Raw genomic sequence first — 71732 nt, 5'->3', positions numbered from 1 at the left:
GTAATGAAAATGTAAAGGCTATCTCTCTGTACCAACCCACATTTAGGTAGGGTTTATGAGACAGGGAAGATAAGTTTTAAAATAAATGAGGTTAATAATGTCAGCAAAAAAAAAAAAAAATGACGCACTTGGACAGAAGACCCCCAATCACAGCAAACAAAAGCTGGAAAGATTTATTTAACCATTTCCCCCCCACCTTACATTATTCACTGCAGACATTGCTCTGGTCACCTGCAGCTATGACAACTGCAAAGGCCCTTGCCTAAAAGCAGTAGACCTCTGGAATGTGCAGAAGGCCCTTGTAATCGCACATCCTTCTGGAATTTCCAGTCAGTTTTACCTCCTTATTGCAGCATTAGGTGCAGAGGCTAGAGAATATTTTAAAAAGCACAAAGAAGCAATTAACATTAGTTACCTGAAGTATGATTCAACAGAAACAGGCTGCTGCTAGTCGAACCGATGACTGGCCTCTCAATTCAAAATGCAGCGAACACGTCCCTTGACTCTCAGCAAAACAAGAGACAGCAAAGGGCGAGGACCAAACAGATGTATCCTGAGGGGAGACAAAGAGTGAAAAGTGTTTTGATTACACAGATTCAGGAGTCAGATGCTCCACCCAGCCCTGTCTAGTTTCTGCCTCCTGGCAGGCAAAAAGGAACAGACAGATTTGCATCTTAGGCTGGGCATGAGAGGACTGTGCTTGTCAGAGTCCAGATCTCTTTCTGTGTCGCTCACCATCCCTCCACCCCACCCACTCCACTGCTCTGTCTGCTGGACAAAGAGAAAGTAGGATAGATTTCCTGATCGCCCCCCAGCATATTTTTTTTGTTCCTGGCAAATGAAGACACTGCTGCCCATACTTCACAAAGCTGACTTCTCTGGCAAGCCCTCATTCATATTCTTCTTTCCCAAACGAGCCGCCTGATTTCAAAGTGCTGTCCTTTAAATTAAGAGGCATCCCTGGCTGCAGGTCATCCCAGCTGCAGCCAAAAAAGATTAGGCAATTCTATTTTCAGGGTCTGCCTGCTCTTTGCCTTATTTCACCAGGGAGGTGAAATACCACACACAACCCCCATTATTTTCTTTATTTCTGACCCTATGAACTAAGCCACAGCAATTTCTGGATGGACTGTGATTCAATTGTCCATGGTACAATAAAAATTATTATTATTTTCAGTTTGTCAAATTTACACAGGAACCATGTAGACAAAGCAGCTCCCCCCCAAAAAATACAAATAAAAAACTGCTAACGCATTTTTTAAAAAAATCTAAAGTGAGCCAAAATATTAACGAAGTGAAATTCATACAAATTGAACAGACTACCAGCAATACAAATTTAAATTAACCAGCCCCTGGGAAAGCTGCCATCCCAACCCTTCCTTCATCCCCGCTCACACTGGAGGAAAGGGGATGCTGCTATTCTTACAGACTGAAAAGCCCCCACCCACCTGCTCTGCCTACCCCTACCCTTCGGGAGCCCAGCTACACATAGACACACATTGACTACCGCCCTTTTCTCATAAAAGGGGAAGGTAAAGGAGAAAGGAGGGAGAGAAGCTCAGTCATTCACACCCAACTGAGCCAATCAACGCGGCGTACCCCGGACAATCCCGCCTCCTCTCTGTCCAAATCAGCCAATCGGGAAGAAAGTCCGTGCGCGCGCTGAAGTCGGAGAGCGGCTCCCGCGCGCCCTACGGCGTCTTCGCTTGTCGCAGTGCAGCGGCTTCCCTGGCGCCCCACACACACACATACACAAGCGCGCCTACTCCCCCCGCCCCTGCGCGTCTGGTCGCCTAGCAACGACCGGCATCGCGCCTCCTGCTGCCGCTGCTGGCGAAGATTTGAGGGGAGGTTAGTGGGCGGGGCGGCAAAGGGGAGGGGGGAGCTGGAGGAGGATGAACAGGCTTTGGTTGGGCAGGATGTCACGCTAAACCCCCCCCCATTACTTGCCCTGTCCTCAACAACGGTTTTGCTGTCACTTTCAAAATCCTTTTATTTTTATGTTTCCTTAAGAACAGATGGATTGCTTAATTTAAAACAGCAAAATACATTTCAAAAGTGGAACCCAAATGCCAACCCTGCTTCTCTCTTGTGAGGCCCTTCCAGGTGGGGGCTGGAGGTCTGGAATTACAACTGCAATTGCTTATTTTTGCTTCTTATTTATAAAAAACATTTATTCCATGTCTCCAGGAGAAAATGGCTGCTTTGGAGCGTTGCCAACCTCCAGGTGGTGGCTGGAGGTCTCCTGGGGACTACAACTGATCTCCAGGTGACGGTGATCATTTCACCTGGAGAAAATGGCTGTTTTGGAAGGCAGACTGTATGGCATTAGATCCCACTGAAGTCCCTCCCCTCTCTAAACCCTGCCCTCCTCAGGCTTCACCCCCAAAATCTCTAGGTATTTGCCAACCTGGAACTGGCAACCCTACTGCTTTGGAAGGCGGACTGCATGGCATTATACCCTGCTAAGGTCCCTCCCCTCCCTCAGCCCCACTCTCCCAGGCACCACCCTCAAATCTCCAGGTATTTCTGAACCCAAAGTTGGCAACCCTAGTCTTGAGCTGGTCACTCAAGCCGATGTCATATTTTCATGGAGATTCAGCCATTTCTGAGCCTGGGTGGGTCCCTCCAAATTGCAAAATAGTTCCACATGGCCTTTGGAGGTGCAAGGCCATGCCCAGATCTGGTTGCCATATCCTGCCTCTTAATCCCGATGTTAACTGCTTGCATTTCATATGAACCTGTCTTAATTAGGCTATATCAAGGTCAGCAGCATCTGTCCACTCTGACTGGCAGCAGCTCTCCAGTGTCTCAAGCGGTGGTCTTGCACATCACCTACTACCTAATCTTCTTCACTGGAGTTGGCAAACTGAAGAGCCAGTTTGGTGTAGTGGTTAGGAGTGAGGACTCTGTGATCTGATTCAGAACCAAATGCATCCTTTCCTCTAAACTGTGCTAGGGGGCAGTGGTGCACAAAATTTTAACAGGCAGTGCAGGAATTTCTGTTTCTCCTCACAAGGCGGATTTCCCCCTCCATTGGAAACACTGGGGGGCGCCTCATTCTGGGGTCCATAGAATTGGACCCCCAATTGTCTACCCACCTGAATCTATATTCAGAATCAAGTGTATTTCTGTCTGTATTCAATGTCCTCCTGAGCTTTTATTTCTTGATCACACTACAGCACAACAGAGTGCTGCAAACCAGCTTTTACACAGACCAGCCTATCTGAGTGCTGAAAACTGCAGAAATAATGCCTCATGCCAAGTGCCATGCACTGAAAATAAATGGATGTGCTTTTAAAGCTCCTGAGCCATTGAAACACTGTGGCTCTACTTCATTTCTTACACATGTGGTTGCAAAGTCAAGGATTCCATCTTGCGTTGTTGGTGTGGCACTTAGAAATCAAGAAACAAAACCACACATGAAAATGAGGAGTGACCCCGTGACAGAAGAAAAAGCACACGTCAGCAAATCTATTCAGGTAAGAGATACCAACGATGGGTAGATTCAAATGAACAGCTGAGATGGGTTCATACAAACAGCAGCTCTGTATCTGAGGCAAGAAGTTCCGTGAATGGAGCTCCCAGTCCACATGTATATAGTAGATCCCTGAAGCAAAGTCACCATATAGTGATCTTTTTTGGAATGGTGAGTGCTCATCTGAATAATTCCATATGGGACCCATGCAAGACTGTAGCCCCTGAACTCCTATTTTATTTTGCCCATTTGAATGTTCTCATCTATGGCAGATCAGTAATGAGCTGTATATTAAGAAATACGATTAATGAAGTGAGAAACTGAAAACAGAAAACAAAAACCAAAATATAATAGAAATCCGAAATTTAGCTGAAGCACAGCTAAAGAGTTGCTTTGACTTTGTGATAGTTGAACTGTGTTAGGAATCTTCCCCATTGAAACAATAGGTAGTACGGTATGTGGCAATTACACTGATGGAAGTGCACTTTTGTTGGTGGATTTGAGAGCAGCAATTCTTACTCCATTTCCTCCTACTACTTCACCTTGTCATGCCATTTCCAAGAATCTCTTGGCCTCCAGGAACAGAATTTGGGGGAACTCTGTGAGCTGCACAAGGAATAGAGAGGCAAGGAATTCACATTCTGTGGGCTCCACTCCCCAGGCAATACTTGGGATACTGTAAAGTACTGCACACCCACAGTCCCGTTGGAGGGTTTGAATTTCCCACCAAAGTTGCTATTGGTTCATGCTGGGGGAACTAGGATCCTAGACTTCTATTGTTTAGAGGAGCTAAGCTCCACACTGTAGCCATGGACCCCTGGTGGCGGTCCACATACATAACACCCCTCCCCCCATAGTTCCGACCCCACCTATGTGATATAGTCCTGTAAATAGGCGGGGGGGGGTCAGCGCTCTCTGAGGGAATGCCGGGGGGCTGGCACTGGGTCACTGGCGACGGTCTCCGGTTGACGGGCTGTGACCTGGGGTTGGGGCGGCTGAAGTGCCTCTGGCTCTGTTGGTTCTGGTGGCGGTTCACTCGGAGGGACCTGCTTGATGCTCGGGGGGTCAGGCTGAACACTGGTCTCTGGGGTGTTTGCCCTGGTTCCCACAGCCAATGGGAGTGGCTCTCCTGCCTCCAGAAGCTGTCACTGCCTCAGTTGGTCGAGGTGTTTCACCAGTTTGGTGTAGTGGTTAAGTGTGCGGACTCTAATCTGGGAGAACCGGGTTTGATTCCCCACTCCTCCACTTGCACCTGCTGATGTGACCTTGGGTTAGTCACAAGCTCTGGCACAGCTGTCCTTGAGAAAGAGCAGTTTGTGTCAGAGTTCTCTCAGCCCCACCCACCTCACAGGGTGTCTGTTGTGGGGAGGGGAAGGGAAAGGAGTTTATAAGCCACTCTGAGACTCCAAGTGAAGGGTGGGGTATAAATCCAATCTTCTTCTTCTACTACTTCTTTAAGAGCCTGCCATCTTCGGTTGAGACCTCGTAGGATACCGGGCCCATGACTTTGATAACTCTGCCTGCGATCCAGGGGGGTCCGGTTCCATAGATCCGGATGAACACTGGGCCCCCCAGGAAGAACCCTTTCGGAGCCTTGCACTGTTCTACCATCCTCTTTAAGTCCGGTGTTCGGTCTGGGTGTAGCCGATACAACAAGGTCGCGGGGCGCCGACCCATTAAAAATTCTGCGGGGCTGTGGCCAGTGACGGGGTTAGGTGTCATCAGGAGGAAGCGGGCTAGCCAGAACTCCCAGTCCCTGTCCGTAATCCTGCTGAGGGCTTCCTTTGCGGTGCGCACCATCCTCTCTGCCTGGCCATTGGTCGGGGGTGGAAAGATGCGGATCGGACGTGTCGTACCAGGTTCCTCTGGAGAAAGTCCTGGAACTCCGCCAACATGAAGGTTGTCCCGTTGTCGGAGACTATCGTGTCCGGCAGCCGTGCGTAGCGAAGATCCGGCGGAGGGACCGGATTACGGCCTTTGTGGAGGTGGTAGATACTGGGCTGATCTCCAGTCACTAAGAACAACAGTCCCTGGAATGGTCCAGCAAAATCGATGTGAAGCTGGGACCATGGTTTGCAGGTTGACTCCCAAGGCTGAGTCAGTGCGCTTGGCAGGTTTGGCCATACTTCCTGGCAGGTTTGGCACCTCTGGACCCACAACTCGATCTTGGCATCGATCCCTGGCCACCACACATAGCTCCGGGCCAGTGCCTTCATCCTTACAATGCCCGGATGTGCCTCGTGGAGTGCCGTGAGGACCCGTTGCCTCAGGGCACCAGGAACCATGACTCAGTCTCCCCACAGAAGACATTCTTTTAGGGCTGATAGTTCATCTTTCCGGGTGCTGAAAGCAGCAAACTCGGGCCCCGGGGAGGTCATGGGCCAACCCCTCACCACCCAGCCCAAGACCTGGGAGAGGATGGGGTCACGGGCTGAACGTGCAGCAACATCGGCAGCTTGCAGAGGAGGCTCTGGAAGACCTTCGAGTAGCAAAACCCAGGCACAGGAGCAGGATCGTTGTCTGTGGAGGGCAGCGGCAGCCGGCTCAGGACGTTGGCATGTCCCATCGCCTTGCCCAGGTGGTGTTCCAGGCGGTACTGGTAGTCAGCCAGGAATATGGACCATCTGAGGACGCGGGGCAACAGGACGCGGGGCTTCTGCTTATCCACAGCGAAGAGGCTGAGGAGGGGCTTGTGGTCTGTTGCAATCGTGAAGGGGCGCCCGTAAACGAAGTTATGAAACTTCTTGACTCCTGCCACGATTGCCAAGCTCTCCCTGTCGATTTGCATGTAATTGTGCTTGGCGGCTGTTAAGGTCCTGGAGTAATAGGTCACGGGAACCTCGCAGCCGTCAGGGAGGATGTGGCCCAGGACTGCACCAACGCCATAGGGGGAAGCATCACACACAAGGATCACCGGCAGGGATTCATTGAAATGGGCCAGCACATTGTTAGAAATTAAGAGTGCCTTAACCCCCCTGAATGCCGCCACTTCTTTCAGGACCAAGGACCAAGGAGCCAACTTGTCCAGGAGGCGGTGGAGGGGCTCTGCCACTGCGACCATGTGCAGTAGAAAGGCGTGATAGAAATGTATTCGTCCCAAAAACGTCTGTAGCTCTGCTTTGCAAGTGGGTGCTGGGGACTCCATGATGGCCCTCACCTTCTCCTTAGCTGGATGGAGGCCGGCTGCGTCAACTCGGGACCCCAAAAAGTCCACTTCCAGAACCCTGAGGAGACATTTCTCCCATTTCACTTTGAGGCCAGCCAAGTCAAAACGTTGCAGGACGGCGCGGAGGCGGGAGGTGAAGTTGTCTGGGGTTGCCGCAGCGATGAGGACGTTGTCAAAGAATGGTGTCATTCCAGGGATCCCTTTTAACAAGGAGTCCATTAATTGTTGGAAGATCCCGGGGGCCACGCTCACGCCGAACTGTAGCCTCTTTACCTTAAAAGCCCCCCTGTGTGTAACTATTGTTTGTGCTGTGGCCATGGCGTCATCCACCAGCAACTGTTGATAGACCCGCACCAGATCGAGTTTGCCAAAAATCTTAGCCCCTGCCAGAGAAGCAGGGACATGACTAACAACCAGGACCTGGTAGGAGTGGTTGTGGAGGGCCTTATTTAGCGTACATTTGTAGTCGGCGCAGATGCAGACGTCGCCATTGGGCTTAACAGGGGTGACAATTGGCATTTCCCAGATGGCGTGTGATACTGGCTCCAGGACCTCTTGCGCCACCAAATGGTCCAGTTCCACATCAATTTTGGGCCTGAGAGCAAGCAGAGCGGTGCAGAACCGCAATCGAATGGGGGCCACCGTGGGGTCTAGTTGCAAGGAAACAGGGGGGGCTTATAACACCCTAAAGTCCCATCAAAAATGGCAGGGAACTCCCCACAAACCTCCGCAAAGTCCCGCATTCCACATTTATTCACACACACCCCTGCAATCGTAATGCTCAACTGCGCAAACCAGGCCCACCCCAAGAGACTGACAAGGTTCCCTTCTACCACAATCAAGTCCAGAAATCCCTTGAAACCCCGGTACTGCACCCAGAAGATCCCCGCGCCCTGGATTGGGACTGGGTTCCTTTGAAAGTCCACCAAACTTAAAGGTGAGGGGCGTAAGTGGGGTCCCCCCTTAGGGCAAAGTCTATGCAGCATGTCCACCGAAATGATGGACACCGCCGACCCCGAGTCTACTTCCATAGGGCAGGGGGACCCCTCGATCCAGCCCGTGACTTGGATCTCTGGGGTAGCAGACAGGTTGAGGAGGTGTGATACCTGGAGGAATGGCCGATCAATGAGGAGGTAGAGTTCGGAGGTTTCCGCAGCAGTCTTGTAGGTTGCGGCGGCCTGGTATCGTGCCTGGGCTGGAGGCTGTTGGTGCCGGTTTCCCTTGGAATGGCAGACGTGGGCGAGGTGACCCTGTTTTCCGCAAGTGTGACATGTAGTGTCACGGAACCAGCATGATTTATGCTCGTGCGCCTCTCCGCAGCTGGCGCACGTGGAATGGCTGGCGGTCTTTCCAGAGTATCCTGATGCTGCAGTTCCCGGTGGCTTCCAGCGAGTGGGTTGGCGGATGAGATGGATGTACTCGTCGGAGTTCTCGAGCACCGAGTCGGGAAGCACAAGATAAGAAGCTGCCGAGGGTTGGTCGCAGTGGGAGGCCTCGTGAGCAATGGCAAGTTGTAGGGCCTCGTCGATCTTGATGTCTGTGGTGCCAATCATCTTCCTGCGCAGCTTTACGTCACTGATGCCCCAGGTGAATTGTGTTAATAGGTTCTCCTCCACTTTGGTGAAGGCACAATCCATTGCAAGCTGGCACAGGGTGGCCAGGTAGGCAGCGGCCGACTCGCCGGGCTTCTGGATGCAGCCCTGGAACTCAATCCTCCTTGCTAGCATCGGCCAGGGCATGAGGTACCTAGTCAGGGCTTCGATGATTTCTTCATATGCACACTCGAGGATCGCCATAGGTGCCAGTAGACTCTTTGCGAGGCAGATGGTGTTCACACCGCAGGAGCTGAGGAGAAGGGCCCATCTTTTGCCCGGGTCTGTTACCTCATTGTAGGCAAAGTGGAAGGTCAGCTGGTTCATCCATGAGTCCCAGAGTTCGGGATGGGCTGGATCGAAGATTTCTAGGTTTCCCCAAGCAGAGGCTGCTTGGGAGCGATGCAGGGCACGGTAGCGTCTTCGGGATTGATGCTTGGTGCTGCGCTGGGAGGGGAGCCAGGCCTGCTCAGAGGGATCCCATCCTCGTCACCACTGTAAAGTACTGGGTTCACCGCATGGGGGAACTAGGATCCTAGGCTTCTATTGTTTAGAGGAGCTAAGCTCCACACAGTAGCCGCAGACCCCTGGTGGCGGTCCGCGTACATAACAGATACAATCCAGTATGTGTATAGTTTGGCCTCTCCCTTTGCTGTATTAACCAGAGCCCAATCTCTTGTAACCAAACAGGCATCTTTAGATGAAGATGAGAATATTCTGGAAAAGTTTAAAAGCTTACAAAAGGAAAATCTGCAACTGAAAGGAGCCCTAAAAGAGAAAGATTCAACTATATCAAGGTTAATGAAAATAACTAAGGACCAGGTATTGCAAATTCCAGTTTACTAATATATGAAGTCTCAAGTCCAAGGCAAACGCTGCACATCAGCTTTGTGTACCAGTCCAGAGGTTCTGTAACCCAACTTGAAGGCAATGCCCTCAGGGCAAAGCCTCTTTGTTAGCTGCCCTGAGCCTTCGGGGAGGGCGAGATATAAATCCAAAAATAAATAAATAAGGTTCTTTGACTTGTGTGGCTAGCCAATTGAAGTCACACAGTGAGATAATGTCCAGACAGAAAGAGGGTAAAAAAAAAAAGTTTTATTTGAATAAGGGACAACAGGCAGACAAACGTTTAGCTCAGATATCCACTGAGCTCCAGTTGTGTTCCAACTTTTATACTCTTGGTTCTTCTCCCAGTTTTACATCATCCTTGACATAACTTACACATGCATTTTCCGATTTTCTTTGTCTATACCATCCATTAATCTTACTTTTCACAAACAAGATGTTTCTGGATTTCTTTCAACTTTTACTGTCCTTTCATCCACAGGTGTCTTGTCAAAACCTTATTAAAAATGAAATACACTTCTGGACACAGAACCTTCACAGTATCTTTGCTGGCTGTTTTCCCAGTTTTTACATCTGTAAAAACTTACTGGCTAAAATTCATATTATAAGCAAAAATGAACTTTCTGCTGTTAGTATAGGGTTTTTTCCTATTAACATATGCATATGTATGATATAAAAATTGTTTATACTTGTTTATAAAATTTTCCTACAAGATTAGTGATAATTCCATTTTAGCAATTAGAAAAATCAAATTTCTTACTTCTTATGGCCACTTGAGTGCCCTATCTGTACAGAAAATATAAATTCTGTTGCTCCAATTAAATTAAATTGTCAAATGTCTCATGATTTATTCCTTGTTAAAATACTTTTGCTTGATACTGGTATCTCAATGAACATATGTTTATTAATTTCTGTTGGAAACATCTTGGCTACTTTTCAATCTTGCACTGATAATTGGCTGTAAATACTTTCAAATAAAGATTACCTCTGCTTGTTAAAATAAATGCTTATGATAGCAGTTTAGATTTAAATCTTTGTTTCACAGCTGTGTATCAATAAATCTGTCATCGTCTTTGGCTAATAAGCAAGTTTTCCTATTAAAGAATAAGAGATGGTCTTGCTTAATAAAGAGTTTGACCACCTTTCTTTTCTACAAACATTCAGAAATATAAGGATCCATACAATCTTTAAACAACAGTTATTTCTAGCTTTAAACAAAATATTAAAAGTTGTAATTAACTTCTGGAAACAGCCAACAAATAAGAAAAAGGGGTTTGCAGAACTCAAAGCAAATAATCAACAGAATATCTTTTAAACCTCTGAGCTCCCTCTGCGGACTGAAAAAGGGATGTCCGTCAAACTCCAGGCCACAGGTTGCACCGGTCTAGAACATAAGAACATAAGAGACACCAATGTTGGATCAGGCCAAAGGCCCATCCAGCCCAACACTCTGTATCACACAGTGGCCAGAAATACCAGTGCCATCAGGAGGTCCACCAGTGGGGCCAGGACATTAGAAGCCCTCCCACTGTTGACCCCCCCAAGCACCAAGAAGACAGAGCATCACTTGCCCCAGAGTCCCTATCTATACCTTGTGGCTAATAGCCACTGATGGACCTCTGCTCCATATACTTATCTAATTCCCCTTTGAAGCCGTCCATGCTTGTAGCCACCACCACTTCCTGTGGCAGTGAATTCCATGTGTTAATCACTCTTTGGGTGAAGAAGTACTTCCTTTTATCCGTTCTAACCCGACCGCTCAGCAATTTCATGGAGTGCCCACAAGTTCTTGTATTGTGAGAAAGGAAGAAAAGTACCTCTTTATCTGCTCTTTCCCATGCATAATCTTATAAACCTCGATCATGTCACCCCTCAATTGTCGTTTCTCCAAGCTAAAGAGCCCTAAGCGCTTTAACCTTTCCTCATAGGGAAAGTGTTTCAACCCTTTTGCATAAAAGGGCAATATACTTCCATGCCCATAAGAGGGTTTACACATCAGGGTTTGTCCCTATATATATTTTCAGAGCTACAGCCAATCCCAGGTATTTGGCGTAAAGTACACAGATCTTCTCAAATACGTGTTTCTCATATTCACATTGTATGTTCCTAGGTGTACACTTAAAAATCTTGCATATTTGCATATATATGTCAGAAGACAGTCTAGGACCCCAGTATTAAACATCCTTATTAGGAAGTAAGTCCCATTGAATCAAGTGAAACTTCCTTCCACGGAAACAAAGATAGGATTGGGCTGGAAATATTTTGTTAGTATTTTGCTGAAAATATGCAGCATCTTGTTTGATAAACTTAAAATGCTAGTGATTAAAAATATGTTTTTGCCCTAATCACCAGAGCCCTGTGTAGGTTCCATTGTACCTATGAACCTTGGGCAAGCAGGCTGCCTCATTACTTTCAAGTGGGGGCACAGATCTATGTGTACAAAAGGAATTTTAAGCCACTGGAGATTAATAGGGAAGCCTTTCCAAACCAGAATTATTCATGCTCACTTCAGAGATCTTGGATGAGAACATCTCTCAGGCTACAATCCTTAGATCTGTTAGAACTTCCTTCTAAGTAAGCATAAGTGGTTAAACTGATTTCTGTGGTGAAAAAACTTTTAACAGGCTGCTGAATATAACACAGTCATTGAATTAGAGAAAGAACATCAGAAAGAAACAGAAAGGCAGTTGGAAGAATCAGAGCATTTAGTGAAGGAGAAGATCCAGTTGCTTGAGGAAACCATACAGCACTATACAAAAATACTTCAAGAACAACAGACACAGGTTTGTCAAACATTGTCAACAATGTGTCTCTCTTGCTCGAATATCTATATACTCTGCATTCCAACCCACTTGGGTTCGCTCCTCAAGGCACCTCACAGTAAAATTATATTCAGATACAAACATATCCTTCTGTATTGTTCAGTATTTTTTCATTAGAGTGCAATTTTGATTGCTTTCTTGTGTTAGCATGCAGAGCTGGTGTCTGAAATGGAAAAGCAGAATGCGGTAGATGTAAGGAACAGAGAAGAAAAGATTGCCAAGTTAAGACAATATGTTTCTAACACCTTCCAACAAAAATCCCGGTATGATGCATGCAAAATGTTTTAATGTGCATTCCTAGCCTGAAAATGGTGCCTTCTGAATAATTACATGTAAATCTAATCTTGCATGTGCAGCATCTAAGGGAGCAGTCCCTTACAATAGGCTATTGAAGGTCCATTGAAATCAGTAGGATTTAAACTCCTTAACTCAGCAGAGTTGCAAGCTATGTTTTGTTCAGTAACTCATGTGTATGGTTGATTTTTGGAGGGGCAGGGGAATTCTTTTGAAATTGGTTGGCCTTTTAGTGTTTTCTGCTTTTGAACATGGCTAATTCGTTGAGCAAGTTGGTTTATGCCCCCATTGTTGGAATGTAGAGTTTCCAGATCCATGCTGGAGATTTGGGGGGTGGAGCCTGAGGAGGGTGGGGTTTGGGAGGGGATGCACTTCAGTGGGGTACAATGCCATAGAGGACATCCTCCAAAGTTGGCATTTTCTCCTGGTGAATCAATTTCTGTCGCCTGGAGATGTTGTAATAGCAGATCTCCAGCCACCACCTGGAAGTTGGCAACTCATTTGGAGTGCCCTTGATAGCTTGCGCCCAACCTATCATCTATGAATGATACTGCAACGCTACAGCAATCATGGCCGCCAAAAGTGGGGGACTGGGGGGACAAAATTCATGGAGGACAAGATTCGGAGGGTCCTTGAAACCAGCATAATGCCACATCCCGCCAAACGTTTTTCCTTTTATTTTTAAAATGCAATTCTGGCTGCAGCCACTAGGGGCACAGGAAAGCCTAAGCAAAGTAAAGGGTACTCTATTATCTGCTATTCTTGCCGAATACTTGTCTCAAGTCCTTCTCATCCTTATCCTGCTTGGAGTAGTACAGTAGCAAATCTTAACATTATGAACAGAGGGGGGGGAAGGAGTTAATATTTCCCCATGATCTAACCAAGGAGTAGGAGGGTGCTCTACTCCCCTTCCACCCTTTACATGCATGGAACGTTAATCTGTTTTATGCATGTAAAAAGTTAGAACTCCCAGTTTAGGCACTGGGTTGTTGTCAATATTATTGTGTTGGTGGAAGTTCAAACAGCCCTTTGTAAAGGATACTTTGCTCTATAACAAATGATGTAAAAATTAAGATTTATAAAGAATACCATACAATAGTCTTACTCCCCAGTGGAAACCCAGAGCTGCATTGTTCTCCTGTCCTCCATTTTATCCTCTCAACAAGGCAGATCTGGCTGAGAGTATGTCACCCAGCAACCTTCCATGGTGGGTGGGGATCGGACTATTAGAGACAAATTACAGGTTGCTTAACAGCTCTCTTATTACATGTTGCCAGTTGTGAAGATAACCTGTTTCAGGGTGTTCCAATTCCCTTCATTTTGGGCACTGCAGCTTCCATCATTCTAGGGTTGGTGACCAGTTTTGAAACATGTAGCATTATCTTTTATGTCTGCCATAAACAGAGCCCCTTAGCTTCCATTGCAAATAGCACAGGATGGTGGTGGTTTGCCTCACCTGGGCCAGGATTTTCCCATGTAGCCAATTTTGAGACTTCTAACTTTATTCTCTGATTAGTTATCCCTGCCAGCATGGTGTAGTGGTTAAAGTGTAGGACTAGGATCTGGGAAAGTAAAGGTAAAGTTTTCCCTTGCTTGAAAGCTAGTCGAATCTGACTCTAGGGAGCGGTGCTCATCTCCGTTTCCAAGCCGAAGAGCCAGCACTGTCTGTTTCCATAGTCATCATGCGGCCAGCATGACTATACGCCAAGACACACGGAACGCTGTTACCTTCCCACTTGAAGCGGTACCTATTTATCTATGCAATTTCTTGCTTTCAAACTGCTAGGTTGGCAGGAGCTGGGGCCAGAAACGGGAGCGCACTCCATCACGTGGCACTAGGGTCTCGAACTGCCGAGCTACAGAACTTCTGGTCTGCAGCCCAGCGCTTTAACTTCTGAGCCCCACTCTGCCATGGAAGCTTGCTGGGTGACCTAGGTCCAATAACACATTCTCCAGTGGTTCGGATAGCGGGACAGTCCGTTTGGTTGGGATTAGCTCCGCCCCCTTTTTTAGGGTCAGCTCCAAGCTTTGTTCCATGTGGGGTGGGGCTTATCCCCTGTAGGCTTCCCAGTTCTTGCCGGCCCTGCTTACCAGCAGGACGTACTCCGGCAGTGCTCAGTTGGAGCGCTTAGTACTTCAGCAGAAAGAAGAGAAGAAGAGACAGAAAAACTGCTACACTTCGAGTGTTTTTAATAGCGGCGAAGATTAAGGGCGAGCAAGGCTGGGCTGGGTTGTCCGCGGCTTCGATGGAGCTCTGAGGTGGCCCTTGGCAACTGTCCGCTGGCCTTACCCGACCTTGGGGCAGAGGGCCTACCCCCTTCCCGGATTCTGGGGTGTGGCGGAGCCTGGCTGCACGGCGTATCAACGGACGATTTGAGCGCCGCAGCCCAAAAGAACTGGGACTGGTTTGAACCGTCATTGGTGGTGAGTCTCACTGGGCCCTTTACAGCCTTCCCAACAGGGTTGGGGCCTCGGGGGCCAGGGAACGCCACGGCAAAGGTCTCGGTTTTTCCCAGCTCTGGCGCCTTGTACATGGAACTGGCAAATGGTCGCTCGGGTTCTCGGTGACGGGGAGTTTCCCCCTCGGATGGTTGTGGCCCCACCCCCAGCATGCCCGGCGTCATAACATCACTTCCTGGTGACGCGCATGCCGGGGTGGGGTTCCCCCCGGGGCCCGATCCGCCGCCGCCGGCCCGATCCGCAGCCCCCCGGGGGGACTTGGCAGCCCTAGCCAAAAGGGAGGTCTAAAGGTCTTGAGAGGGTGCTCTGGGCCTTCTCAAGGGAGCCTGGAACCAGAGTAGTGGCAGCGTCAGGTGACACCCCACCTGAGCCCTAACAGCATGCATCACGTTAATGAAAATTATAAGCAAAATGTGTATTAATTGTAAGCAGCCTGTCTGATCATGACAGAGGCCTGGTGTGAGTTGAGAGTGCTGAACAGATTCTTCATTGTAGCTGTAAGGGACTGTGTTTGTTGTGATTTTTTTCTTCTCTTGCAGGGAACACCAGCAACAGATGGATGAATTAAGGAGAGAGTTAAATAAATTTACAGAGAAAACACACACTCTTAAAATAAAGCTTGAAAACGAAATCAGGTCGAAAAAGGTGAGAGAAGGGGAATGTGCTTTAGGACACAACGTGAAGCATGTTCAGCAACTGAAAACAATGGAACTCAGGCCTGACTGAGATGGTTAACTTGTGTCTGGGCAGTATCACTTCATACGGGGCACGCTCCTCCATGCAAAAAGTTGATAGAATGTTCCTCCATGCAAAAAGTTCCTTGCACACAGAAAACTAGATATAAAGAAGGGGTTTCAGTCCTAACTTCTCCTTAACATACTAGTTTTCTGTGCATGGAAACTGGAAAAGTGTGGGAGCATTGTTATACAAGTCTCCACCTTGAAGCCTCCTTGTATTGAGTCGGACCATTAATCTGTCAAGGTCAGCATTGCCTGCTCTGACTGGTAGTTAGCCTTCCAGGGTCTCAAGTAGAGGCCTTGCATATCCTTTTAACTGAAAATGCAAGGGATTGAACCTGAATTCACCTGCATGCAAAGCAGATGCTCTGTCTCTGAACCACAGCCTCTCCCACTGTTTGTACTTGTACAGGCTTGGTTACCTTCAGGGGAAATAGGCCCAAGTTCTATTAGAAGTACACAGAATCAAGATGCCATTCTATACTGTTCTGTCTCCAGTGTTTTTTCAGCAGTGTTTGAGTGGGATCCAAAGAACTGCAAAACTAGTTCAACATGCCAAAGAGTACTTTGTGGACATTTTTAGTGTATGCACCTACTATTAGCGACACATCATAGATTAATGACTTTGTTAGTGAGTTGCCCACACCACTGCTTAAGAGTCTTCCTACATGAATTGCTTGAGATAGTCTCAGATGTGGTGCTGAATTGCCCTTGGTGGTTTCAGCATCCATGCAGATGCAACTTTGATCAGTGTGACTAAGTACTTCATAGCTTCTGAAACAGCCATAGGGCCAGGGGTCATTTCGTAGAAAAAGAGCTAGGGGAACTCATTAGCACAACTCATTAGCATATGCCACACCCCCTGACATCACCGGAAGTGTGTCATAAGGCCACACCCCCTGACATCACCGGAAGTGTGTCATAAGGCCACACACCCCGCCCCCAACGGTCCCGGCCGCCGCCGGCCTTGCAGCTCCACTGCCAAGCCCCATGAGGGGCCCGGCGGTGAACCTGCAAGGCCGGCGGGAGTGCAAGGAAGCCCCGCGAAGGCCCTCCCTGGCCCCAGGCAGGCAGGGGTGGGGAGAGGCAGGGAGGAAGCAACTTACCCTCCCTCTTCTCCTGCCTCCTCCTGGCTGAATGAGGGCCAGAAGTGGGGCGGCCGGAAGCGGGGGGCGGGGCTTCGTCATGTGCCCCGCCCCCCGGGCGGCCGGAAGCCGGGGGCGGGGCTTCGTCATGCGCCCCGCCCCCCGTACCTCACCCGGGGGAACTGCGATCCCCCGCGATCTCCCCCGAAATGACCTCTGCATAGGGCTGCCCGAAGCACTACACTCACTGCTTATATGGCAGGCCTTACAGATGGATGAACTGTCAGGTCTTCTGATGGCTCTGGATTGTTTTCTGATCTCTCAGAGCTTTCCTGTTATCAAAATGATTGAATTATCACCGAAATACGGAAATGACCCACAAAGCTGACATGATCACTCCTAAGATCTAGTGCCTTTTCACAGAGCCCAGTTGGCTCCTTGGTTATTGAGAAGTTTAGGTCAATGTATTAAGTTGCAAGATGACTGGACACAAGTGGCAGAAAGTTTACAAAGGAATGTGTGCAAACACAGACTAAGGTACATTTTCATGATGACTGGCGGTGATTGTGGTGAAGCTACTATTGCATCTATGCAAGGCTGTCAGCCGCCCTGAGCCTGCTTTGGCGGGGAAGGTGGGGTATAAATTAAATAAATCAAATAAATAAATAAATAAATTTTCCAGGTGGCAAGGGACCTTCTGGATGTGGCCTTTACTGATGTAAACAGAGCTAACTCTAAAGCCCACTGTGACTTGTTAGGCATTTTGCTATGGAAGTCTCTTGTCTCAGGACATGAACTCTGCTGTTGTAGAGGACAAATATCAGGATTTTAATGGAGCACAGAGTAGCCTCATTCCTTTGGATGAATTTCTGTTGGTACAGCCTGAGGACATAGAATCATAGAGTTGGAAAGGACTATACAGGCCATCTAATCCAGCCCCCTGCTCAGTGCAGGATTACCTGGCCTAGAGCATCCCTGACAAGTGTTTGTCTAGCCACTGCTTGAAGACTGCCAGTGAGGGGGAACTCACCACCTCCCTAGGCAGCCTGTTACACTGATGCACTACACTTACTCTAACATTTTCCCCCTGACTATCCAGCCAGTACTTTTCTGCCTGTAATTTATACCCATTATTGGGAGTCCTATCCTCTGCTGCCAACAGAAACATCTCCCTGGCCCTCCTCCAAGTGACAGTCTTTCAAATATTTAAAGAGAGCCATCATGTCCCCTCTCAGCCTCTTCCTCCAGACTAACATTACCAAGTCCCTCAGCCTTTCCTTGTAGGGCTTGGTCTCCAGACCCCTGATCATCCTCATCACTGTCCTTCTGTACTCCCTCCATTCTGTCCACATCCTTTTTTAAGTGAGGTCCCCAGAACTGCACACAGTACTCCAGGTGTGGCCTGATCAATATGGTCTACACCAGGACTATGACATCCTGTGATGTGAATGTTATGCCTCTGTTGATACACCCCAAGACTGCATTAGCCTTTTTTGCTGCGGCATCACACACACTGCTATGCAGAAGTGTACCCCCCATGCAATATGCATGCTTTTCATTTTTGTTATCCAAATGTAGAACTCTGCACTCATCCTTGTTGAATTGCACCTTGCTCACATCCACCCACTTTTCCAGTGTGTTCAGATCTCAGACTAATTGATTGGAGAAGTGCATCCAACCATGTCATTACTGGATCCTTGCCCATTTTGGCTAAATAAATCTAGTCCAGGTGCATCCTTGAGATAGTCAATGCTTCTTTAAGGGAAGGGGTACAGTTGTAAGACAAACACATAGCAATTGTACAATTCCAGGCTTTCTTATTATGCTGTATAATGGATAATTAGTTTTTCAAACCATTTGCAATTTTACAGGGGAGTTATTTAGAAGCTACCTAAGAAGTGAGTTTCCCAAGCATTGTCATTGAGATTACCAGTGCTTCTAAGTAAACATAGCAGGGTAGAGATTTTGCATGCAGAGTTCAGCCAAGAACAATTCCAACAGCAGACATCCTGAGAAAGCACGGGATGATCCCTGAATCCAGTGTGTTAAGAGTGCTGAAACAGTGTTTGAAATTCCCAGGTTCAAAACCCCACTCATGCCATGGAAGCTTGCTGGGTGACCTTGGGCCAGTCACACTCTCTCAGCCTAATCTACCTCACAGATTGTTGCGAGAATAAAATGGAGGAGACAAGAATGGTGTAAGACACTTTGGGTCCCCCCTGGGGGAAAGAGCAGGATATAAATTAATTAAACAAGAATACTGGAACCAAGAGAAATTTGTGAATGCAACCTAAAGAATTAGATAGCCTCTCTCGTTACCTTCTTAGGAGGTAAGTCAGGGACAGGGGATATGCACATGCCAGTTTCTTTTACCGTTGCTCAGATTTTGTGTTTACCTACCCAGTATGTTCTTTTAATTTATTTATTAAACTTATTTTCATATTAGATGTCTGATCTCTGTGAACTAAATTAAGCTCCATTCAGTGAATACCTCCAGAAGGGGGAGCAGTATAAAGCCTTACTCTTATAGAGAGTTGACATAAGAAACTTAGGTCCCTTCCAAAACTATTTAGAAAGACAGGGAGACTGAAAAGCAGCACTATGGTCATTAAAAGGCTAAATGAGAGAGAGAGGAGCCTGAGCGCAAAACCTCTCAGAACTCTGATTTACTGGTGATGGCAAAACCCTGAGAGAATAGTGAAGAAGTGGAAGCAAAGTACTCCATCTAGAAGCTGGAGACCCAGGTTGCTGAATACCTTTTCATTCCCAAAGTGCAGGGGTGGGTGTTTGCGAGGCCTGCCTCTCTACAGACTCCATCCAACCAACTTTTCTGTTGGTGAAAAACGGATAAGAGTGTCCCCTCTGACCAGCCAAAAAGTGTATGCTTAGCATTAGGGATGGGGAACAAACCGGGAAAATGTGGGAGCCCTAAATAAATAGCTTAGGCCAAACCTCCCCACCCCACTGAAAGCCAATCAGACTGCTTGGGAGCTAACCAATAAAGGAGGATGAGTGAGCCAGCCTCCGGTTGATTAGCAACAGTTATAGCTGAAAGGGAGCTGCTGAGACAAGAGCGCCTCTACTTCTCAGGCTGCCTTTTACTCCAAATGCTAATTGAATTTCAAATGTTAATTTAGCCCTTGTCGGCTTGGATTAAAGGGGGACTCAGTTGAGTAGCCTCAGCAGTTATAGGAGATACCTGTTTTGTTATTGAGGACGACGACGATAAAATCCCATCTTTAAAGAGTATGAGATTTAGCCTGAAATTTTAAATTTAGTTTAAAATTGAACCCCCTGTTTTTAAACCCTGGCTGAAGTTTTTTTTGTTTTGTTTTCTTTTTCTATTACAAAAACCTGTCCAAGGTTTAGCCTTATTTGTGAATTCATTATCCCTAGACTCTGGTATTAGTACTTTGATCTATAAATGCAATAAAGTTCAAAAGTGATATTAGAACTTAAACTATCCCTGTGACCTCAGTTTTAATCCTTGTCCTTTGTTTTACTCTCTGTTTAACCTTTCCCATACTGCTGTAAAACTGGCCAGGAACCTCTGAGGGAAAAGAAGAAAGAGTGACTACTCGCTGAACTTCTGCTCCCTTCATCCCAAGCTTTCTCAGCCTTCCTAGACCTTCCGCCCATCAGGAATGAATCAAGCCTTACCAGCAGAGCTTCCAACATGAATTTCCTCAAAATCAAGGAGGCTGAAACAATTTGAACATTTCCACCTGTTAATAAAGCATTGACAATAGAGCAGCCAGCATAAATTTTCTCACAACCAAGGAGGCTGACAACGTTATAATTACCATTTGTCAATAAAGCACTGACATTTTATTTGTGTCTTTTCTTCAGTGTGGTCTGAGGAGCAAACTGGTAGAAGGCATTTAAGGGTGGCCTATATTATGGAAAAACAGAAATCCTAGAGTGATATCATATCACCACTGAGCTCCCTCTTCCCAACAAACTGTACCTCCCCCCTGGTACTGCACCCCAAGCCAAAGACAGCAAACTTGGCCCCATACTGACAATTCCAGGCCTTGTGAAATCTGTGCTGCACACCACGCTCTGCATCATCTAGTTGCTACACAAACGGATGCAGATCTTCTGGCGTGAGCTATAAGAAACAAACCAAGCCAGTGGGAAAACAGAACATTCTCTTTGATCCCAACCAGTTGCTTGCATAAGCAACACCATCCAGGGAGGTGCCAAAACAGCCCTGTTAGGAATTGCATTTGAGAAATAGCTGCTGGCCACAAGACCATCTGAGAGACCTGAATATCTGAGCTCAAGGAACACAAATACTTTAGTTTCCAACACATTTTTTCATGTGGAGAGGCTTAGTTCAAAATATGGAGTTCTGCTTTACACTCATTTGACAAGTGAACATATCTGGGACCAGGAATTTTCTCCTTGATTGTGTCCAGAAGGGTTGCAGTCAAAGCAATGGTCTTTGGGCACTTTTCAAAAATCTTTATTCAGGACTGCGCATGTGCGCCTAAGATGGTGGGCGCAAAATAGTGCAGCACCGCTTCAATTAAAGCTCTCAACATCACTTTGACATCAGAGGATGAGGAAGGCATTAGAACACATCCCTCAAGCCAGCAAGACCCAGCATGAAAAGTGAAAAACTTAACTGAACTCAGGCTGTTATGAGTTAAGTGGCTATCAGAGGACTTTAGGTGATATGTCTCCAGTGCACAAAGATACAGAGAGGACGAAGAAAGTAGAACATGTTTCAAGAAAAACCTTATGTGTTTTTTGAAAACATTCTTTGTTTTGAAAGTTGATTGCTTGAAGTTAATATAGAGTGGTTATTAAGGTTTAATCCTTTTAAATAAAGTTTAGGCCTAATTTGATAGAGTCTTTAGAATTTCATGAAGGCTATTTCGGAATGGAAACTAATCTTTATTTCAGAAAAGCAAATATTGCTTAGAGATTTCATTTATAAATATAAATTTAGCACTATATATATAGCATTCTTAGTAACATTTTTAGATTAGCCACCTAGGGGATGGTAGATCTGTTAGTTTGATTGAAATACCTAGTACTTTATTGAGTAGTACCGTACTTAAGGGAAATTAAAAAACCTACTCCTGTGTTTTATGAAACCTATAAATCTGAGGATGGTTATATAACTATTCTTTATAAAAATGTGGGGGGAAAGGGTGAAAGTGTAATAATTTGTTTTAAATAATTAAGAAATCTGATTGTATCTTATGATCAACAGGAGGGGGGGCAAGAAGTGGTCTCCCTAGCTTGCTGCTTGGATAGCAGGTTTGCTGTGATTTTTGCCCTATAGTTGTGACTCCAGTGATAGTTAAGTTGAATTGTTGTAATAGGTAAGAGCGTGGGCACACAAAGTTAAAGAGAATGGATACATATAAAATTTTAACATGGAATTGTTGGGGTTTGAACAATCCCATAAAATTAAGAAGAATATCAAATATGATAACGAGGAAAAAACCCAATATAGTCTGTTTACAGGAAACCCAGTACAAAACTGAAATGAATAATGTGTTAAAATCTTCATGGGTTAACCAATCTTTTCAATCTCCTGGCAGCTCAAAAGCACGAGGCGTAGCCATCTTAATATAAAAAAATACTCCTTTTCAATGTGAAGATTCTAAAAGGGATCCTAAGGGACGTTTTCTTTTTCTAAAAGGAAAATTAGAGGGTAAGTCCGTGACAATTGTATCTTTATATGCACCAAATGTAAACCAAATAGAATTCATTAGTTTAACCTTAAAACAATTAATTACATTCCAACAGGAAGAAGTAATTATTGGGGGAGATTTTAATCTAATAATGGATGAAACCTTAGATAGGACCTTTAAATGCCCTAAAGTCCAAAAACAAACAAAGAGGCCATCAGCCTTAATGGAATTAATAGATCATTTTAATCTCAGTGATGTTTGGAGACGCCTCAGTCAGAATACAAGGGAATACACCTTTTACTCTGCAGTACATGACATTTATACGAGAACAGATATGCTCTTAGTGTCAAAATCTTTATTGAACACTATACAAACAGCAGAAATAGGCAACTGCATAATCTATGACCACTCCTGGGTATCCTGTATGGTATCCTTGGCTAAGCAGGAGTTGACAGGTTCTAACTGGACGCTGAATAAGTTATTACTGCAGAAGGAATCCATATCGAATGAATTGGCTAAAGTGATAGAGGAATATTTCAAATTTAATGCTCAGGGAGAGGTATCTCAAGAGATTGTATGGGACACTTTTAAATCAGTGATCTGTGGGAAATGCATTTCTTTGGCAGCAACCTATAAGAAAGAGAGAAACAAATTAGTATTGGCATTAAAAGAAAAGATATCCTTTCTTGAAAAAAAGCATATGAAATTCGGGGGAAAGAAAACATTAAAAAAGTTAAATGTAGAAAGGAAAAAAACTAGACACTCTTGAGATAACTCAAGTACAGAAAAAATTAATGTACTTAAACCAAAAATACATTACTAAGAGTCCTAAATCTTTTAAATTGCTCCAACATAAAGTGCAGAAACAACATTCTTCCTCATTAATTCATTCTATAATAACAGATCAAGGAAAATTAGTGCATACTTCAAAAGAGATTGTGAAGGTTTTCTACAAGTTTTATCAACAATTATATACCTCAGATCAACCCAGCCAAACTAACATTAGTGAATATCTTAATTCTTTAAACTTCAATGTAAAATTATCAGAGGACCATGTAAATTGTTTAGATCAGCCAGTAACCAAATCGGAAGTTTCTGAAGCAATATCTAGAGTTAAAAACAATAAAGCTCCTGGCAGGGACGGTTTCCCCATAGAATTTTACAAAAATTTTAAACATCTGATAATGGCTCTCTCGTGTAATAATCTCTTGACATCAGGAAAGTTACCTCCTACTTGGAGAGAAGCTAGGATGATAGTCCTACCCAAAGAAGGGAAAGGTACAAAGCTGCCAGGGTCATATCGTCAGATATCAATCCTTAATCATGATTTTAAAAATTTTTCTTCAATTTTAGCCTTCCGTCTTAATAGAGTTATGCCCCAATATATCCATAATGACCAAGCGGGTTTTATACCGGGTCGCTCTTTATTAGACAATATTAGGAGGACCCTGAACATTGCAAATCTAACAAATTGAATTCAGCCCTCTTAGTATTAGATGCAGAAAAGGCGTTCGATAAATTGTAAGTTAAATATCTCTTAAAAGTACTTATGAGTATGGGATATGGGCCAATTTTTTTACATTCAATTACTGCTTTGTATGAGTCTCCTGTGGCACAAATTAGCATCAATGGTAGTAGATCAGAAAACGTAAAAATTACCACGGGTACGAGACAGGGCTGTCCCCTCTCTCCTATCTTTTTTGCCAAATCCTTAGAACCCCTGGCACATGAAATAAGATGTAATCCTCATATTCAGGTGATACAAACAAGCACAGAAATCCATAAGATTATTTTATTTGCAGACGATACTGTGATATATTTCAGTAGTCCGGTCTCTTTGCTAGGTAAGATTACAGATACACTTACCCGCTTTAAAGACATATCAGGCTTCACAATAAACTATACAAAAACAGAATTGTATCCTATCTTCTTAATGAATGAAAGGCAGGAAATTTCAGGTACTTTCCCCTTTAAATGGGTTAATAAATCATGGAGGCATTTGGGTATCCACATTCCTTTAAATCTAGAAAATGTGTTTGACTATAATTATAAACCAATGGTAATCTCCACAATTTACTCTTTAAATGCTTGGTCTAATCTAAACTTATTTCTTTTTGAAAAAATAGAATTAATAAAGATGGTAATATTTCCGAAATTTTTATTTCTATTTCAAAATCTCCCAATAGGCCTAAATAAATCAACAATCAACCTGTGGCAATCACAATGGTCTAATTTCCTTTTTTGTGGGAAAAACACGCATAAATTTCCTTTTATTAACTCGACCTTTGAAGTAAGGAGGTCAAGGACTGCCATACTTACAGCATTATTTCGAAGCATCACAGATTAAACAGGCTATAATGTATACGTCCCCAGATAATTTAAAAGCTTGGATTAGAATTGAAAAGGAGTATGCTCTTCCTAACTTATTACATGAGGTGTTTTGGGAAAAACCTAGTAATAGACCTAAGTCAGTGCTTGAAAACCCCTTTTTAAAGACTACTATGGATATATGTGTCCCGCTCCGGAGGTTGCAGGCCATGCGGGCCGGGCCCCGGGGACCCCGACAAACCCCACAAGACCCCCATGGCATGACTCACCAGGAGGGACGGAGTACAATGATCCGGCGAGGGGGGTGGGAGCGGAAACCCCCACCCTGTGGCATGCTGTGGCGGCCGAGCCAGGAGACGGGATCGGGGTCCATGGAGCAGCCTCATGGAAGAAGAAAGGGACGGCGATGACTTGTCTGGCGGGCTGAGAGCGGGCGCGGAGCAGCGAGTGCAGCCACAGAACGGCGCCGGCAGCGCGGCCCAGGGGCCGCTAGAACCAGCATTCACCCTGGAGACGCCCCACCAGCTTCCCAGTAGATAAAGGAGGGCATGGCCCAAGCCGGAGGGCGGTCCTGGGAGCGGGGCGGGGAGATAAAAGGCAGGGTGGAGAAGGGGCCAGGGAGGAGCGCGCTGTGGAACGGAGTGGGATGCAGAGAGAGAGAGATGCCAAGACGACAGAGAGAAGGGAAAGAAGTCCGCAGCGTGCTGGCAGAGGGACGCTTGGGGTGACCTTAACCCCGTCCCCTGCCTATCTGAGGCCCCTCACTCCCTCTCCCTTTTTGGAGCCTGCCGCTTCCAGGGCCGTCTGTCCTGCCGGACTCCGGTCAAGACCCCGACAACATGACCACAGGGGGCATCACACCGAAGACCAAGGGAGAGTCTGACAATATGGGACAGTAAGAGAAAGGTATTGGCACCGGTTATTTCTCCTCTGGCAGCATTCCTGGGCCAATCTTGGTTTCTACCTGGAGAGAAAACAAATAGTTAATAAAACTGGAGAAAAATAGGGCAGTTCAGAATTAGAGATCTTTGTTATAAAGGGAAAAGATGGAATACAGAACAATTAGAACTCAAATATAGTTTTCAAATTCCTTGGTTTCATGCCCAACAGATTCATCATATGATAAAAATCAATGATAGGTGTTGGTTACTAATCGCCCCTTAACAGTCTTCGAGTCATTGGTGGAGAAAGATGGACAAGTTTACAGAGGAACTATCTCAAAACTATATAAATCATTAGCTTATGAACAGTGGTCATTCATTGCTTTCAACTCAGCAAAAGGCATGGCATAAGGACTGTGGTATCTCATTAACTCCTATCCAATGGGCTAAAATCTGGTCATCTAGTTTGTCACTAAATCTTTGAATATTAGACTACAAAACTACAAACTATTTGCCCGTTGGTACATCACACCTCTAACACTTTATCACTCAGGATCTAGGAGGGACTCAAAGTGCTGGAAGGGTTGTGATCAAATCAGCACATTCACAGAGTGGTCATTCATATTTTGGATTGATAGGCATCCCTTTATAGTATCTGTTAACCCAAACCCTATGTCTTCATTTTAAAAAAACAAACCCATAAATATATGTATCATTATCTCCCCCCCCCCTTCACACACCCCTCTTCCCACATGGCTAACTATGAGATCTTTTGGAGCAATGGACAAACTAGCTACACAACTGTTATTGTCAGAAAACTCAAATGAGAAGGATTGTTTTGTGAAAAAATGGTTTAGATTCTTTCAATATATCGCAAATAAGAATGATACTGTTTGTGCCTTACCTGATAAATATGTTGAATTTATATTTTACTTAAAAATGTATTTGTTAGTTGTTAATGTTATTTGAAAAAATTAAAAAATAAAGTTATTAAAAATCTTTATTCAAACAAATGCACAACAAAAGGACATCAAGCTGCGTCCCAGGAAATCATGAGCTGAACAACATCTGGGAAGTTGAAATCTATTCTGAAAGTAAGCCATCTTGGATAATGAATTAATTGCTACTGGCACTTTGTGAATTTGTATCTGTTTTTAACTGTTGTGTTTTATATGATTGTATGTTTTAATTGTATTTATGCTTGAGTGGAAGCCGCCCTGAGCCTGCTTTGTGGGGAGGGCGGGGTATAAATGAGACATAAATAAATAAATAAAATAAAATATAAAATACAAAAATGCATGAAATACATAACCATCCCTTTTCCCTTTACAACCATGGGCATTGACTTCCTTTATCAGCATACGGCATTAATGCAGTCTATTCTATTGCAAGTTTCATCCTATGCATGGCCCCTGACCATTGTAGGTCTGATACGAGTGTGTCCCTTTTTTCTGATATGCTGCCTTGGGGCATCTTAAAGACAAACTCATTTATTTTGATAACAGCTTTTCTGCGAATGGCCCATCCTGGCACCTCACTGTGCCTCCGCCAGCCAGCCCAGCCACCTCGCTGCTGCTGGAAGAGCCAAGAAGGCAGGTGGGCAGGGTAGCAGCCAACCAGCAGAAATCAGCATCATGTCAGGCTCTTGGCATGTGGCTCTTAGCCTGGGGATCAGGCCTGCGGATTCTGCATCACTCTAGATACCTTTAAACCACTACCCAGTTATAAAGGTAGAAAGCCAGCAGGGGAGTGGAGGCTATCCAGTGTTTTGCAGACGGTGCCATATGTGGAAGTCATGGGTATGTGCTCACTGCATGGAGCTTGTGGGACTCATGGAGCAGGTTCATTCCCCTGAGACTAGCGTTGCCGACCTGGAGAAGCTGAGGCAGAGAGAGAGGTTTGAGGAAGAGACCTTCAGGGATTTACCAGAACAGTCCCACTCCTGTGATGACAGCAGTTGTGGAGAGTGCTGTTCTGCTGTTGTGGAGAGTGAGAGTTTTGGGCCCCTTTCAAACAGGCTTTGTATTCCATTTTAGTAACTGGTTGCTAATGGATCTTTTCTGTCCCCATCAGGAATGAATCAAGCCTTACCAGCAGAGCTTCCAACATGAATTTCCTCAAAATCAAGGAGGCTGAAACAATTTGAACATTTCCACCTGTCAATAAAGCATTGACAATAGAGCAGCCAGCATAAATTTTCTCACAATCAAGGAGGCTGACAACAATGTTATAATTACCATTTGTCAATAAAGCACTGACATTTTATTTGTGTCGTTTTTGAGGGAAACTGCTTTCTTCCATTACTTACCCCTTCATTACGCTTCTGAATTGCTGTGGGGTGCTGTTTAAAATGTCCATAGCCACTTCCCCCTGCCCTTTTTCGCCACATGATCTTCAGACTTTTAAAAAGCATTCTAAGTTGAGCACTATAACACTATACCAATATAGCACTTCAGTGCTGCAGAGGCACCACTGAGATGCCTTGACTCAATGGTGCCGCTACAGCACTGAAGTGCTATATTGGTTTAGCGTTACAGTGCTCAACTTAGAATGCTAAAAAAAGAGTCTGAGGAAGATCACATGGCGAAAAAGGGCGGGGGGAAAGTGGCGCTTCAGAGATGGCTAATTAATGGAAGGAAATTCACTGTATGAAACCCATCCCTGTATCTCTTTACTCGAAATCCAGCCAACAACAAATAACATCCAGTTTACAATTGTAATGTAAAAAGGGCCTTGAGTTCAGAGGGCGTCAGTCTGAGGAGTAGGGATGTGATCTCTTAGAAGTGACCCCCTTCCTTGGGTAACAAATTAATATCCTCTCATACCAAGGATCCCCCTGGGGGGACGGGGGGAGGTGGGCTTCTGGTAGTGGGTGATTTGATCATTAGGAATATAGAGTATGGCCTGTGACAGGCATTTTGGCTGCATGGTGACTTGCCTGCCTGGTGCGAAGGTTGCGGACCTCATGAGCTGTCTAGACAGGTAGATAGATACTGCTGGGGAGGAGTCAGCAGTCATGGTGCATGTTGGTACCAATGACATTGGGAAATGTAGTCATGTGATCCTGGAGGAAAAATTTAGGTTACTAGGCAGAAAGTTAAAATCCAGGACCTCAAAAGTAGCATTCTCAGAAGCGCTGTCAGTTCCACTTGCAGCGCCAGCTGGACAGGCACAGATCAGGGGTCTTAATATGTGGATGAGAAAGTGGTGCTGGGAGGAACAATTTAGATTTGTTAGGCACTGGGGAACTTTCTTGGACAAGCTGAACCTCTACACTTGAACCAAAAGGGAACCACGGTGCTGGCAATTAATCTCAAAAAAGGTGGTAGAACAGCTTTTAAACTAATCCGGGGAGGGGGGAGCGAACAGGAGCTGGAGGGCCTCTCGTTTAGGACAAGTCAGTCCAAAGAGTAATCAGTGCAGTTGATACAGCACTGGAGTTTTATATTCCAAGTGGCTGACCCCAAAGCTTCACCCTCAGGCACTTGACCAGAGTCTCAAGATACTGGCCCTGGACTGTCATGGCTGCTTCTGGAGGCTTACATTATGAAATATAAAGATGGATGTCATCTGCATATTAGTGACAACCTAGTCCAAAATTCCAGGTGATTTTGATGAAAGGTCTTACATACAAGTTAGAGCATTGAGGATAAAATGGAGGCTTGGCGTATAGATGATTTTGTCATTCCTATGGAAACTCTTCACTTTCTGCCAAAAGAACAAAAACAAAGATGGGCTGTCCCTTTCGCCCCAAACATTGATTCAGCTGATACACCAAAATATCATGGTTGATTGTATCAAATGCCGCTGATAGGTTTAACAGTATCAACAATAATGATTGTTCTTATCCAACTGTAGACAATGTGTGTTCCACAAATCGAGCGATTAAAAATGCATAGAATGGTCCCTAACTATCCCTTAATGGGATACTTAACTGCAAGTATATTCTATTGTTGTTCAGGATCTTAAAATGACCAATAATGCCCCTCAAATTCTAACTGCTACAACTTTCTCCTCAGTTATTAAGTAAGATATTCCCAAAGTGTATCAGAGAACTATGTAAAAGACAAATATATTGTGGTTATGAACTGGAATCTAATTTAAGTGACAAAGGCACTTTTAATTGTTGTTGCACAAAAGAGGGCTGTATGACAATCATGGATTTTGCTGAAATTTTGCATCATTGTTTGACCAAAACATCATGATGTAGCCATATATGTAGCCATCTGCCTTCCTTGTATATCTGAAGCCACGGGGTGGGGGTGGGGGGCTTGACAATATCTCATTTGGGGTTACTGCAATTTAAATAAAATTATGTATATATTTATGTATTTAGGGTAGTGATACAAAAGTCTGTTTATTATGAGAAATAATTGAAAAATGGAACTGTTGTCAAATACCAAATTTTAAAAAATTGATTTATGACAGTTGCATCCTAATTCTGGGTCTTACTAAAATTCTGCAGTTATTATCTATTGTGAAACATATCTACAGTCAATTTTTTAAAATGTATGATTGGGGATGAAGCTCTACCACTTCAAAAATTTGTTTCCAAGTTACTTTTTCTGTAAACACGTTTTCATTCTTCTTGAATGAAATCTACTCTATGACAACAGTCATTAAGGGCTCATTTTAAAGTCTAGATTTTTTTAAAAAATACATACAAGTGCTGTGCACCAAAATTAGCAGAAATGCAGATATAATCAATGGCACAACAATTAAGAAGTTTCCAAGTTTCCATCCTCATTTTCTGCTGCTTACACCTAGATCCACTGTGCCAGGTCCTACTATGTTCAAAATGCACTTGTTTAGTAATTTAGGATACATCTAGCAACTTCAAAAAGCACTGGCTTGGATCCATCTGTGATTTCAGTCTGCGGAGTGCGACTTCCTCACTTCCCCTTCCTGCAGCACCCCAAAGGGTAATTATTTCCATGTGCAGAGCCTAACTCAGCAAGAATAATTTTTGTAGGATTTCATTCATATTGATCCCTGTGTTAATGTCAGTGTAAAAGGAATATTCCCAGAATAAGAGAAGCACTCTACTGAGGTTTCAGTGAAATTTAATAGATTTATACAGGTTAATCCAACTGCATGATAAACCCTTCAGTAAAATTTAACTTAACCATTTTCATTCTGGTTCCACTAAAGCTAGTACAAAGGATCAGAGCCAAGGTTCACTGTGCATACTTACCTTGTCGTATGCATAGTATGACACTTACAGTGATTTGTTAAATAAAGTCAAACAAGTACAAAGTAAAATAAAGACTGCAATCCCAAACAAATTTACCAAGTAATAAATCCCATCCAGTGCATTAAGATTTACTTAGTAAATACAACCTGGAGCAAGCTTAAAGTTAAGTCAGTTAATAGTGTTTTTTTCCTTCTAACAAAATATTTTTCAGCCCACTTTTGTAAGGAAAAATAAACCACAAGTGTAAGGACTTGAGGAGTGAGAAGACCTGGAATCAAAAGTATATTTGAGAAGTCTCTCTCTTTGAATTTTCAATAGACTGGAAAATGAAAGGTTTCTCCAGTTAAAATCTCAAGTATTAGTTACATAAACATACCTACCTCAATTTCCTAGAATATTTCAGTCACCCCAATTTCCCTTCCATCGCTGGCAAAGGGACTTCTGTCCAGAAAGTCATCCATTTTGAGTAATATGAACAGTGTATGATGAGCATGCTTGTTCAAGATTGACCTGTCCAAGTTTGGCTGGTTTTTCATTGTCATGTCTCATAGTCACTTCAGTCTCACTGAACAAGAAAGTCAACATTTTCTACCAGAAGCCATTGCACTGCTCCATTTTTTTAAAACAAAGGAAGATGTCAGTGCTATTCCAGACTCTTAGTAGCCCAGCACAATAATCTGTTTAGCAACTCTGGCCAGTTTTACAAACCTCTCTCCAGCAAAGCAACCTGACCATGTTATCTGCTCCTTTAAACTATTCACTACCTGCACTGAAATTTATTTCAGGAAACCAAATTGCTCAGAAGTGAGTGGAAACGATGCTGTTAAAAGTGACCAGAATGCGAATTGTCTTGCAGTGAAAACTGATAAGAAGCCATACAGAAGCATTTTGATTAAAAAAACCAAACAAACTCATGATACCAACTTAGTATCAGAAGGAGTACTTCCCAGTTTTGAATTCTCGTTCATTTTCAGATGGGCTATGGAGAAGATTAATACATTGCCAATTCAAAGCTGGAGGTCCGGTTTACCACTGTGTCTATTACATACATCATGAAATTGGCTTGTCAAGTCATCTTGGAACAAACCTGGATTGTTAACTTAACCATTCAGAAAAGTATTGCCCTGATACAGAAGTAAATGTGATTTATAGGAAAGAAGAAAAAATCATGCCAATTTGCCTCACCTTTTAGGGCCAATATCATATTGGAAAACACATATCTGTTCCACTAATGGTGGTGCCTCCCCCCAGCATAAGCAGCCTTCCCCTAACAAAAGTGGCAGAGCATCTTGCACCAGGAAAAACTCCTGGCTCCAGAAGGAGCTGCTGTAGAGGAACAGACCTGTGGGATTCAACCTGTACAGTCTCAGGCAAATACTACAGGCTGACTGCAGAATGGTAAGTGATAAACGGGACAACATACAGCAGCAATTTTAAAGTAAGAACCACAGAAAAAGATTTACATGTGATTTTTACCAACCACTCTGGTTCCAACCATTCTACTAAAGGCTGGAGATCTGGATTTAAGCACGTGGATCTGTTGCCATTATGTTTAATTTGAGCCTAAGTGAGATTTACTTGGCAGGGAAAAGAGCAGTGATGCAGCTTAAGTCTAGAGAAAGAGTGATTGTATGTCAGTCCTGGCAAACCATTACAGTGATATGAACCAGAACAAAAGGAGGAATTCTCAAAGTTCAGACAAATGCAGTAAGAAGAATGTTCATCTCTGCAAAGAGGACCAAGTGACTTGGCAGAACAATCTGCTTGGAACTATAATGAAGTGGCTTTTCTGTCAGTCAATTAATTCCATACAAAGCCAATCAGTAGAAGCATTAAAATCCTCCCCCACCCAACAGTTTACCCATTATTAGCCCAAATTTTCTATGAAATTCTCCCCAACAAAAACTGAGTTTAAGAAGGAAAATCCTCATAGTATGCTTAGAGACTCTTAGAGAACAGCATCTTTCATTTGAACTTGCCAGATGCCACTGTGACAGCATATCAAAATGGATTCTTCAGCCTGAGGGTATGAATTTAAACATAGAGCTGTCTAAAGAAACTGTGAGCACTGCTGCTTCTGTCAAGAAGAACCTGATGCTGTGCCTTCTTGATTCTAAAATTCATCCAAGCCTGAGATCCTAAAACTGATAGTAGCTAACTGAATCTAGCCATCCAACATTAAATGAACCAAGCAGAGCATTAGGGACAATAACACTGCTCACTATCTCTCTTCCAGGTTTGAACAGCAAATTACCTGGATATGGTCAGCAACAGCGTTCTACTACATCACTACTGAATGGCTACCTACAATATTACTGGTAAGCACAATCCAATCGCTTTGATAACCAGATGTATCAAAGTTCCTGTTTGTCTCCATCGAGCACAGCAGAGTCAGATGTAGCAGGACCTTTATTTGTTTCCACAAACACAGACTCAAAGGCAGCTTCTTGCTCTTCTAACGTGTCAGCAGCTGTAACTCCTTGAACTGAAGTTGTGTTGGTAAACGCTGGCTGATGCTCAGTAATCTTCTCCAACTCTGAGGTTCTCGTACCTTTCCTTTTGCCAAGTATCCTGACATAATTAGCTGGTACAAGTCCTGTTGTCTGGCCATCACGGCTAGCCAAAAGCCAACCACGTATTTTGGGTTGCCGTTCTGGTAAGGAAAAAGGAACTTCAAGTTACAGAGAACTCATGCATCTTGACATTTTGGCTTAGTTCAAATGTAACAGCACACCATGATTTGTGAAAAAATGTGCAAGAGGGCATTTTTGTAGAGATAAGAATTGCAACATAATGGACAGTTCAGGAGGGCATTTTTATAAGGGAATAGGATTGCAGTATTTGTTGTGTGTATCATCTTGCTTTTACTGTGCTGCTTTCTGCCTTTGTAATCTACTTTCTGCAGTGTTTATGATGGTATGGCAAGCATTGTTTATTGGATGCCTCACATTGACTAAATTTTTAAATATTTTGTAATATGCCTTGAATTTCAGTGAGAAAGGCAGGCTATGAAGTAAATTAAATTAAAATAAATAAAATAATTTGTCATCCCACTACATAGCCTGGGAGAGCTTCAGATTCATACACTCTTTTTCCTTATTCTCTCTTTATACATGACCAGCTAAGGAATTATTTCTGCTTTTGTGTCTACCCCATAGTTTGCCATTATGTCCAAACTGGCGCAGTATGGCTTGTGTTTTCCTTGAAAACCAGGAATCCAATCTGGGAATAAGCCATTGTTTGAAAACCTGATTCACAAGGAAAGTGTAAGACATCATTTGCTTCCTGGACCAAAAAAAACAAGCTATGGTTTCCACAAAAGCAAAAATAATTCCTTAGCTGCTATGCACAAGGGGAGAAGCTTACACAAGTGGAGGAAAACTTAGCCAAGATCAGTTCTGCTTGATTTTGTACAGGATTCGAGATCTTCCAACACACAGTGAAAACCCATCTGAAGGATACTTGAGATATAATGATTAAGTCAAGTTAAGTGATCAAAAGACCAATATTTAATAAAGTGTTCGGAATACACACAGTCTCATATTCAAAATGGGAAAGATTAAAAATGACTAGCATTTTTTTTAAAAAAGGGTTTTTTTGCAAATCCTTGAGTTACATATTAAAGTAGAAGTGGACAGTTCAATTTTGGATACCTGGAATAAGCACTAACGTTCAGCACTGAACACATGAAGCTTTATTATAGTGAGAACAGCCATCGGTCCATGTAGGCCAGTGTTGCTCACTCTCTGGAGTTTCCCCCAACTACTAGAGACGCTGGGGACTGTGTTTTGCATGCAAAGCATATGCTCTGCTCACTGAGCTACGGCCATTCTGCAAGTAGCTATGAAAACTAAAATCATTTTATTTTAATCTACAGTCAAGGTTTGTGTTGTACTGCTTCAAAAGATTTTGTGATCATGCTCACATGTGCAGTAGCAAATAGCTGATCTGACCTAATATCAGGGTACTGGAGGGAGGTGAAAGGGTTTCTGGCTGCCAGTGGCTGAAAGCTGACCTCATTTCACAGAGACAAGGCAGGCAGAAAGAAAAAAAAGTGGGGGGGGGGGGGGGAAGGAAAGGACGAAAGAGGCAGGGGACTCAGAAGGCAGCTGACCAAGATTATCGAGAGTGAATGTGGGGAGGAGAGGGGACACGGGGAAGAATACTAGGACAGAAAAACTAGAGCAGTCCTAAGGAACTAAAGGGGAGAAGCCAGAGGAAGAAATATGAAAAGGGAAGGAATACTCAGAACAGAGAAAGAGCAGAAGCACATGGTCAGGAGTGGCAGAAAAAGGAAGGCTAAAATTCCTACACTTTTCTGAGATAACCAATCAAATTCTTGGCAGCAGGCCTCTTGTACAATTATACTGGCACAAGATAAAGCACATGCTTGCCCGTCTCCAGTGCAAAGACACGGAAGTTTAGAACCAAGTCAATAAGAAGATTTCGGTTACTGAGATCAGCTGAGAGACATGGTTCCACGCCCCAGGCATTAAGCAGGTTGCCTCCAAGGCTCTCCAACTATTAATGACATATTCAAGTTCAGCGAAAAATGTTTTTCTAAATATTTCCTTTATTTTAAAGCACCACACTAATATTTGGGGGAAATGCACAATAATTCAGCACTGCCTTACCTTTGGGGGCTAATTTTAGCATTTCACCAGCACGGAAAGAAATTTCTTCTTCCGAAACAGCACTGAAGTCATACTCTGCTCTCCCAACAACATGATCATCCTCTCCACTTGCCCAGTTACTGGAAGCTGTTCCACAGAACAAGAGGGAACAAATAAATGTAACTCCACTGGATCAATACAGTGCCTTGTTGCCAGAAAGAGTTGTGTAGTTAACGCAGAAGCTTTAGCCCATGGTTCCCCAACGTGGTTCGCATGGGAGCCATGGTGCTTGCTGACACCTTTTCTGATGCCTACCAAATGTTTTTAGGGTTCTGATTGGCTATTGGGGATTTGACTGTCTGCAGATTTTTAAAAATGTTGCTTTGGCAGTAGCTGCCACTACAGCACAAGGATCTTCACTGCGTGACTGAAGTTAACCTGTGGCAATTACTTTGTGGCTGGCTTTGGCTCCTGCAGCAGCCCTTTTGTGGCTGCACCCACCATGCTGTTTCAGAGTTCCAAAGGTCCCCACAGACTCAAACAAACAAACAAACAAACTTGGGGAGGGTTGAATCCCCCTCATACCTTTTGAAATGGCCACTGCAGGGATCTACTCCAGGCCCCACTGCATCAACAGTGAGAGAGAGACTGGCTGATAGCCACTGGGGGGGGGGGAGGAAGCAAAAAGGAGAACTGGAGCTCAGGTTGGGAAGGATTCCCTCTGCAGTAAAAGGTAAAGGTAAAGGTTCCCCTGCTCGAAAGCCAGACGAATCCGACTCTAGGGTTGTGGTGCTTATCTCCGTTTCAAAGCCGAAGAGCCAGTGCTATCCGAAGACGTTTCCGTGGTCATGTGGCCAGCATGACTAAACACCAAGGCGCACGGACCGCTGTTACCTTCCTACCAAAGTGGTACCTATTTATCTACTTGCAATTTCTTGCTTTCGCACTGCTAGGTTGGCAGGAGCTGGAACTAGAGACGGGAGCTCACGCCATCATGCGGCACCCGGGTCTTGAACTGCTGAAGTACTGACCTTCCACAGCCTGTAGTTCAGCGTCTTAACCACTTGCGCCACCGCAGCTCCTCCCTCTGCAGTATGAATGGCTAAATAGCAGGAGGTTTGGAGCCAGACCTGGAACTAGGATTACCTGCTCCAGGTTTGGAAATTCCTGGAGAGTCTGTGGTGAAGTCTGAGGAGGGGAGAGGCCTCAGCTGGATATAACGCCACTGAGTCCACCCATTTTCTCCAAGGGGACAAATCTCTGTTGTCTGGAGTTCAGTTGTAATTCTGGGGGGTCTCCAGGTCCCACCTGAAGGCTGGCAAACCTAGGCCTAGCAGCACCCTCTGGGTGACTGGGTGATCACCTGACTTGCATGATTCAGCTAGGCCCGGCTGCTTGCTACTGTTCAATAGCAGCCACCCCATGAAAGCCAGCGTAGTATAATGGGCAGAGCTTCAGAGTAGGATTTGCGAGACCCAGGTATAAATCCCCACCTTGCTGTGGAAGCTCACTGGGTGATTCTGGACTAGTTACACATTTTCAGCCTAACCTACCTCATAAGGTTGTTGAGTGGATAAAAAAGAGGAAAGAATAATGTCAACTGCTTAATCCCTGGATATTTGAGGCGTTGAGCCTGGGGATGGTAGTTATTGAGGCGGGGAGGGACTTCAGACAGATCTAATGCCATAGACTCCACCTCCAAAGGAGTCATTTACTCCAGGGGAACTGATGTTGCCAACCTCCAGGTGATGGCTGGAGATCACCTGGAATTACAACTGATCTCCAGATGACAGAGATTAGTTCCCTCAGAGAAAATGATTATTTTCATCTGGCTCAAGTGTGTCATAATGTTCCTTATGAACAATTTTTGCAAATGAAGCAGAACTGTACCAGAATAGAGGATTATAACTTTAAATGTGGAGAACTGACGACAGTTTTTACATAGAGGTTATCCTTTAGGCATCATAAATAGAGCCAGAATTAGAGCCTCAAATGTCTCTAGAAATAGCTTGTTAACCAAAAAAATGAGAGCAACTCACTCTGGCATAAATTGGGCATTGAATTACTCCACTCTAGCAATGCCCATAAAGAGAGTAGTACAGTTGTGCCAATCCTCCCACTATAGGTTTTCTTAAGACCAAAAGTATTCAAGATTACTTAGTACACTCTGATTTTAGGAAAAACCAAGTTGCTAACACCCTTCCATCAGTACATTTTTCCTGTGGGAGTTGTAAAATATGTCATATGGCAATAGAGGGTAATTTGGTGCCCTTACCTGGATGAGAACCTATTAATCTTTCCTTTTTCTCCACGTGTTCAACACCATGTGTAGTGTATCTAATTGTATGTGGTTGTACGCAATTTTATGGGGGGGGGAACAGTCTGGCCGATCAAAGTGCGCATTTTAGAGCATATTTAACGCATAAGACATAATATCTCAGAGGCTGCTCTAACTGGGCACTTCAGCTCCAACAATCATAAACGTGATGAGTTTTGTTATACAGTTTTGTTTGTAGCCACTAAAAAGAAGTACGCTCACAAGATACTTTTGCAGGAAGAGGCCAAGTGGATATTTTGTTTAAATTCACTTTCCTCATGGACTAAACTCTGAGTTGGACTTAAGTTGCTTCTTGTAAAACATCTATTTCTTCTGTATGTACTATAGTTGTGTTTACAGGAATAAGAGAACATGGATATTTCATTTAAACCCACTCTCTCCTCTTGGATTATATTTTGAGTTAGATTCAAGCTGTGCTTCATATACATCTTTCTCCTCGGAATGTATTCAGACCTGAACTATGAGAGCATTGTTTACTTTAGGGCAAGTATAGATAGTACAATACTTTCTCTTTAAATGCATAGTCTCTGTCTTTGCCACCTGTTAGTAATTAAGTTGTAATGGGAGCAGTTAGGACACTATAAGCAGGTAAAGATTTTGTTTCATTGAAGAGGGAAGAATGTTTTGTGTTAAGTTCACGGATTACAATTGTGTAAGTATTTTTAACCTTGTGGTAGGCTTTATGGAGTTTTCATGCCAGCTTTAGTGACAAGATAAGATGATTATTTGATTATATTGTTTTCCCTCTCATTTCTGTGACATGTAAACTCATGTTATTCATGCAGCACAAAAGCAGTCATGTGAAACGGGAGTATATGCAAATTCCGTTGTGTGGATGTGTACATCTTTACTACTTGTTGATGAAATACTACTCACTGCAACACAGCAGTCTAAAAATATATATTTTCATTATACATCACAGCTGTTTTCTTCATTCAACCTACCCATGATCTCTCTGTTGTTTCTACAACCTCCAGGTGATGGCTGGAGATCACCTGGAATTACAACTGATCTCCAGATGACAGAGATTAGTTCCCTCAGAGAAAATGGCTGCTTTGAAGGGTGGAGTTTATGGTATTATACCCTGCTGAGGTCACGTCCAAACTCAAACCTTATCCTCCCAAGGCTCCACTTGTTTCTTGCAGGTCTCCACTTGTATATTACTATTAGCTGTGGGAAGTAAGTTTGAGCTGACTATTAAGCACTACATTCTGTTGAGTCACTAAACAGCATCTTCCTCGGCATGAGGCACCCACACACAGATTCTATGATTGTTATATACAATGGTTTAAAGTTACACAAAAATCTTCCTCGTGCTACACATTCTGGGAATCAGGGTAAAATAGCCAACATTAGGAAAAGTTGCGTGCAATGTGAAAGCCTGCATACTGCATCAAGTACTTGCTGTCCTGCATATTGTGGTTTTTCTCTCACAAGACCTTCTGACATCTTCACTTACATGTAAACAGAGCAGTTAAAAGCAAGTAAAATGATAACTTTCTGAAGGCGAAGGAAATCACTTCACATTTTAAAGACATACAAGTGCATGTTCTTCTGTTATATTTACATAATCAAATTATAATATAGTGTTCTTGCAAATCACTTAACATTTATTACTTGGTTATGATCATGACAAGTCTCTAAGGTAGGTCAATATCCCCTACTTTATTATGAAATTACACACAGCAGGGCTGGGACTAATAAATGGACTGCCTAAGATTGCCACATTTCATGACTGAGGCAAGAGGCGCAAGCGACTTCCTAATCTTCCTAGTTCAGTGTTTTAAGCCAAAAGACTGCAAGAGAGTTTGCTTTCCAGGATAGCAAAAATCAATTTACTAAGAACCTCATTCTAACTTCCAATTATTACCCTGTAGTTCTGTAGGTGAAAACACTGTCCTTATTACATTCCTTTAATTTCTGTCATCAGGGATATCCCTCTTACCTGTTTCTTCCTCACTGTAGGTGGATAGCAGCTTCCAAATGAGGTAGGGACCACCAAGAACAACGGCAAAGAATAGGAAAATAGGCCAGGATTTTGCAGAGTTAGCAGCCTTGTCCTCAGGTCCAATGCGAGCCACAGTTCCTTCACTTTCTGCCCACAAATCCTCATTCTCTGAATTTTTTCTCATACCCAGCAACCTCTGTAAACGCCTGTAGAGGTACCTTATAGTTCTGACTAATGCAAAAGCTGAAAACACCTTTGTGAAATGTATTTTGAGTCGGGAGAAGTGATTGGCTACATCCAAAACTGCTCGGAAACTGTTGTAGACAGCAGAAAACGTAGCGTCCATCATCATGCTCACCGAAGCAAAGGCATGTACTATGCTTTCAATGGACTGGAACGCACCACGGCTGCTCTCCTCAGCCTGTTGAACAAATCTGCTGGTAGGAATGTCATCCATTCGAAACCGATTGTAGCCCAAACCGCCATATCCATAACTGTAAGGGTTGTAGCTCCCATAAAAGGAATTTCCATATGTCCCATAGCCTGGAGAAAAAGAGCTGCTGTAAGATGGTCTGAAAGTATTCAGGGAACTGTTTCCTGCCTGTTGAGATGGCCTTGGCAAAATAGGAGGGGGCACTCGTGTCAGGGTGGGTTGTCCAGGCCGAGTCAGCTGGTTGGCCATCACATCAGCAGCTCTAAAATTCAGAAATCCACTATTAACACACAGCACAATTGCAAGTTTAGAATACTCCTCCATCTTGCACTTCTCCAAGCACTCTGCATTGCTTCCTACCATTCCACTCAGCTAAGGGTGATGTGTTCCATCAGCACATGCCATATGCTGCTGGCAGAACAGCTCTTGTGTTGGCAGGATGTGCCACAACTGAGCAGAATGGCAGGATACAACCCTATATATTTACAAGCCAATTTTAATCCTTATGCCCACCCCTCTTAACTGGATCCTTTACCAGATATTAAAATGCAATAAAGGCCTTTAAATATGATAAATTATCTTTCTATGCAATAATAAGTATTTAACATCACTGAGTAGCTCTTTAGCCAAGGCTCTTAACACAATACCTCCCAGTTAACAGGTTATGGAAGGTTAATGTGTAACAGACACTTGCGTAAGGCCTTTAAATTGGAAAAAGCGTTAATCTTTAGCACTGGAAAAAGCATAAACTGCCATGGATTTAAAACTTTCAGTCCTATTTGAGTGCAATCCACCTCTCACTGTAAGCCCCCCTGCCCTAGCCTTAAGATCTACTATGGAGGCTTTACTCTGATTTAGGGGGGAGTTGCCATCTACCACAAGGAGGGCCTGTTCTGTGGTGGCTCTGGTTTAAGGATGCTGTCCACTTGAAAGTTCTCTGGGCTCCTTTCACAGACAGATGAAATCACTTTTATCCCATTGGACATTTGGCAATTCACACTTCCATAGAGTTGTTTTTAAAGACTTATTTTAATTGATCCCTATCTAGCTTACTAGATACTTTAGAACTATCAAAATATGAAATTGCTGGCTGTGACGGGATCATACGTTTTATCATATTTTTGCCCTTTGGATGGAACATTGTAACTCCCCATTCCTCTCACGAAAATCGAAAACAAGGGCAAAGAGGGGCCTACTCGCCCCATTAATTTCATTTGACCAAGATTACAGATTATATATAAGGCAAGTGCAATGCTTTTAGGAAAAAAACAACAACAACGAATGTCCTGGACACCCTAAGTGTAAGAATTTAGATCTGAAACTCCAGTGTTTCATAAACCTTGGCTGCAGGCCTTATGCACACTGATCTGGAAGGTACAGATTCTGGAAAGGACAGCTATGATGACACTCTGTTGCAGCAGAATAAAGCCTTAAGAGATATACTGTCAGAAATTTTCAAGGGCTAGAGCTGACTGAAAGTCATGGGACTCAAATATGTATTTATTTATTAAATTTGTATCCTGCCCTTCCAACATGGGCTCAGGGCGGCGAACTTAGAGGCAAATGCCATAAATAAAACAATAAAAGAATAAACAATCATTACCTATAAAACAGTTAAAAGTCGGTGCTCAACAGACCATATCAATTCCGTAATAAAATGCCAATAACAATAACACACTCCGAGTAAACACAATTGTCTCTGCTCAATTGATGTTACACTATCAAATGCAAGTAAGTGTGTACAGGACTGCAGTAGAGGTACACTCCTCTGAGTCCACTGACTTTAGCAGGATATAATTCTGTTGAAGACTGCACTGCTAGTCAGATATACGAAGTACTGTCTTCAGCTGGCAAACGTGATACACATACACGAAGAAAACTTTTTGTAAAGAGGGGGCCCAAAGGCTCTGAAATACTAGAGGACAGCAGGTTTGTGACTTTGCAGTGCAAAGCACAAAGGTAGCTGAAATACAATTACAAACCTGTAAACAGTAACTGATTTTTACTTGAGAATAAGTCCCATTTAATTCAGTGGGACTTACTTCCAAGTAAACAAGCTTACACTGTTTGACTCATTTTATGCAACTAGGGAACATCCAGTAGAGTTGTCAGTTCATTTCAAAGGTTAATTGTGCAACATCCATCTCCATTTCGCCTCCTGCAGATTACACCAGATGCCTGATACCAAAAACTAAACTAGGCTGGAAGTACTGGATTGCCTGGAAGAGTCAGAGTACTGAACACAGCTAACACCTGCACTGTGTCATTATCTGGACAAAATGTGAGTACTGTGCCTCAGTTGTTCATTTGCAAAACTGTAACAACGCAACCTTGCAAACAGGTTCACAAAAGTGACTTGATACAGACGTTATAATTAACTTGCTCACCCTATGCACAACAATATGATGAAATACCATGGAATATCTGTGATAGGCATATTTTGTGGCCTGAAAGAAAGTAACTTTTGTAAGGCTTCACAGCCTAGTTGCCACAGAGTGGCTGCTGATGAATCTGGAACGATGTAATTCCAGTGGAGCACCAGATCCGGTTTAAGGTTTTGGTGTTGAACTTCAAGGCCCTTAGCAGTCAGGGACCTACATACCTTCGGGAGCACCTCTCTCAATATGTCCATGAAGGAGCGTTACACTCCAGCAATAAGAATCTGCTTGTGATCCCCGGCCCGAGGGAGGTCCAGCTGTCCTCAACTAGGGCCAGGGTCTTTTTAGCCCTGGCCCCTGCCTGGTGGAACATTCTGCCTGAAAATATCCGGGCCCTATGGGATTTATTACCTTTCCATAGGGCCTGCAAGGCAGAGATGTTATGCCAGGCCTTTGGCTGAGGACTGCAACGGTTGGCACTCTCATACCCTCCTACCCAGCCCTCCACATCCCTTCACTCAGGGAGCTGGTGGGAACAGAAGTTTTTCGCCATCTTATATAATGAAGTCTGAATGTATATTGTTCCAGTAGTTTTTAACTGCTATTTAATGGAGCATCATTATGTTTATATGATGTAAGCCACCCTGGGCCTTGCTTGTAGGGAAGAGCAGTCTAGCAAGTTGAATTTAATACAATAAATAAAATAACTAATAATTCATGGGATCAATGTGAGGATAAATAAATAAATAATTTTAGACTACTAGCAGCATTTTGTACAGCAGATCCAGAGTTATTTCTTTTGACAATCAGGGGAAGGAAAAAAACACATCTGGTGGGGGCTGCAGTAAAGGGCAAAACTGGATGGGACAGAGTGGAAAGGCTGTTTCGAAACAACCCAAAAGCTGTTTGCTCCAGTTCGCGCTGTAGCTGCTCTTTTGTCTACAGAAGGATCATCAGGAAATTATGTCAGATTACCAAGCAGTAAAAGCTTAAATAAAGGATAAAAGGTGTGTCATCATTAAGTGGTACCTGTTATAAATTTAAGCCAGTAGAAACTACCTCTACTGATCAATCCTCGAACTGTTTACTTTGAAGTTAAGTACCACCAAGTTCAAGGGAACTTATTCCCAAATTAGCACAAGAAAGGATTGCAGTGAATGCAGGAGTGTTGTGCAACCTTAATTATCCCAGAAAGTGATGGACATTAGTGAGCACCACCCAGCTGGACGAAAACAGGGAAGAGAAGTGGGAGATGGGGAAAGGATAAGATTAACAATAACTGCAACTGTATGCATGCATCGACTTCTTGTGATTTTACTGGGGGTGCTTCCAGTAAATTAGCAAAAAATCATCATGCATGTTGGGAATGCACCTGGGGCTAGCCAAACAAACAAGAAAAGAACATCAAGGCATCATGGTGCTGTGGACTATTTACATAAAGCTTGGGAGAAAGGGGGGCACTCCGATTCAATCCAAATAATGCATGGGAGGATGGTGGGGGATATCTTTCAAAACTTGTTCTTGCACAAATATCTCAATTAACATTGCTATTTCAGTTTATACCATACATGGTACAATGCAATCCTGTATAAAAACTGGCAACAGTAACCCTCAAATCTATAACCTTTGACCGGCATTAACTGCATAAGATTACACTGTGAATTACAGAAGATCATCTAGGTGGACTTTTGGCCTCTGTACACCAACACTGGTCCATACACACATACAAAACCATGAGAACCAGTCCAATAACTTGACTGGAGGCTCCTCCACCCAACATTACATTTATTCGCTTACAAAAGTATCAACTGCTGGCCATATTCTGAGAGAAAACTTAACCCAGGTCTTCACAAACAATTCCAGAGGGACAGACTGCAGCAAAAACAACAGTGAGTTTTGTGGCATCAGTGTGGCCTCAGCTTCTGTGGGCCAGGACCCACTTTGTCTGATGCTATAACCCATAAAAACACATGCCACAGTTACTTTTTACAGGCATCACAAGTTTCACCACAAAGCGTACCTTCACAGTATTAACAGCAGGTTATTTGTTGAAAATTTTGCTCCTCCTCAGGTGAAGAGGTAGAAATTATTAATAGCATCAACATAACAGAATGTCCCCTGGAAAAGCTGGTGGGGTGACAAGGGAGAAGAACCCTGTAGGGTAGGCAGAGAGAGCTTCCATTGCTTCCTCGACCGGTTACTACACTTTCATCCCACCCTTCCTCCAAGCTTCTCAGAGCAGTCTATTAAACTTCTTCCTCACAACAACCCTGCAAACTTGCTCAAGGCCATTGGGTCGAATGAACAGTTTCATTTAAGCAAAGTAACCTTGCAAACTGATACCAGGCTAAGAGAGTGAAAGTGCAATCTTGAGTTAAGTAGAGTCCCCGTATATACCCCAGAGAGCACTACGGTCTGTGTCTCAAAATCGGTTGACCCTCCCTGGCCTGAGGGAGGCCAGGCTAGCTACTACCAGGGCTGGGGCCTTTTCAGTGGCGGCCCCTACCTGGTGGAACGAGCTCCCGGAGGAGATCAGGGCCCTGCGGGATCTCTCACAGTTCCGCAGGGCCTGCAAGAAGGAGCTCTTCCACCAGGCATTTAATTAGGGGCTGCCGCTGTCGCAGAGCCCTGGCTCATGGTCTTAACATCGAGTCGATGCCACAAGAAATTACAAGCAGAACAACATCTAAGTACATCTGGGAAGCAGAAACTCATTTTGAAATCGAGCCATCTAAGTTAATCTTTTAACTGCCGCCAGCACTTTGTGTATTTGTTTTATCTGTTGTGTTTTAAATAATTGTATGATTTTAACTGTATTTATGTTTGTATAGAAGCTGCCCTGAGCCTGATTTGCAGGGAGGGCGAGGTATAAATTTGATAAATAAATAAAGTAAAGGAAAAGGGTTCCCTTGCTCCAAAGCCAGTCAAATCCGACTCTAGGGGGCGGTGCTCATCTCCGTTTCCAAGCCAAAGAGCCAGCGCTGTCCGAAGACTTCTCCGTGGTCATGTGGCCAGCTTGGCTAAACACCGAGGCGCATGGAACGCTGTTACCTTCCCTTGGAAGTGATAACTATTTATCTACTTGCAATTTCTTGCTTTCAAACTGCTAGGCGGGCAGAAACTGGGGCCAGAGATGTGACACTTGGGACTCTAACTGCTGAACTACCAACCCTCCGGTGTGCAGCTCAGCTTTTTAACCTCTGAGCCACCCTGGCCCCCTAAGCAGAGTTACACCCTTCTAAATCCATCGAAGTCAGTGGATTCCGAAAGGCTTAACACTGTTTAGGACAGCCCCACTTCCTGGATGAACAAGGATTTGAACCCAGGGACTTCCAGTCCCCGGTGCTACATTCTCTCCAGTGAACCCCGCGGCTCTAATTTACGAAGCAAAGTCTGGGGGGGGGGGCGGTTGCCCCCTCCCCTCCTTGGACGACGCAAAAGGTTTCCCCCTGCCTCCTTCCCCTCCCCTATATCCGCAGATGAGGAATGTGGGGGGAACCCTCTAAGGGAGGAGAGGTGTGCGTACGTGTGTGGCCAGACAGTTGGCCCAGGCAGCTCCTTACTGCCGAAGAGGAAAACAGAAGGAGAACTACGAAACAGACAGACATAAGACGCACACGGCGCGCTAAGTACGAGGAATGGGAGCAGAAGGGGCTTCACCCTGGAGTACGTGGCGTGCGTGTTTGGGGAAGGGGGGGGGGTCACTGCAGCTCCCTCCCACCAGAGACTGACAGCGGGAATGCGATCCGTGCTTCATTCTTGGCTCGCCAGGTTTGCTTTCCCTTCCTTTCCCCTCCTCCCCGACCCGCCACTCACAGGCGCCTGTTCTCCCAAGGCTTGGGCGGCGGAGGCTGGTTAGCCGCCATCATCGCGCGACGGCTCCGTCTTCGCCTCCGCTTCCTCGGACGAGCACCGAGTTCATCGACCCTACGCCCCCGCCGCAAGTCCAGCCCTTCGATCGACTACCTCTGGCTGCGGCTGATCGAGCCCACACTCTCGCTCAAACGACAGAGCGGTTTCCCTCCCCTTAGAAAAGCAACTGACAGTTACACGTTGCAACTCCGGTTCCCAACTGCTGTTTAATAATGTACAGACTTTAAAATAGTTCACTACATTCTAGTACTATGAGTAGCCGTTATTTGTTGCTGTGATTTGATTTATTTTTATTGACTCAGAGGATGGCGGAAGACCGGAAGGCCTGGAGGGAGCTGGTCCATGGGGTCGCAAAGAGTCGGACTCGACTGTGGGACTGAACAACAACAACAACATCACCCCAAATCATTATGGGGTGTTTTCCCCCTCTCCAAGAGGCATACAAGATTCCCTTCTCCCCTACACCATTTTATCCTGACAACATTTTAGCAGTGTTCCCTCTAAGCTGAGTTAGTGTGAGCTGGCTCACAGTGTTTTAGCCTCCGGCTCACACATTTTTGTCTCAGCTCAGGAAGGAGGGCTCCAGGGCAAACTAATTCATGCAGCAGCAAAATCGCTCGCTCACAACTTTAATGCCAGGAGCTCACAAAGTGGAATTTTTGCTCACAGGACTCCACAGCTTATAGGGAGCATTGCCTGTGAGGTAGGTTACTATAGTGCCTATAGCATAGGGCCATAGAGATGAAGATAAAGACACACACACACACCGGAATTCCTAGGGAGCCACTGCAAGTCAGGAAGCCGTGACCTCGAATAGACCAACAGTCTGACTCAGTATAGCCTTATGTGAACACGGTGGGACGTGCTTTAAGGCACAGGGAATTTGTTGTTAGAACTGCAATCGACATCCGGAAGTAAATGTTAAATGAACTGACTGTAGCCCTTCGGGATTAATGGGAGTACCGGAGTCGGAACTATTATTTCTGGCAGGCTGTTTCCTCTCACTCTCTGCGCTGGAAGGAACCGAAAGGCGGAAGAGGAAGGGAGTGTTATGGTAGTCAGGTGCATCGCACAAGTGGTCCCGGCATAGTCTTTTATTCGTGTATTGGCAAATGAACGGTAGGACAGATGTGTAACGTTTACTGCTTTCTGAGGGGAGGTTGTATGGGTCACGGTGGTTCTGGCTTTGAAGAGATAGGGAAGGACGGAGAAAATTACTGTGCAACCCTAAACACGTTTTCTCAGAATTAAGTCTCGTTGACCGGAATGGGACTTGCTCCTTAATTGTTGCGACGTTAATTTTCTATGACTTAAGGGAGATTCGTGTCAGGAGTATTGGCAAAATGACAAAACTGAGAGCGTTTTGTTTCGGGGTCTTCTCCTAAAGACTCTGGGGTAAACGAACAGAGTAATTTTTTGAGGTGCTCTGTATTTATCCTCTCTAATCATGATGATGACAGTTTCTGTGTAAAGTAGATCATTATTATTATCCTCATCTTGCAGATGGGGACAGACACAAGTCACTGAGCAGTCCATGCAAAGCGAATCTAAACACTGTAGTTTGATACAATCTACATGAGGAGACATCTAATGAGCAGTATACTAGTACTAGGATTACAAAACCCAGGGCTTTTTTTTCTGGGGGAACGTGCCAGAATGGAGTTCTGGAACCTCTTCAACAAAATCCCTTTAAAAATGTTTAAAAGTTCATGAGTGTTCAGTATATACAGATTGAAAACTTTATTTTCCTCCTGAGAGATCCAGCACTCCCCCCCCCCCCCCCCCCCAAGCCTTGACAACAATGAAATGACAACAGGGTAATATGTAGCAAACTGATAGTATGTTCTATACCGAGTGGTATAATCTATAGCCGCTCTCTCTTTAAAAGCACCTTGCTGAACTATTCTGTTATAGTATAGCCCTGCTGCCATTATAGAAAAGCTCTCACAAACAACTCCATTTTACATAGCTTGTGTAATGACAGGAGTGTGGACACTCTTCTGACCTCTTCAGACAGGCTGTTCCATAGTGACCACAACAGCGAAAGCATGCGTATGGGCAGTTGTAGATCTTGCCTGTTTGCAGGGTGACACCTGCAGAAAGCCCTGAACAGATGAACAGAGCTGTCATTGCAAAACACAGGGGGAGAGGTAGTCCTACAGATATGAGGGTTGGAGCCCATGCAGCTCTTTGTGTGTGATAGTCAGGACCTTGAATTGACCCCAGTACTGATGGGCCACCAACAGAGTGACTGCAGAAGGGGGAGTCAGTGTGTTGTAGGGGTTAAAGTGTTGGATTAGGACTTGGGAAACCTAGATTTGAATTCCTACTCTGTCACGGAAGGGCAGACCCATGTAGCATGCATTACAATGATGAAATCACGATGTGACTGTGGCATTGATCCAGGTAGATAGATCAGCTGGGTACAACCCTGAGGCTCTTAACCATGTCATCATGGGTCAGCCAAACTCCCAACCAGAGTGGGAAGTACGTCCTTCAATGCCTAGTGTTCCCAATGAGCATTACCTGTTTTTAAGATTAGTCAAATAACTGAACTATAATAATCAGTGTAATGTATATCCTGCTTCAAAAATCTATGAAGAAATTGCATTTTAAAAAATCCATGAAGAAGGGCTATTGCAAAGTAAATTAACTCAGTGTAGAACCAGTACTAATCTGTACAATGTGTACTTATAGCAATAGCGCTGTAGACATGATGAGGCTCTGAGAACTCAGGAAAGGCTTTATTAAAGAGCTGGAGGAACTGGAGAAAAGTAGGATACTGAACTAGATAGACCACTGGTCTGATCCAGCAGGGTTCTTCTGATGTTCCTGAGCCAAGGGTATAGGCAGTGGGCCAACTGGTAGCTAATTGGGAGAGATTTGTTCTTTTGAAGTCATATGATTTGTTGTTCTTCTTCTTCCCCCTCCCCAAGCTACAGTTAAAAGGCTAAGAATCTCTTTATTTTAAAGTATAGGCTTCTCCAGCATGATTGAACTATCAGAAAAAGACAAACCTATTGCTCAGATGCTACTGAATTTTGGAGCATGCCCACGATGCATTTTCAGGTTCTGCCGTGTGGAACTACAGGCTCCATACAGACGTCCTGAGAAGGTTTGGTTAAATTAAAGTACATGATGGGTGAGGTGGTGGCTATAATCAGTTTTCAGGCCACAGTGGCCCTGTTTTCTAAGCAAGGGAAACATTCAACAGGAAGTTGGGAAATGGAAGGAGGTTGGTGGATGGGGAAGATAGGGCACACATGATCTTAGCATGGAGGGAAGAGACAAGGGTTCTGAACGGGACGGTAGTAAGGGAGGAGGGTCATAGGGTGAAGAGAAGTGCTCCTGCCCAGTGCATGACATGAAGAAACAGCCAACTGCAACAATCAGGAAGCCCAGCATGTCACCACAAATTGGAGGAAATGAAAATCTGGACATGCATCAGCCCCAGTTGGTTCTCGTGGTACACTAATACAATTGTTCAGATTAAGTTTGAAACTTCCCTGATGGGTTCCCATAGTCATGGGCAGATCTCAGTCCTCCTAAATCCTCCACATCTAACTTTTTCTTTTTTTGCTGTGGCTGATACTGTTGCAATTGGGCGCTTTGTACGAGGACGCCCTGCCTGCTCTCTGAGCCAGCAGAAGGTCTTGTTCTCTCCATACTCTCTTGTCTGCTCTAGCTCATTTTCTTGCTTTTCTCCCTACCTTCTCAACTTTATCCTTTATCTTGTCACATACCAAGAAACCCAAGCCCCATTCTGCACCATTTCCTGACCTAGAAGTAGCCTTCCTGCCTTTGCTTCTAATGACACAGATAACATTTCCAGCACAGAACTGTTGCATGTTTACACAGAACATCTTCTAGTTTCTTAACAGATGGACACTTGTCACTCTTCAAATTAAACTCAAGGTTAGGGTCACCCCATGTAGAAAAGCAGCTGTGGGTTTATAGGGTCTGTTGCTCCGAGTCCATTAGATCATTAGTGATGGGGGGGGGGATGTGGATCTCACCGCACACTGAAGCCATGTGTGGCTCCCTTCCAACAAAGTCTTACTCTGCTTTCTTGGTTGACCAGGAGTTGCTTTGTGAACTACGCACATTCCTGCAGAGCAATAGCAACGAGAGTGAATCATCTTGTGAAACGGTCCAGCCGCCATGTAAAAGAATTAGACTTGAGAGCCGCAAAGAAGAAGCTGAAGAACAGACCGCAAATGGGAGCCATCAGCTGACTGATGCAGAAAACGATGGAAATGCGACTGATGATAATTTAAGGCCTCCTCCTGTTTGCACCGTGTGCTTGGGAATTCTGCAGGAGCTCTGTGAGATGGATTTTGTCAAAGCAGTAAGTGTCAGCAAGTCAGAAGTTTTGTCTGTCAGTTTTTCAGCTAATAGGTCAGCAGTGCAGTGTGCATGTATGGCAGTGAGGCTCTTCTGTCTCTTATAGTGCACTTCTGTTTGGACCCCTTTCATTGAACCCAACAAATAATAATTTCCCTGTCAGTTACTTCAGTCTAAGCCCATTGAAATCAGTGGGCTTCAACTGGACTATTGCATTTTTAGTCCCATGGAGCTTTCCCTTGGCAAGAACCTAGCCTGCTGAGCACTCGGGCCTCAAAATCCTAGCCCAGAAGGAAAGGGAGTTCACAATCCTGATCCAAGGGTGATTGGCGGGCTGAGTGAAACCTCAGTCTTAGCCTTGTTTGGTATAAATGCTAATACCCAGTCAGTAGAGTAGCACTCTCTGCATGCTGTGCTTCTCTGCGAATCACTGGACTCCATGATTTTGGGTTGGAGAACACAGACAGTAAGACTGAGTTTTTGGTATGGCTGCCTATAGCAACTGCCTGGCTCTGACACAACCATTCTAGCTGTGGGTCCATTGTTGACTGTTGCCCATCACTGTCCCATGTACTTTGTTGGCCCTCTAAGCAGGAAACTGAGTCCTGTACAAAGTCTGGCTGCACTTCCTGTTGATCCCTGTTTTTCTAGGTCTGCCAGAAGATCAATTCTTCTGAATATCAGTTTTCCAGCTTTGTGTTCTCCGTGTCTTTCCCTCCGCAGCTTTCTGTCCGAGAGGTGAGTGTTTGCTGCCGATGCTGTTGTTCATGCCTAAATTATGGTACAGGTGAAGGGTGCTGTTTTCAAAGTAGCTTTTGCTTTAAGAAATACATTTTGCCGGTGCAGATTTCATGTTGCATCTGGAGTCATGGGAGAAGCTGTGGCCAAACCAGGGCTTGGGGGCGGGGGGAGCAGGAGAGCAAGTGGCGTCTCTGCTGTTTGGTGGCCAGGCTGATAGAGACCTCAGCTTTAGGGCTGGGGCTGGTAAATGAGAACTGGTCACGTCAGATGTTCTAGTGACCCTGTATGAACTTGATTTATTTGGAGTGGCTGATTTCTGTTCAGTTTTCTTAGCCAGTTAAAGCATAGGAGGTCATGAAACCTCTGTTTCATTCACCACTTTCTCTCTTTTTTCCTTCTTCTTTCTGGGTCCGACTACCTGAAGCATGCCGCATGGCTGCTGGTAAAAGAGGAAATAGGGTGAGTAATTTCTGGAGCGGATCTTCTCTAGCCTCTCTCAGTACTAGCTTTCAAGTCAATGAAGCTTGCTAATTTGCACTCTTTGGGTAGTTACGAGCAATACGCTGTCTTCTGCCTCCAGCCATTTCCTCCTGTGGATTTCTCCTCTGGTAATGACTGCCATTCTCTGACTTCATTTTAGCAGAATGCCTTGTGGTTAAGACGCTGAACTGCAGGCTGGAAGGTCGGTAGTTCAGCAGTTCGAGACCCGAGTGCCACACTACAGAGTGAGCGCCCATCTCTGGTTCCAACTCTTGCCAACCTAGCAGTTCGAAAGCAAGAAATTGCAAGTAGATAAATAGGTACCGCTTCAGTGGGAAGGTAACAGCGTCCCATGCGCCTTGGTGTCTAGTCATGCTGGCCACATGACCATGGAAATGTCTTCGGACAGCGCTGGCTCTTCGGCTTTGAAACGGAGATGAGCACCGCAGCCCTAGAGTTGGATTCGACTGGTTTTCGAGCAAGGGAACCTTTACCTTTACCTCTTTACTAATGACTGTGCCATTCTCTGACTTCATTTTAGCAGGATGCCTGGTTCCATTCGGCATCTCTCTCGCCTACCACTAGGTGGCAGGCTGCAATAGGAACCAGGCCAAGGAGCTGCAAGGATAGGAACTGAAATTATTTCAGTGATGCACAGGCCTGAACTTCTGTTACCTAGTTGAAAATTGACAGTAAGAAGGTAGAACCAAGACACAGATGGGAGGAGTCACTCTGTCCCTGCACCTCTATGATACCAGCCTTATTGTTTAGCCATTGCTGCCCAAATGGGTAGCATCACTATAGTATAGTGCCTGGCCCTTGTACCAATCACAAAAGCAGCAAAACTGGACCACCTACCAACAAGGCAGGATGGCACCAGACCTTTGGTGAGCTGATAGGACAGGAAAGGGGCGTGTTGATTCCCCCCCCCCTTTCCAATATATACTGGGGTGAGTGGCCTTTAGACATCATCTTGCTTGTATTTTAATATATCAAATTAACTTCATGAGGATGCTTAATTTAAATGGTTGAGTCCCTTTTCTTTCTTGCTTTTAGGAAGCAGGACCTTTTAGTGGAAAAAGACGACCTTGTTCAGTTGAAGGAAGCATACAAATGGATTATCCACCCCCTGTTCTTGGAGGAGCTGGGGGTTCCTCCTGCTGATGGAAAAGTTTCATAGAAAACAAGTGCCGTCACAGGGCTTTTTGCTACTGAGAACACTGGTCAGTATCTGGGCTGTCCCATTTCAATGAGAAAAGAACAAAGGACCACACCAAGTGGAACAAGAGATGAAGAAAAAAATGGTGCAGTGGAAAGAAATTCTTTATTCCTATGTGTTTCATGCCAGCTTCTTCAGGGGGTTCTATACATATGTAAAAAATAATAAAGAGAAGTAGCGATAAGATGCTTGTTAACCGTATTCTTTTTTTCTTTCCATATATATATAAATAAAATCCCCTGAAGAAGCTGGTGTGAAATGCATCGGGGGTTTGATATTTGGATATTTGGATTTAAAAATTTCTTCCCACTGCACCCATTGTTTTTTCTTTGTCTCCTGTCCCATTTCATACTACAGGCTCATGCAGTGTTTATACCTCAGCGTATGAAGCTGCCTTCATACCTCAGCGTATGAAGCTGCCTTATACTGAGTTGGACCACTGCCTTATCTTTGTGTTACCTGCCATTAATAAATTAATGACCTCCAGATTGTCCTGTCATTGACAGCCTTGTGCAGGTCTTGCTAACTGAAGGTTGTGGCTTCTGTTATTGAATCAACCTGTCTCATGTTGGGTCTTCCTCTTTTCCTGCTGCCTTCAAATTTTCCTAGCATTTTTGCCAGTGTGTCTTATCTTGTGATGATGTGACCAAAGTACGAGAGCCTCGGTTCAGTCATTTTGGCTGCTGCCTCCTCTATCCTGTAAATATGTTTGAATGCTGCTCAGTACAAAGATAGAAACTCTCCTTGTACACTGAAGGCATGGCTGATCTAGGAGCCAATCCTGGGTATATATATAAGAAATAAAATTGGCAAGTTGGGGAGGAGGGCAGGCTGGAGCCTCTGTTGGGTTTCCATGTACAGAGGATCACACGTGTGTGAGTGGTACAGCCCAGACCCAGATGTTCCACTCCAAGGAGGACTAGACCACAGTGGTATCTTGTAGTCAACGAAAAGGAGGAAATCTTGTTCCTTTTCCACATTTCAGATGGACTAGCTGAAGTGAACGGGCTTAACGTCCCCTTGGTTTCAGTAGGAGATCTGAGCTCAAGATCAGCAATTTTCTGCCGCAGTCAATGTGGGATTTAGACCAACTCCCTATCCTCTGAAATATTTGCTGTGGGAAACTAAGACATGAACACAACAGACACCTACCTTGGAGTACCTCTGTGTTCTTACCAGGGAGGCCTGGTGGGATCCTGATTTTCTGGCACAAGAAAACAGGTGTTTAGTAATGGGAGTTTCTCATTCATTCGACAACACATCCTTTGTCTGTTTGCTGAGGCAAACCCAGTGAACTTGAGACAAACACAATTGTTGCATAAATGTTGGAGCCACTTCTAGAAGTTTTAACTTTGGCTGGTATGCAAAATGTCTTTTGTTTTGTTTTCTTTTTTTAAAAAAAAAAGTCTGTTCAAAATTGTCTAGCTCATAGCTAGTATTGGATTTTCAAGTGCTGCATGTGGCAACATCCTACCATGGTGAGCTGGCTGTACATGTTTGGCCCATTAGTTGTTGCAATAGCAGCCACTGGTACAGTGGTACCCACCAGTACTCAGTGAAATGCCCAAAGGCAAGCTGTGAACTTGGGCAGATCATGAGAGGGAGGGCAGGAAGGGTTGCCTCAGTGCTTAGTTCTTGTGGCCCTTACATGTCCAGGAAAATGCTGGTTGCCACTGGGGTCAGGAAGCGATTTTCCTCTGGGCCAGTTTGGCCGGGGATCCTGGAGGGTTTTTTTTTTGCCATCTTCTGGGGATGGAACAGGGGGCACTGTGTGTGTGTGTGTATTTTCTGTATTGTGAATTTTCTGCATTGTGCAGGGGGTTGAATTAGATGACCCTGGAGGTCCCTTCCAACCCTGTGATTCTATGATTCTCCTTTATTCTTGCATGTAGGGGTCATTATATACATGCAGCAGAATCAGTGACATAGAATCAAGGGTAGTTCTTTATGTGTGGGATTTTTTTTCATAGGGAAGCATTCAAATATGTAACTTTCCCCACAACGCACCTGTATTCTAAAGCGGTATACTTCAAGAAAAGCTTGAAAATGAATTCCAGGACTGGTCCTCGGTGGATAGACAAACTGAAACATATCAAGGGAGACAGGAAATAATTTGCCAGTGTGGATGTGAAAATAACTTTTTCTTTCTGATTGAAACCTAGAGCCTGTTTGAAGTGAGTGTGGTGTTTGCCCATCCCGAAACAGATGAGGACTGCCACTTCCTGTAAGTCAGGGTGGGATAATATTTTAGGCAGAGGCAATTGCTGTTAAATATTCCTGTAGAGGTTATACACCTGAGTCCTCCTCCTGTGCTGTTCATGCAGTGTTTTTATTTCTAAGAGTATGTTCCTCATCACCTTCCAGTAAGCAGGATCAGATTTAGCATAGTGACCTAAGGCACCCCCAGAAGTCTTCTCTGTTCTTACTCCTAGAAAGAAATTAGTCTTTTCCCCTGTGGTAATCAGATCCACCTGAGAATGGGAGGAGTGAGCAGGCCTCAGTGGACTAAGGAAGTATACTCTTTAAGTGGGGAACACAAGTAGCTGTTTTAAAAGCCATCACATTTTTATCCCACCCTTTCTCCAACGAGCTCAAACTGGTGGACAATGTTTTCCCCTCCCTCTAACCTCACAGTGAACCTGTTGAAATAGGCTAGATAGAAAGCAAGCAAGGTTATACAGTGAGCCTCATGGCTGAATCAGGATTTGAACCCAGGTCTCCCAGATTTTAGTCCATCTCTCTAACCACTGCACCCTATTGATTGTTATGAAGTATCTGTCTCTGATACAGTATGGGGATTAAAGCATGTGGGTTGGTAAGGGTTTGTGTAACTGCTGTATCAGGCCTTGTGAATGTGGACATTGCATAACCACATGGGCATTAGAGTGAGTTTAGGAAAAAAGCCAGTCGAGTGTCACTTTGAGAGTAAGATTTGAGGGAATTGAAGGAGTTGACTGGCTGCAAACAGGGAAGTTGATGAGGGACATCGGTATTTTCAGTGGCTCCTCTTTGTGAACATATGAAGTAGCTTTTGACCATCATACCTTTGGCCTAGCTAGATGAGTATTGTCATCTCCAACTGGGCAATGGATCTCGAGGATCTTGGTCAGAGAAGGATCTTTTGCAGCACCTTCCACTGGAGACATTTTTAACTTGATATATCAACACAACAACACAACAAACCTTTATTGGCATAACAACAGCAGCAGCCTTAGGTATAGAGGCGGTAGGCACGCAAAACAATTCACTACCCCTTCTGCCGAAAAAGAAATTCTCCTCCTATACGCTCTGTAAAGGAAGTTTGCCACCTCTTCGATGGTATCAGCCCCGTTTGAGGCTAGAAGGTTCATTGTCTTACTTTCCTCAGATTTGCCCTCCAGGGTTTGCAGTATAGGGCCGAGGTGATAAGCGTGCAAATCCTGGTAAAATCTACAAGTCAGAAGTACATCTATCTGGGAATGGTATTTTTTTTAAATCTCCCATGTAACATGGCTGAGGGGAGGACATTAAAATGGGCCAGCGTGAATACCCTTCTAATATAGGGATCAATCAGACAGGAAAAATACTCTGGCAGCGGCCCATTAAGAGAAATCTCCCAATGAATGGGAGAGCAATGCTCACTAGCAAGGCTTCTAAGTTCTTGCATTTCTATATCGATCAATCTCTGTTTAATCATGCCAAAAGCGTACTTCTCTGAAAGAAGGATCAAATCATCCATGCTGAGCCCCATCAGTGTAATTTTCCCTTCAACACATGTCAACCAATCTGATAGGTGAGATTCGCATAGCATATAAGCGATGAGACTATTAGGCTCGCTTCTATAGAGGAGGCACAGCCAGAATTTAAAAGCTGAGAACCATGCTTTAGTGACTAAGCGTCTCTGGTTTGTCTCAAGGCATATTGCTGCACAAGGTACGCAAGTTGGGAGCCCTAGAATTTTTCTAAGAAATTTGGATTGAACACTTTCACTTTCAGTGAATAGCAGTGAACTTGCAATTTCCCACTTTCATTATACAAAAGGAAATCAATTTATTCCTGCTAAAGGAAATCAATTTGTTCCTGCTGCTCTCAAGGTGTTTAATCACAAAATATGTGCTAAATTACTCTACGATGCCCCAATTTGGAACTTGATATATCAGGAATTGAACCTAGAGACTTCAACATCCCAAGTGTTTGCTGAGGCACAGCCCCCCACCCCAGCAAAATGCTGGGACTAAGACTTTCACCTGATGGAAACAACGTTAGCCAATAAATTGTGCTTGTTTTAATCAATCAGTTGATGAAATCTGAATAAATTTGCTTGTGACTGCAGCAAAAGCTCTTTCTGGCAGGAGCTATCTTGGAAGAGGCATTCCCTCCTGCTTGAGAGCTGCGGGAATGCCTTTTCTGAGACAGGTTCAGCCACCTGCAATTGTATTTATAACTAATGGCCAATTAATCTGGGGGGGGGCATCTTTTTAGTTGACTGGCCCTTGCTGCCCAAGTTTCAACAGGTATTCCCTTCCAGAACCTTTTCCTTGCTGCCTTTGTTTGACAGCTCATGTTGATGACTTTTCAAACAAGCAGGACCTTTGTGATTAATTTTTGTTTCTGCTTTTAGTGCCACAGCATGTCCAAGTTGCTTCAAATCAGCAAAAAACAAACAGGTAAAGTATTTCAGTGGAAGTTCCCCTCCCCCTACCTTTTCTTCATTATTCATCTTGGCAGCAGAGCATAAACTGTGAAACCCCAAGTGAAACGGATATTTTAATTAACATAGTGTGTAATCAGTGGAAAGATCCATGTGAGTTTGGCTGGCCATTTGGGGTATGTACTAAAACTGGATATTGGACATTTTTGATCAAAGCCAAACTTTATATATATAATTTATCAAAGCCTATTAACCATTCTTCCTTAATAAAACACCCAAGTCAATGCAAACCAGAACAGAATATTACAGAGCTGACATCCAGTGGTTGGAGAGAAATACCCATGCTGCCTACTAAATTGAATTGAATTTTTAAATGTAACATGCCTGCTGATATGTACTATATTATTTTTCTCTGCAGTCCATCTTCACCAGAATGGCCGTTGTTAAGGCTTTGGAGTTGATAGATGATGATGATTTTCTTAAGTAAGTCTGTGTTAGCTTTGGAGTTGGGAAATATCCATTTAGGATCAAGGCAAGAAGAAAAATATTAAAGCAGAAAGCATGTTATAAGGTTTGAAGTAATTAAACAGAATGAAATCCCCCACAGAGGCAGCTTTTGTCTATGCAACTCTTCATGCTGCGTAATTTGTTATAATTTTGAATGTGGTGGGGTGTGCTTACATGTGCATTGATCACCCTGCATTTCAGATGTGTAACAAGATTTTTACCTTTTGGCAGTTGTTTATTTAGCATATCATTTACATAGCATATTTATATTCTGCTTTTCTCTCCAATGGGGATCCAAAGCAGTTAACAGTATGCGAAGAGAAAGAATACACCAAACAAGAAAGGAAGGGGAGGCTTTCATTGGTCAAGCAGATCTCTCTGCCGGCTGATCTTCTGCCTCTAGGCTAGACACACAGTAAAATTGCCATTTTACTATTAGGAATGATGTGCTGAAGCAGCAGATCTGCATAGTTAGTGATTCACACAGACATTCAGGAACTTGATCAGCCTGCTCAACACCTAGCAAGCTATAGTACAAGGCTAGTAGAGTGCATTCATCCTGATAGCTCAGGATGACTTTTGAGTCAGTTATTCTGCTGCAGAGAGACTTAAGCTTTGGCAAAATTTTGTTGCTTAGCTATTAAGAAACGTAAACTTATTTTAGCTGAAAAAATTATATGATTCTCTTATTAACATTATTTTATTTTGCTAATTTTATTAACGTTCTCTTGTTAACATTTTTATACTATTCCCATGTTATTACTGTTTTAATCCTTCTTATATCAGAATTGTACTTTTTACTGGCTCTTGCTGCAATAAATTAGATCGATCAATCGCCACAGAGAGACTCTTGTTAACTGTCCCCAGTGATTTGCATGGGCATATATTATGCTATAGTGTAGCTATTCCTACTTAATGGAACCCTCCAGTCTGCCTGGACTATGGCAGCAAGTCCAAGTGAATAGCAAAATGGCATTCTAGTTGTCTGTTGCCTACATCTAACCATTTTGGACATGAGAATTTCTGTCCTGTGGGTTTTTTAATGGATTATTCTTTATATCTCCTATAAAGGAACTTTCAAAGCCCTCCAAGTTCACCTAAGACTCCTTGCACAGCTGTTGACATTCAGTGTACAAATGGTGCAATCTTTGTGGCTGGTAAGAAAAAAATCCTTTTTTTCCCCTTGATTTTAAACATCCCAGTACTCCACATATTCCCCCTGCCTTTGTGGCATACCCTTCTCTCTCTGGGTTCTCCCTCTGATCTAAACATCAGCTTTGATTAAGTAGGGATCTGACTTCTCATATAATTCAAGAAAGTCATGTAATTATTTAAGTTACTTTTATTTTGCTTCATGAGTCACGACTATAGATGCAGCCTCATTGCTGGCACTAAGGAGATCTGAGTCTGGTTAGTGCCAGTATGGGAGACTGACTTGAAATCCTGTGTAGGTCACCTTGGGTTTCCCAGTGGGGAGAAAGTGGGACGTTGATGTGTTAGTAGAAAAATGCAGATGAGCTCAAAATAAATAATGTATTTACTTAGATATTTTTATCCCATTTTTCTCCTGGTCTGAGAACTCAAAGCATCTTACAAAATGAAGCATACACAAAAAGGACCAATGCAGTTTAAATAAAGACACACACCCCAACAAGAAAAGAGACATGTGCGTTCTCCCATCCCACTGCTGTCTGCTTGAGATCCTTCCAGGGAAAGCGGCCGTAGCACTTCCTGAGCCCCCCACTTTGGATTCCCCCCAGGGAAGAAGGTGCCTGGGCTGCCCAGTAACTTGAGTCAGCTCTGACAATAGCCCATCGTTCAACAACATGTAGACCCTATCCATGCCATTATGCCCATAACTTACATCCACATTATACTGATTTGCTGCAGCCCTCTGCTTCATGTTTCTGTTTTCATAGTGCTCTTATATTCGGAATAATTGCCCATCCCCATGTTGAATTAATACCTGTTGAGATTGTTTAGGATAGCTAATGCCAATTAAATACAGCTGAGGGAGTGGTAGAGATGCTAATTGTGATGACTGACCTTGAATTCCATGGTACAAGGAACATGAGATAGAAATGTAATTACGATGTAAGTAAATAAATAATTGACCTCATTGTGCACATGGATTCCCCATTTCAAGTGAAAGTGTTTTTTGTTTCTTTTGCAAACCCTGAGGATTAATAATACATCTTTGTTCTTTGTTTTTTTAAACAGGAAGATATAACAAATACTCAAGAACATTACCTCAGACGCCCTGGATTATAGATGGCGAAAGGAAGATGGAGTCTTCTGTGGAAGAGCTGATCTCAGAGCATCTGATGACCACTTTCAAAGCAGACAGTGAGTGCTGGTGTTTTTGCACCTGGGTGCATAAGAACACATGCTTCTTAACCAGAGCTGCCAGTACTCAGTGCTTAAATATATGTTGGATGTGTAAACTTGTTTTAATTATGCATTTGTGTGTTGGTTTTAGTGGCTTTTAAGATAATGTTTTAATTTGTATGTTTTAATTTGTTAGATGCCTGTGGGTGCAGAAAGGCGGGGTAAAAATCTTGTAGATAAACAAACTGTGAGCCTAAAATACTTATAGAGCACCCACCCCATGTGATTTTGGGGGGTCAGAGCAGCCTCATGGACAAAACACCATGCAGAACAGGAAGGAGAATCAGGTGACATTCCCTCCTTCCCCTCTTGTGCAAGTAAAAAGCTTACTCAGTCATTTGAAGAGGGATGTGGGGCTGATTTCACCCAGTTTCCCCCTCTTCACTGTAGCTGTTGGAGCAGCTCCCCCAGTCCCTCATAACTCTGGGACTAGAGAGAAGTACACGTATGTGGCCATTCATACGTGCACCCCCAGCTCTGGGCCTTCTGGGACCTGAGTCCTTTTTATACACAGACTGTAGGATGGTGTGGTATTTTTCACCATAGAATAGAGACAGGTGTTCTTAAAAAATTGTCTTTTTAACTACAAATGGATAGGTTAAAGGCAAAACAGAAAGTCGGCAATTAAAAATTTTGGCAAGGTAAACTAAATACCTGAAATATCTACTTCTGAAGTTCCTAACTCAACAGTTGCTAAAATCTTTGATAATTAAGGTGCCCGACTCATGGGTAGTCCCCGAGAGATTTGTGTGGTTGTGTGCATGTCTGTGAAGAACATGAGAGAAGGAAGGCTGGATGACGGAGAGAGAATGAAAGATCGTGCAAGGAGGAGGCTTGGGGATCTGAGAGGGAGAGTTATGCTGGACAAAAAGAGGGCTGACAGGAATTAGGTTACGAGGGCATCTGGAGAGACAAAGGGAGGCTCTGTGGCAGGGACAGGAGCTATGTTAGAGCAAAATATGGAGGAAGAGGGTGGGGACTGTGGGCCACGGTGAGAGAAAGAGGGAGAAAATTTAAAAGGGAGGAGTTATATCATAGCTACCAGTCTTAGTGGTGGAGGTAAGGGTGGAGGGTCTCTTGTGACCATTTTTGGAGTCAAATTAAACCATTGCATTTGCTAGTTTCATGCTTCAGGAAATTATTTCTTTGGCTAATATTTGTTTGGGACAAAGGTAACTGATCTGATATCGTGCTGATACCGTGGTTAACTCAAAAACAGTGATTGAATTTTTGCTTACAGATGTGCTGGGACTCAGGACATGAGTTTTTGTCCTTATAATTAACTCAGGAAGGAGACCAGTTTGCACTCTTTGAGGTGTTAGACACTGTCTTAAGAATCCCTTTAAGTCTTCTATAATAGTTATCCTTTGTTGTCACAAACACTGAACATTTTTTGTTCCTGGAATCTGAAGTGATCTTAGCAAGTTTGCTTTTAGGATGAGCTTCCTTGCAAACGGTACCTAGAAATCTCATTTTTGCATTTTAATGAATTTTGGCAATTATTTCCTCTGAGTCTGATCAAGCTGCATCTTCCCCTTGGCCTTTTGGTATCTGTTATCTAAAAGCAATTTTTTTGGGGGGGGGTGCCTTTAGTTGTCCTTTTTATGTTCTGGAGCAGCCTGAGACTACACGACTGTAGGAGTGCTGGCATAACACCTCCCTCCAAAGTTTCATTTCCACATCCACCATGTGCATGGCTCTCTGTCTACCTGTCTCTGAATCCACACAGTAGCTCTTCTGCCACATGGACATACAGTGCCCATAAAGCCCCCCATCCCACAGGCCCAATGAAAAAACAATGAGGGAAATATCAGTGAACATCCCTGACAAACAGCAAGTGATGAAATTTTTTAAAAGTTGCATACTGTTTGTGTATGTACACGCACATTCACATGAAGATATATGCATGTGCCCACATGGCCAGTTTAACCGAGAAGGTTAATGTACTGGCCCACATTCATGTACAGTTAGCATGCTAGCGCAACTGTCTTCTGGATCATGGAGTGTTTCTCTGTGTACATGCTAACAAGTCAGCATCTCCCTTCTCTTAAAAAAAAATGACCACATTAGCATGCAGAATAAAAAATCTGCCCAAGTCTTGTGATGGGGACCCCTTGGCAGCCTGTGCTATCTCAGCAAGACCTGTTTTAAATGCAAGCACCCCTTTTGCCCTGCTGTGTGCAACATGATGACCCTCAGCACTGATGACCCCCACAGGTGTTTTGCTGCTGTAGAAGTAGCCAGTGAAATGACTTGGTAGGAGGCTCAGAGCAGCAGCAAACTTTCACAGTGGATAAACTGTGCACATGGGGTCCAGAGCATGGCTGAAGAGCACCTATAGCCCCATTACAGCGCCATGTGGAACCCTTTAAACACGGCTCAGGACCGGAGATCATGTTGAAATCTTACCTGGTGTCAGTAAGGATGTGAGTTCAGTGGCCATCTCCTTTCTGCTTTTAAGGTTTTAACTTTTCATCCTCTGGAAGAGAAGATGTGGATGTGAGAACACTGGGCAATGGTAAGCTTATCTTTCCCTCTCTGCATAGTTTTAAGACTATTTTAAGCTACCGTAGGGCACTTTATCCTCTTGCCCTCCAACTGCTGGAAATCCAGTGTAAGGTTTCACCAGAAATTGGCCACACACTTTCAGGCCTATTTTAAAGCCTACAAATGAGCTGTATTAAGATATATACCAGGATGCCACATTCTTTATCCAGGAACTAATATTGCACGATTGTAGGATGTGCGCTGCCCTGTCTATCAGAGACATCTCCAGAGAAAAGCAATTTTGTGCATTTATCGTAATGCTTCAGCAGTCCAAACTCTACCTTGCTTCATTTTTTGTCAGATTCTGAATATTTCTTTGCTGAACTATCTGAGGTGTTTGCAGAGTTGTGAATGGTTTTTTTATTGATCTGAATATTACTTTGCAATCATCCCTATTCCCCCAATTGTTGACAGGAAGGCCCTTTGCGATTGAGCTGGTGAATCCTCGGAGAGTGCATTTGACTGCAGAGGAAATGAGGGCACTTCAGCAGGTAAACAGGTTGCAAGTCATGATAATCTTGCATTTGAGCCACCAGATCATTTTAGTGCAGTGCATTGTGGACAAAGCTTGATTCCTCTTCCATAACGGAGTACATTTTCTGGTTTTGGTAGTTCTTTCCTGCATTTTCTTTCCAAATGAAGTGGTCCTTACAGGAATTCCACCTTAGGCTTGTGTTAGGCATACAAAGCTACCTTATACCAAATCAGAGACCACTGGCCCATCTGGCCCTGTATTTTCTACTCTGACTGGCAGAGAAGGGTCTTTCTAATTCCTACTGCCTGAGAGCTTTGGACTGGACGTGCCAGGGATTGACAGTGGGCCTCTTCTGCAGACACAGCGTCAGCTCTGCCACTGAGCCACAACCCCACCAATTAATTAATGATCTCATTTATTCCCATTAATATCTTACTTTGGCACTGAAGTGGTGTCCTTGAAAGGACATACCTTGCTCTTGCCTGGGCTTCGTTAACAGCTATAAATTGGTGGTCACTAGTTGGCAAAGTCTTGTCAATAAATGGAGGGCTCAGGACCATGTGGCTGTGACCAGAGGTGAGTAGGCTGTCAGATAATGTGCACATTGGAGATACTGAGCTATATTTTGAGAGCTCTGAAGTGGCTTGTTTCCTTTGCATGGGTTTGATGACAGTAAGATGCAATTTAGACATTTAATATAATTTATGCATACAGCTTGCCATTTAGGACTTACATGTACATGGAAATTTAGGGAGGAAATGGAAAAAATAGACTGGCAGTGGCTCTCCACAGTCTCAGGCAAAGTTCTCTCCCAGCACCTGCTACTTGATGGAGTGTAGTGATTAGAGTGTTGGACTACGGGAAGACCCAGGTTCAGATTTCCATTCTGCCGTGGAAGCCCACTGCCGGACCTTGGGCCAGTTCACTCTCTCTGTATCTAAGCTACCTCACAAGGTGGTGGTTTGAAGATAAAACAGAGAAAGGGAGAATGATGTAAGCTGCTTTGGGGCCCCATTGGGTAGAAAAGCGGGATATAAATACCTAAATAAATAGCGTACCATAAAGCTTATGAGTTTGAGCCAACCCCAGCTGTTCCCTCCTAACAAAACAAGGCAATTGTGTGATAGCAAGCGTTGTTTAAGGGAGTTCTAACTGCTTTTCCTACTAAAGTATGAGCTCCATTACCCATGCAGGATTGTTAACTTTTTCTTCTTTTACTGTTATAGACAATTAATAACTCATCAGACAAAGTCCAGGTTCATGATTTACAAATTGTAACCAGGTAAGTGTTCAGGTTCTCAAACAAAGATTTTAAAAATAGGATTTTTTCCCCTGTGTCTAAGATACCTGGATAGCTTATTTGGAAGACAGCCCTTTGAGAACAGATAGGAAGTACAAGACAGAACTACAGTTACATAATTTGCAATCGTATAAAGCCATGCCTGGCAGAAGGAAACAATGATTGTTTGTTTATTATATTTATATATCATACCCTTAGTTGAAAATTTACAAGGCAACATTTCAACATTTAACATCTCAAAGCAGGAAAATCAAAAGAAGATTATAAATCTAAACTAATTTAGCTAAAAGTCTGGCAGCCAGAATAATAGCTTTGGTAGCCCCTAGTGAAATCTCAGATCAGAGGTGGAATCTACACAAGATCTTGATAAGTCAAGAGATCTTCAGCTCCTTGCAAGGAACTCTTTGCTCTTCCTGTAACTGGCATAAGTAGAACTAATTCAATAGGTACGCACAAGTGAGTTGCAGAACTGGCAATGTCATCCCCTGTTTATTCAGAAGTAAACCCCACTTTATTCAGTGAGGCTTATTTCCAGGCAAATGAGCATCAGATTGCAGCCTTAGGCAGGTTAAAAAACTTGGCTTTACATTAGTGCAAAATTTCAAGGTCTATACACTGTCCTATTTTATTGCATTCTGCTGCAGGATTGAGAACAAGAGTTCATCCTCCAGGGCACTTACGTTTAGGTTGGGTTCATATATCACAGACCAGCCTCAGCTTGTCAGACAGACTCAAACCTTGTCAAAGCAGCTTCCAAAGAAACAGAACAAATATGTAGTTTAGATAAGCAACTTGGGGCCACAGCCTGTAAGTCATAGGCCAAGAGTCCCTTGGCTTTTCAATCCATGCTTCTGGCCATGCCCAGGTAAGCTGCCCGCAGCAGAGGAGGAACAGAAGCTCAGCCCAACCTCCCACCTAGCTCATACAAAGGTGTTTCCAACCATCTTCCCATCTATGCAGCCCTAGTCTCTTACAAGAGCCAGCGAGGTGTCCTTTTCCCCTCTAAAAATGCTGTGTAGGCTGATCTGTGGTTCTGTCTTTAATTTCTTTCCTTGTAGAGAGGCAATTGGGCATATGAAGGAAGGGGAGGAAGGCAAGACCAAAAGCTACAATGCCTTAATATGGACAGAAAAGGAGATACGGAATGAAGATGTAGCAGTTCTGGACAGTATGAAGGTTGGGGTGCTATCTGTCATGTGTTTCCATTGGTCTTATTACAGGCAAGGGTATTGCAGTCCTCATCACAAAGGTCCGGGACCCCAGGCATCTTTGCTCAGTAGTGGGGGCCACAGACACAGGCTGTAGCTAGTGATGGACCAGCTCTACCCAGCTCAGTTCCCTTTTTAATTTTTTTTAATTTTTAAACATCCTCTCTCTTAATACATCCTAGGAACTGTAGTTCCCAGAATATCTGACATTAATGGTGAAGGATGGACCCCTAAGATAGTTAAGTCGGGAGTTTAAAATTACCTGACTGCACCATTGCTCATAAACTAAACATGGCCAGGCTGGCTTTTCCCCTTCGTTTTTATCCCTCCCCTATATACTGTCCTGTTTCAAATTCCCATCTTTCTGATTCAGCTCTTTGTCCCCAGCTCCACTTGACAGGACTCGAAGGGCTTATTTTCTTTAAAGCCCAGTCCCGTGCACAGTATTAGGTGGGGTGTGAGCCAAACCCCCTTCAATTAGCAGATTTGGGGCATTTCATTAAAAGGCAAGAAGTTGTCAGTTGTTGAGTGTATCATGTAATTTTTTACACCAAGTCGGGGCAGGATTTTGATTTTCTTCAAGTACCAAAATGTCTGGGACCATCTGTGCATTTATCTTCTGTTGTGTACATGATTTACTGATTGTTCCTTTGCTTTAAATCCTTGAACAGGAATTAAAGCTTGATCAAAAAACTCCCCTTCGGGTCCTTCACCGGCGACCTCTAGCTGTCCGGGTTCGCGTCATCCACACAATGCAATCAGAGTATATAGATGAGCATCATTTCCGGCTACGTCTAAAGTCGCAGGCAGGGACGTATCCTTCCTGAGAATAAATTCCAAAAGGGACTACAGTAACTGGGGGTGTTTTATCTCACATTCTTGTATCTCCTTCCTCCATGCAAACCGGGTTATCTCATTTTATCCTCACATTAACCCTGTGAGTAGACTAATTATGCCCGGTGATCTCTTTGAACTCAGGTCTTGATCACTGCTCTGCCCAGCTCAAATCCGGCATACTGAGTACAGCATACTGGTTTATGTGCTTCCTGCTGTTTTCCAGCAAACATATGAAGCAGGCCTTTACTGATTCAGAGCATGCAGTTAGTATGAACCTCAATTGCAATTTACATCTTTGTGTCCAGTTGAAATATTGGGGCTAAGAAGAAGAGTTGGTTTTATACCCCGTTCTTCACTACCCGAAGGAGTCTCAAAGCAGCTTACAATCGCCTTCCCTTCCTCTCCCCCAACAGACACCCTATGACATAGGTCGGGCTAAGAGAGCTCTGAGAGAGCTGTGACTGGCCCAAGGTCACCCAGATGGCTTCATGTGGAGGAGTGGGGAATCAAATCCGGTTTCCCCAGATTAGAGTCCACCACTCTTAACCACTACACCACGCTGGTAGTGCTGTAGCCCCACTTCTGGAACTCCCTCTCTGTCTTGTCAGCCTTTGAGTGACTGGTTGCCCTGAGGTCAGAGGCAGCTACAAATAAAGACAATCCAGCATGTATGGAGGGGGCCTGTGTGATTAAATAGGACACCCTAACCTCCTTAAGTGGAAGGACTGGTTGGGAGAGTAATTAATAAATAAACATTTGATTTTTCTTGGGATTGGGTGTTGCTTGCTTTGGTACAGACTTTTGATTTTCTTTAAAACTGCCCCTGCTGCCTCTGATCTAATGCTGTGGGTAAGAGTGGAGGTCCCTAATCTTTTTGAGCCTGCTGCCACTTTTGGAATTCTGACACAATGTGGTGGGTGCAGGCAGAAAATGACTGCCACAAAATGGTTGCTGCAGGAGGTGGAGCCAGCCACAAAATGGCTGCTGCAACTTACCTGCAGTCACAAAGTGAAAGTCCTTCTGCTGTGGTGGCAGCTGCTGCCAAAGCAACATTTTTAAAAATCTACACGGCCAATCAGATCTCCAGTGTCCATTCAGAAGCCTTGCCGGGAAAAAGCCCAACCAGACCTGCCCACTTTTTAAGCAGACTTGGTGGGCACCAGAGAAGGTGTCAGGAGGCACTGTGGTGCCCATGGGTGCCACGCTGGAGACTCCTGTTGTTAATACCTGATTGAACAAGCTGCACACCCCTTCCAAAATCACCTGATTGTCACATCACCTCCTCCTCCCCCACACCACCCTTGTGGCCCTTTCTGTTTCTTTTCAGTTTTGCCGCTTTATAAGTTTCTTAATAGAAGATACAGTTACATCAAAGAGTTTGTGCATGGAGACTTTGGAAGGACTAAGCCCAACATTGGCTCCTTGTTAGGGACGACTGCTGACATCTTGGAGCTGGATGTAGAAGTGAGTATTTCATCCCATACTACTTCAAAGTGAGGGTAATGGGATTTGCTCCTGGTTTGGAATTAAGGCCACATTTGAACAGGATTCTTTTCAGACCTTCTGATCCACCAATTCCTAATCCCTGCAGAACCCATAAGATCTCTGCAGCTCCCCTTTCCCCAGTCAGTATCCATACAAGGAGAGTTTCAGAATGAATGTTGGTGCTTCTTCAAGGAGCAGACACATAAATGCATTCTGTGTGCTGTTTTTCCACATATTCAGTTTCACCCTGAAAGTCCAGACTTTGAGTCTTGAGTGTAATTTATTATTGCAGTTTGTTTACTACACATACACCCTTCAAGGAGCACCTGCTATCTTACCTATAGATCTCATGTGGTTTCCCATCCATGCCACTTGTAGGGTGAGACCTGCTAAGCAGCTACAGGAATGGAATTGCATCATATGCATTCAATAACCCTTCTCAGTATAGAAATACAAAAGTACTAAGAGCAAATTACTTCTCCTGTTCCTGATTTAATTGGATTTTCCCCCTTTCCCTCTGCTTTTATAGTCGGTGGATACTGATTGGCCTCCTGCTTTGGACAATTAATGAATGATTAATTTTCAAGATGGGAAAGTGAAGAGCTGTCGTCCCACCAGCTGCTGGTTAGAGCACAACCAACCCTATTTTGTGAGCCACTGGCTTCGCTGACTAATTGTTAATACATTTTAGATCATGTTGATCTGCCAAAGCTTTTTTTAAAATTATAAATGGTTATTTTTAATTGGCTTTAAAAATTCAGGATGAATGGTAATTTGGATTTAGAGCCTCCTTCCAAAAGAGAAAGGTGTCATTCTTACATGAATGAAGAGGTAGGATACAGCCCAAAGTAAATGTAGACTTGTCTAGTGCTGGATCACTTCTCAAGATAAATGTTTCATATGAAAGGATGAGAAAGGGAAGATCTGGAAATCAGATGTTTCATAGGCAAAAATGTACCACTCATTGAGAAATACCACACATACCTTTCCTCACAAGGCCTTGGCAACCTTGGTAGGAAAAAGGAGAAACTTCTCTCCATCCAGTAAAATAAAAGCTTTTTTTTTTAAAAAAAAAATCTGTTTCCTGTGTCTGCAGCACTTAAAGCAACAGCCTAATCGTAGCATATTTTTTTTACATTGAACTGCATCATCACCTCCTGCCATATTGCAGGTATAAGGACTATTATACTCCAAAAATGCAAATGAGGTGTTTGCAGGATGATTCCTTGGAGTAACCGTAGCAAGTCTGTGCCAGGGAGCCGTAGCACAACAGCTGCAGACTTGATCCCAGTGTTTGGAATTATTTACAATGCAGACTGGTTGGACAGCTTTGCGGATTTGCATGCATTCCCTGCTTTGACCTGTATGCTGAACCTGTGCAGGAGTTTCACTGTGTTCAGTGGAGCTTATGCACAGGTAAGTGTACGCACTCCATATAGCCTTATCTCCCATTAAACGAAGAAGAAAGCTGTATGCACTGTATTTGGAGGTCTTTTAATCATGATGGAGCTATTTGTATCATATGGCTTCTGGAGGAGGCCATAATATGAACATGACAAACTTGTTGTCAAGGGGGCCCCTTTAGAGTTGTTTGACTGTGATGTGGTGTTTAATGCCCCCAAAATAATGGGGGATCATGTGAAACTACATAGGAAATTGCAAATTTTTGTCACAACTTGTTACCAAAAAACCATCCAGAACAGTGTTTTTTAAAAAAAAGAATAAAGAAAATAAATCTCTCTTTTTAAAAATCCATTCTTAAATGATGTTCTCTATATTTCTGACTGCAAACTACAGATCATAGGTTCTCGTTACAGCCACGCAGAGTCTGCTGGGGGGGGGATGAAAACTGAGTTGCCAGGTGTGATGAAGTGACCTCCAAAACCAGGATGCTTAGTGCATCAAAATCAGTGAACTGGGAGATTAGGATATAGATCAAGATGGGTAGCCATGTTAGTCTGTAGCAGTAGAAAAGAGCAAGAGTCCAGTAGCACCTTAAAGACTAACAAAATATGTGGCAGGGTATTAGCTTCCATGAGTCATTGCTCACTTCTTCAGATTAGGGGTTAATGTCTCACTGTAAAGCACAGTTTAATTGACAGGCTTCTGCCTGCATGTACCCCCATCTCTCTGATTGGTCAGCGCCAGTGTCACGGCTCAGGTTTGGGTGTCACCTGATGCTGCCACCACTCTGGTTCCAGGCTCCCTTGAGAAGACTCAGAGTGCCCTTCCAAGATCTTCTGACCTCCCTTTTGGTCGAATAATAGGTGTGAGGACCAGGCAGAGTGAACAATGAAAATAGTTTATTGTATAGGAGGTCAAACAACAAAGTGCAGAATAATAACAGTACGTGGGTGAAAAGAAATCAAATGCCCTAACGCGTCTGAATATATACTGTCCCTAGCTCACTATTCCAAGTGGCACTAGACTTCTCACCCTTCCTTCAGGATGAGGGTCTCTTCCCTACAGCAGCCTCAGTCCCTTCTGGCTCTGTCCCCTGGGAAGAAGAACTTTTCCTGCTGCACCAGATGTTTTATTCCAAGCCCTCCTCTTTTCCTATTGGTCAATTTTGGCTCCAAAACCTCTCAGGGGCTTCTGGGAGTTGTAGGCCCAGCCTCACCTACTGCTAGCCAGGCTCCCTGGGCATAGTAGGCCTATGGTGGCACAGCCCAGATCATGACACACACCCCCACCAGACCAAATCATGGGGTCCTTCCCTGGATCCCCATTGATGTGGTCTGCACACAAGATTTGGGCTGTGGTTTACCCTTTCAACTTACTCAACATTAACATATAAAAACAATAATAAATCAGGAAAACAGTATTCTGATCAACATTAAAGAGAACACGACATCAGATTAATGCACTGCAGGTCCACCTGGGTCAAAGCTCTTCTCTAATGTCTTATCAGTAGTAGCAAGTCTTTCGCGGGGAGTAAGTTCTAAATTGGATCTTAACCACACCTTTGAGTTCAGAGGTTTTGGACATTCTGCTTTTGTGTTGGCTTCAGATGGATGCCTGGTTACTATATCCTGTAACCTATACAGTGCTCTTTGTCTCAAATAGTCTGAATTTAGCCCATGAAGTTCATGAAAAAGCTCAATTAGGACATGAGGGTGAGCTTCGTTTTAAGATATCAATGTAGCTACTTCAGAATAAATGGTGTTTCTCAAAGCTTCAAACACAGAAAAATCACTGCCTGTTTCTGGTTTGAATGTTTTTGTCACAGTAGTAGGATTCACTGCATTTGGCATGCTACTAAAGCTCTCCAGAGAGTCTTCATCAAATTTGCTTCTCCTGCTGGTGTCAGGTTGACTTTTGTGATTAACACTAATGGAACTTTGTACTGGCACTGCAAACTCAGTCTTGAGGAATAACTGGCTCTCTTTTCCTCCACTCTGATGGTCATTTACCCAAGTCAGCCTACTGTTCACCGCTTCCTCTTCAGGTGGCT

At 43.9% G+C, this 71732-nt stretch overlaps 2 protein-coding genes across 2 annotated transcripts; one reads left to right on the top strand and one right to left on the bottom strand.

The window, feature by feature from the left end:
* Positions 1–30480: 30480 nt before the first annotated feature.
* Positions 30481–46225, bottom strand: PEX13 (peroxisomal biogenesis factor 13). The gene is made up of 4 exons (XM_015425491.1): positions 46061–46225; positions 39431–40128; positions 35169–35294; positions 30481–33187 (listed from the first exon to the last, which is right to left on the bottom strand). The coding sequence occupies exons 1-4, from the start codon at positions 46111–46113 to the stop codon at positions 32889–32891; spliced, it is 1176 nt and encodes a 391-aa protein (XP_015280977.1). The 5' UTR covers positions 46114–46225; the 3' UTR covers positions 30481–32888.
* A 917-nt stretch (positions 46226–47142) lies between these two features.
* PUS10 (pseudouridylate synthase 10) lies at positions 47143–69970 on the top strand. The gene is made up of 18 exons (XM_015425492.1): positions 47143–47236; positions 49096–49232; positions 50199–50465; positions 51113–51199; positions 51627–51661; positions 52739–52853; positions 55064–55125; positions 57502–57547; positions 57950–58014; positions 59110–59195; positions 60259–60384; positions 62888–62944; positions 63388–63464; positions 64675–64730; positions 65807–65924; positions 66628–66770; positions 68158–68257; positions 68808–69970. Exons 1-18 carry the CDS (start codon positions 47230–47232, stop codon positions 68844–68846), a joined length of 1623 nt encoding a protein of 540 aa, XP_015280978.1. The 5' UTR covers positions 47143–47229; the 3' UTR covers positions 68847–69970.
* Positions 69971–71732: the final 1762 nt, after the last annotated feature.

Source organism: Gekko japonicus, unplaced genomic scaffold (genome assembly GCF_001447785.1).
Source record: "Gekko japonicus isolate JY-2015 unplaced genomic scaffold, Gekko_japonicus_V1.1 scaffold480, whole genome shotgun sequence".
Classification (NCBI taxonomy): Eukaryota; Metazoa; Chordata; class Lepidosauria; order Squamata; family Gekkonidae; genus Gekko; species Gekko japonicus.
This window is presented reverse-complemented; position numbering and strand designations above follow the sequence as displayed.

Excerpts from the sequence above, each read along its gene's own strand:
- PEX13 (XM_015425491.1), bottom strand. The coding sequence starts at position 46,113 with ATGATGGCGGCTAACCAGCCTCCGCCGCCCAAGCCTTGGGAGAACAGG. Across the intron at positions 40,129-46,060 it reads CCTTGGGAGAACAGGCGCCT|AGCTGCTGATGTGATGGCCA; the intron begins GTGAGTGGCGGG and ends TCTGAATTTTAG. Across the intron at positions 33,188-35,168 it reads GCTAAAATTAGCCCCCAAAG|AACGGCAACCCAAAATACGT; the intron begins GTAAGGCAGTGC and ends TTTCCTTACCAG.
- PUS10 (XM_015425492.1), top strand. Across the intron at positions 51,662-52,738 it reads CTGGTAAAAGAGGAAATAGG|GAAGCAGGACCTTTTAGTGG; the intron begins GTGAGTAATTTC and ends TCTTGCTTTTAG. Across the intron at positions 57,548-57,949 it reads AATCAGCAAAAAACAAACAG|TCCATCTTCACCAGAATGGC; the intron begins GTAAAGTATTTC and ends TTTTCTCTGCAG.